Source organism: Nuphar pumila, chromosome 9, assembly GCF_984573655.1.
Source record: "Nuphar pumila chromosome 9, dmNupPumi1.hap1.1, whole genome shotgun sequence".
Lineage (NCBI taxonomy): Eukaryota > Viridiplantae > Streptophyta > Magnoliopsida > Nymphaeales > Nymphaeaceae > Nuphar > Nuphar pumila.
Genome location: NC_143257.1, coordinates 35,580,662 through 35,652,750, shown reverse-complemented (window position 1 = coordinate 35,652,750; position 72,089 = coordinate 35,580,662). Strand labels below are relative to the sequence as shown.

Here is a 72,089-nt window from a genome sequence, read left to right as displayed (position 1 = left end):
GAATATGTATGTTAATCATGAGTTTATTTTGTTCTTGATTCAGTTAATACTTTTGTTTCTACGATATTTGCAAACATAAATTCGATCCTTGTTTTGAGTAGTTCTAATTTCAAAAACTGAAAAGAGAATGTTATGATTGTTCTTGGATGTATGAATTTGGACCTTGCATAAGAGAGGATCAACCACCTACTTTTATGGATAGAAGTTTCTTTGAAAATAAAATGAACTCTGAATGGTAGGATCGATCCAAATACATAAGTCTCATGATCATGAAACGTGCAATTCCTGAATCCTTTAGGGGCACTATGTCTGAATAGATAAATGCTAAGAGGTTCCTTGAAGAAATAAAAAAATATTTTGCTAAAAATAAAAAGGCTGAGACAAGCACTCTCCTTTTGAGTCTTGTTTCTATAAAGTATAAAGGTAAATAGAACATTAGGGAATACATTATGAAAATGCCCCATCTTACTTTGAAACTAAAGGCACTAAAGTTAGACTTGTCTGAAGACTTGCTCGTGCACTTGGTTTTGATATCTCTTCCTGCACAATATAGTCAGTTTAAGGTCAGTTATAACTTTCAGAAGGATAAATAAACTCTTAGTAAGCTCATTTTCCACTGTGCGCAAGAACAGAAAAGGATAAAGCAAAAGAAGATAGAAAGTGTTCATTTGGAAATAACCTCTAAGGGCAAGTTTAAGAAAAAGAAAAGGACTAAGAAAAAGGCAATGGACCCTCAATCACAAAAGAAACATAAAAATATACATGAAGAAGGATTGTACCAAGTATCATGCTTGGCGTGCAAAGAAAGGTATGCTCCTTACTTTGGTTTGTTTTGAGGTTAATTTAACTTTTGTGCCTGAATACACTTGGTGGATGAATTCTGGTGCTACCACTCATATAAGTGTGTCTATGTAGGGTTGCCTAAGTTGCCGACCACTAATTGATGTTGAAAGATTCATCTATGCAAGCGATGACAAATCAGTTTAAGTTGAGACAATAGGGACATTTAGGTTACTTTTAAGACTGAGAATTATTTAGATTTGAAAGAAACATTTATTGTGTCATTTATTAGGCAAAATTTGGTTTCTATTTTTACTTTAGACAACTATGATTATTCTTGTTTATTTAAAAATAATGAATTTAAATTGTTTCTTAATTCAAATCTTATTGAGACTGATTTTTTATCTATGGTTGATAACCTTTATTTGCTTAATATTGTTGCTTCATATAATAAAACCTTACATTTAAGTTCTCATGGTACAAAACAAAAACTAACAAATAAGAATTTTGCTATATTATGGCACAAGCGTTTATGTTATATTTCTAAACAAAGAATTGAAAGGCTTGTGTTGAGTGAGATTCTTGATTCTCTTGATTTCACTAATTTTCATATTTGTATTGAGTGTATAAAAAGAAAACGAATAAACATAAAAAAATTAGGTATCAAAAGGAGAACAAACATCTTACAACTAATTCATACAAATATTTTTGGGCCCTTCCTTACGACTTCTTGAAATGGTCAACAATATTTTATTATGTTCATAGATGGCTATTCCCGTTATGATATGATAGATTAGGTGAACAACGTTCAGAGCGCTTTGTTAAATTCCTAGAGGAATGTGAGATTGTCCCTCAGTACACCATGTCAGACACTTATAGCATGAATAGTGTTGTTGAGAGATAAAACATGAACCTTAAGGATATGGTAAGAAGTATGATTTCTTATTCTACCTTACCAGAGTCGCCTTTGAAAAAAGCATTAAAGACTACAGCTTATGTATTAAACAGGGTACCATCTAAAGCAGTAACTAAGACTCCATATGAATTATGGACAGACAAAAAGCCTAGTATGGAGAATTTTCATATTTAGAGATGATTAGCTGAGGCTACGCCCTACAGACCACATGAAAAAAAAACTAGATTTCAGAACGGTTAGTTGTTATTTTTGTTGAGTATTCTGAAAGATCGAGGGGCTATAAGTTTTATGACCCTATGAATAAGTTCTTTTTCGAAACAAAAATGCATGTTTCTTTGAGGGTGCTGAGTTTGGGGGGAGTGATAAAGTAAAAGACACTAATTTTGAAGAAGTGATTCTTTCTCTTCATACAGTTTTGGTTGATAATGATCAGATTACTATTCTTGACATTATTCTCATGAATCCAGATCAAGGGAATGCTTTAGATCTCTCTATTCAAAAGCAAGTTTTTACTCTTAGAGTACAAACTCAACAACCTTAAGAAACACCCCAAAAATATGTGACATTAAGAAATTTTACTAGAGAGAGAAGAATGACAATTTTAAATAATTATATTGTCTTTTTATAAGAATATAAGGGAAGATAATTCAATCAACTTTCATTAATCCATATAAAGTTTTAACTCTCAAAAGTGGATTGATACAATGCATGAGGAGATTAAATCTATGAGGGACAATGACGTGTGAGATTTTGTTCCATTACCTGAAGGTATAAAACCCATTGGGTGCAAATGGATATTTAAAACCAAAAGAAATTCAAAAGATAATATAAAAAGATGTAAGGCTCGTCTTATTGCAAAAGGGTTTACTCAAAGGGAAGGCATTAATTACACAGAGAATTTCTTTTCGGTTTCTATGAAAGACACTTTTAGGATTATGATGGCACTTGTGACTCATTATGATCTAGAGTTGCATCAAATGGATGTAAACACTACAATCCTTAATGGTGACATCAATGTGACAATATATATGGTTCAACCAGACAATTTTATCTTATGTGATGATAAGAAAATGATTTGCAAATTAAAGAAATCCATCTATAGACTTAAGCAGGCTTCCCGTCAGTAGTATCATAAATTTCATCAAGTTGTCCTCTTATTTTGGTTTTGAGATGAATATGATTGATAAATGTATATACCATAAGTTCAGTGAGAGTAAATATATTTTCTTAGTTTTATATGTTGATGACATATTGTTTGTCAGTAATGATATAGGCATACTGCAAGAAACCAAGAGATTTTTGACAAAAAAATTTGAAATGAAAAATCTTGTTGACGCCTCTCTTGTATTAGGGATCCAAATATATTGAGACCATTCTCGAGGTATTCTTGGATTATCGCAAAAAAGCTATATCGAAAGGATTTTGGATAGATATGGCATGAAGGATTGTAAACCAGGTGATACTCCTATTGCTAAGGGAGACAAGTTTAGTCTTGCTCAGTGCTCCAAACACCAGTCAAAAATTAAGGATATAGAACAGATTCTCTATGCATTTATTGTGAGGATTTTTATGTATGCTTAAGTATGTACGTATTTGAATTTAGCGTAAATTGTTAGGATACTAGACAAATGTCTTAATAACCTAGGTATAGATCATTGAAAAGCGATCAAACGTGTTATGCGATATTTGCAGAGAATAAAAAGTTACATCATCATATACAGGGAGTCAGATCAGTTGAAGATCATTGGGTATTCTGATTCTGACTTTGTTGAATGCCAAGACAGTCATAGATCCACGTCAGGTTATATTTTTTTGTTGGTTGAAAGAGTTATTTATCATTGCTTCTTGCACTATGATAGTAGAATTTGTAGCTTGTTATGAGGCATTAAATAATGAAATATGATTACCTAATTTTGTCACAGGGCTGCAGATTTTGGATAATATTGAGAGACCGCTAAAGTTATTTTGTGATAATAATTCGACAGTGTTATATTTCAATAACAGCAAGAGTTCATCAAAGTCAAAGCATATTGATATTAAGTTATTTATTATTAAAAAAAGAGTGCAGAATGGTCAAATATCGATAAAACATATTGGCACAAATTTCATGATTGCGAATCTGCTTACTAAAGGTTTGTCACCCAAGGTCTTTCACGAGCATGCTGCTCAAATGGGTGTTTTGTCATTTTATGATATGCAAGTTTAGTAGGAGTTTGTATTTGAACATTCTATAATATAATAAAGTTCTTTTTACCACTTTAGAATAAAGTTAAAGTTTCAGTTTCATTTTGTACTCATATGTTGTGATCTCACTAAAGTTTAAGGAAGGACTAGTTAAAAATAGACTTGTTTGGATCACATTATATGTAATTTTTATGCTTCACATCCATACTTGATTCATGTCATTTGGTTATGTAAATATACGTGATCATTGATAGGTTCAATTGTGTTATTTGTAATGAAGACCACTTTGGTTCTATATTGACATGATCAATAAACCAGATTGGTAGATATATCAATTGATAAGATAATGTTTTTGAACTCATAAGGCTATAATGTGTGATTATAAGGTTACATATGTGGCCCAAGTGAGAGATTGTTGAGAAAAATCGTGTGGACCTATATATGACAAATCACACATTATAGGCTACCTATAGTTTAGGATCACTTTATGTGATCTAATTCGGTTGGGCTATATGATATTTCATATGGTATGATCTTATTATGTGAAAAGACCTCTTATGCACTTATCTGTCATTTTCTAATTCTATGAGGGGCTGAATTGGAAAGAGACTCTCAGTTGATTACAAATTAGGTTATGGTTTCAAAATCATATATAGAAGATTTCTCTCTTTAGACTCCCCATCTACAATAAGAAAAAGCAGTCTCTCTCATAAAGTTTAGAAAAAAGAAAAGGGCCACATATATATGTTCTGGAAGATCATACCCATCAAAGATTTGTCGGAGCACCAATAGATTCAGGTATGCTTCCGCATCAAGATTCGGTTTATGCTTTGCTTTCAACGATTTAGTGTGAACATGTTTGACAGTCCTTTTAGTTTTTCGGTGGTTTTAAAATCCACTAGGGTTTCCTTCTAAAGTGACATTCTTGAAATTCCCTTAAAAAGCCTAACTTATTTAAATAAGACCGGTCCCAATGAACCCCACAAAAACTCGTCCAAAATTGACAAACTCCATTAAATAAACCCAACAAGAATCAGCAGGTATCTTCCACTTCTTAAAAAAACAAAAAAAGAAAGATTCACCAATTTGTGTAAAGCTACAAATCCTAATACATTGTGGCAGAAGCATGTTGGGGAAGAGAAGCTACATAGTTCTTTTAAACACGATTTTCTTTTTTTGATAAGTATTTTTCGGGTGGACGGACTGGTCCCTGCCCGGCCATTGTCCCCTGTTTGATATACAGTGTGGGGCACATCCCAAACAGAACAAACAGCGCCCCACCTGCTTGTTTTCATGGGTTGATTGTGGAAACACTGAGTCTCACCGACTCAGGTCCTGGACAAACGCTGCCTGGTATGTCCAGTCGGTGTTTGTTTAGTGATTCAAACATGCCCTTTGACAAGAATTTCCTTCACAGAATGGTAAGGAAGAATTTTTTTCATGAAAATCAATGTGATGGTGATGATGATTTCAGAATTGCTGACCATAGTGCATAAATAAGCACATCTGGATTGTGTTGAAAAGCATGAGGTTAGGACCAATTAATTACCTATAGACCATATTTAATTAAATTAAACAATCTTTAAATCTGATTTTAAACACGGTTAATCATGAAATTTGTTTAAAAATTCGGGTCATGACTGTGGATGCACTTCACTGAGACCATCGTGCATTTAACTTGAGCACCCACTTCATGTGCAACTAAGTGTAGTCTTAAACAATATTACTCAATAAAAAAAAACAGAACTTGACCATGAAAAGTAATCATTATTCACATGATAAAAAAGAAAAGGTAAACAATGATGAAGCAATTATTATGTATGAGTTGCCGGTAATCATGACACTAATAGGATATGATACCCATATAAACCATGTATCAGCATGTTTGACTTTCAAACGTGGTAACACGTAAATAATAGAAAATTCCAAAATAACATATAATTTAACCAAACATTAATTAGTCCATGAAATATAGAGATTTCGTTGAGTCTACCAATTAAACTATGAGACTCTTTGGTAAGATAATATATAAAGTAGTAGTTACTAAAGTGTAAATATCGCAACCAATAAATACTGAAAAAAATTAAACTACAAGCAACATTAAACCGAATGAGTAGAAGCACAATATTGTAAACCATAAGAAGCATCAACTATTTTTTAAATACATACATTATTTTTAAATCTAACTTTTTACTATTGTAGCCAAGTTCGTGACTGCATTTCTATAGTACACACAAAAAACCTCATGTTTGTTATGCGTGAAAAAGGTTTTGATTAAAAAAAGTGTGAGGCTAAGTATGGACAAATACAATAATGATGGCAACATGCTAAGAAATTAGGACTGATATACGGTTTTCACCATGCCCCACATGTGAATCACCTACTATTCATTCATAAGATCTATTGAAACGATAAGCAAAGTACAAGAAGCATACTTCGTTGCTTCCCACCAATGAAGAACCATATATATATATAAGACAAAAAGCAACTTACTTTTACCTCAAGCCACCGCGGAGAATTAGATCAGGCTCAAGGTTTTTGTGTCCACCATTGGTTTAAGAGCAAACCAAATGAGGCAGACCCTGAGCTTGCCTCATGGCAAAATTGAACTATGCTACTCAGAAGAATTTCAATGCTCCCCCAAGGATGAGACCCCTATTTATAGTGATAGAGACATATTCTCTCATTAAGATAGATAGTCTCAGCTAACCTTATCTCCAACCACACTTTCTAAAAACCAAATGAAACTCTCATTAAATAATACTCTCGAAAACATAATTCATAAAAAACATATTTAGTAAATCATGATTTTGACTTAATAAACTTAATTATTATTATATATTCACGTAAGTCACATTGAAAGACATACTAGAGGTTTGACTTCTATGGTGTGCTCACGTTGGGTAGTGTAACGGGTAATAGAAAAAGTCCTGCTTTACCCATGCTATCCCGTGGATTTTTTAATATTTCAACAATGCAATAGTAGACTGATTATCACAAAATATGGTAATTTTATTAGGTCACCTTGACAATCTATATTTGTATATCCATGAAGAGAAAGATTTGTAACCCTTATAGACGAGAATATGATTTGGCAGTTTTAATATGTCATAATATTTGTTTTACCACAATCTAATGTTGCAACCCTGGATCACTCTGGTATCGACTCACAAGACCCACTATATAACATATATCTGGTCTTATGCAAAACATAGCATACTTGAGAAAACCTACGACACTAGCATATAGAACTTTCTTTATGGCTTGCCATTCATTATTATTTTTGGGTCTCATCTAAGCACTATGTTTAATGGACTTATTTAATGGTGTATTGTTAGGCTTGCAATTTGACATATTGAATCATTCCAAAACATGATCTAGCTAACTCTTTTGGGATAAAAAATAGTCTTCTTAGATCAATCTCTAGTAATTTTGATTTCCAAAATATAATAAGTTTTACCTAGATCTTCCATAGAAAACAAAAATGAAAGCCACTATTTTGTCTCATTGATGAGTCTCAAATCACTAATAGCAATAAGAATGTCATCTACATAAAGAGATATATAAATAACATAGCTCCCACTAACCTTATGATACATACAATGATCACATTGGTTCATAAAAAAGTTATAAGAATCAAGTGAATCATGGAATTTCTTATATCACTATCTTGATGCTTGCTTTAACACATAAAGAGATTTAAGCAACTTGCATACCTTGTTCCCTTTTCCTAGAACCCTTCTAGTTCTGCTATATAAATTTCTTTATTTAGTTCACCATTAAGGAAAGTAGCTTTGACATTGAGTTAATGCAATTCAAGATCAAGAAAGGCCACGTAAGACAACAAAACTCGAATAGAAGTGAACTTGGCAATCAAAGATAATGTCTCATTATAATCATTTCCTTCTCGTTAATTATAGCCTTTAGCCACCAAATAAGTTTTACATTTTTTAATAGACCCATTTGATTTGAGCTTCCTTTTGAAGATCCACCCCAAAGTATGATATCCTTCTGGCAAATTAGCAAGAGTCAAAACTTTATTATGATATTATAGAATCATATTCATCTTTTATTGAAGCTAGACATTTCTTAGAATTGGGTGATGGCATAACCTCATTATATATAGCAGGATCCTCATCAGATATATCAGCAACCATAGAATAACATTCACCCAAATAAATAAAATAATCAAGATATTTTGTGGGATGACTTATCCTTAAACTTCTTTGTACGACAGGTGGACAAGCAGGGGCTCCCACTGAACTCAATGTAGGCGCTTATTCCTCAGGTTGAACCTTGTATTTTTTAAGTTTTGAAACATCTTCTTCTAGAAAATGATCATCTCTAGATTCAAAAGATTTATGCTGCTCTATATTATAAAACTTATAATACTTAGAATCTTTTGAATATTCGATGAAAATAACCTTTCTGGTTTTAGGATCTAGTTTGTCTCTCTGTTGATATGGAATCATAACATGAGCATGACATCCCCAAACTCTGAGATTAAATATATTTGATATTTTACTGGTTCATAGCTCATAAGGTATGATGTCAGTGGCTTTTGAAAGAATACAATTCAAAACATATGTTGCAGCAGCAATTGCTTCTCCCCAAAAAACTCAGAAGGAGGCCTGCATAACTCATCATAGCATGCACCATGTTCATGAGCGTTTGGCTCTTCCTTTCAGTAACTCCATTATGTTGTGGTGTATAAGGAGTTGTAATTTGATGAATAATATGATTTTTCTTGCAATATTGTTCAAATGCAATTGATGTATACTCATCACATCGATCCGATCCAAGAACTTTAATTGATTTTTCAAGATTGTTTCTACATGAAATTCTTCTAATGTATAAATTAATCAAGTATTTTTTATCATCGATTGATCAAGTAAAGACATATCATGAGTAATTATCAATAAAAGTGATGAAATAAGACTTATGAGATCATGTTTGAATAGTAAGACCACAAATATTGGTATATACCAACTCTTAGTACTTCAACTTTAGAATTGTTGCCCACATAGTAATAATGTTTCCTTGTAGGTCTTTCCTAAAAACTAATAAAACTATCTTTGGGATTTACAATGTGCCAAGTGCATCCAGAATCTAGCCAACATTTGCAATTGCTTGTTTGTATCATCATCCAATGTGAAAGTGCATACAACATCAACCATAGGTGTTTTAGAATTACTCTCGTGATTATGAGGCTTCTTATGACTTCGGCATTTAAACATATAATGCCCCATCTTCCTGCAAACAGAGCACTTGATATTATTGTTCAAGGAGACACTAATCTTTCTTTTGAATTGCTCTCAAGGTTTTTTAGGATTCTTGAACCTTTTATTATTCTTGTCCTTATTATTGAAAATAGGTGGCTTCATGAGATTGGGTTTTTCTACATTTTCACTTGCAGTAAGAAGCACATGACTAGACTTATTTGTATTACGCATCTCTTCTTCACTTTCCAACCTATTATAAAGTTCCATGAAGCCAATTTCAGAGAAATACTGAATGAAAAGGTTGTGCCTAACCATAGAAAATCATTGGGATCCTAGTCCATGAGAAGTACAGTTGGCCGTGTATGGTGGGTGTATCCTCTATGGCCATGCATTATTAATAGACAAGTGTGACCAACGTTGGGTCCATACTCTATCAATGGAATTGTGAGGTTTTCGTTTTTCATTTCATGAGGAGAAAAAAGGGAATGATGCAAATAGCATAGTAATCAAGTAAGGGATCTTTGTTGGGCATTCCCATTTCGGGAATTCCCAACAAAAGATTGCACTATCAAAAAAAAAAAAATTTTTTTGTTAGGCAAAAAGAAGCCCAATGAAACTATGGCAAGATGATGGCAAGGACATAAAAAGGGCCATGACTTGAAATAAATACATAGATTATATATAGTTTCCTAATATGATTTAAGAAAGTAAACAAATAAATAGGGTAAATTAAATGAGAACTTGCATGTCTTTGTCAATAGGTTTTCCAGTAACGGCCAAATCATTAACAATCTTATTGAATTTAAGAATGTGATATCTAATTTTTATGTCTTCACTCATCTTCATGCTAAACAATTTTTTTTGTAGACTTCCAACCCTAACAGTATTAGCTCCTTCATATTTGGCCTTGAGAGCATTCAAAAGTTTCTTACTGGTTTTTTAGTGATCAAAAGAAGGTATAAGACGATCCTTCATCAAATTCATAATGATATAAATAACTTTATTATCATCTTTGTTATACTTGTTCCACCGAGTGTGAGCTTCACTATTTAGGATCAGTTTAGGCTCAAGAAAAACAAAGGCAAGAATATCCAAGACATACTCTTAATCTTTGGAGTTAAGGAGAAATTGAATCTTATGATTCTATATAAGAAAATCCTCTTCATTCAACTTATCCACTTTTGGTAAAGCAAGCAAGTTACTTGAATTACCACTATATGCCATGACATATTTGAGAAAAAATATCTATAGGTTATCAAATTAACTCTGATACCATTGTTAGAAAACATGAGAGGTTGACACAAATTAATAGCCTATAGATCATATTCAATTAAATTAAACAATCTTTAAATCTGATTTTAAACATTGTTAATCATAAAATTTGTTTAATACATTCTAGTCATGATTGTTGATGAGCTTCAATAATACCACTGTGCAGTTACCTTGAGGACTGAGTTCATATGCAACTAAGTGTAGTATGTCAACAATATTACTCAACAAAAAAATAGTTGATTTTGACCTTGAAAAGTAATCATTATTCACATGATAAAAAAGAAAAGGTAAACAATGATGAAGCAATTATTCTGTATGAGTTGTTAGCAATCATAAAGTAATCATGATACTACTCAGGTACTCATATAAACCAAAAGAAATGGTGGGGCAAGTATAAGCATGTTTGACTTTCACTACAAAAAATCTGCATTTTATTGGTGCACATGGGTTGTAGCCCCAGTGTAAAACAAGGTTTACCGGCGCAGATTTCTTGTTGCATCAAAGAAAAGGGTTTTATCGACGTAGGAAATCACAACCCCATTGAAAATGTCTTTTCTGGCGCAACTCTACACTGCACTAGAAAAAAAAAAATTTTATTAGCGCATCTCTCATCTGCGCTAGTAAAAGTGGTTTTTTACTGGCACAATATATGTATCAGTAAATGTGGTTTTATATTAACAAGTTCACAGGAGGGCTTCCTCCCTTTTCCTTGTTCCCTCTAAAAAACCCCTTTTTCAGTCTGACTGACACCCTCCACCTCCTCCCGATCATCGTCTCTCGCTCCCTCTCTCTCTCGCTCCCTCTCCCTCACTCTCTTGCTCCCTCTTTCTCTTTCTCTCTCAAGCGGATATCTGCAATCTACCCGGAAGCATCATCTTAGGTACGTAAATACAGTAAAAATAAATATAGGAATGGAAATACGTTATATATCACTATTTCATCTTCTATTTTCCCTTATAGGTCGGACTTTGTTTGGACCCTAAGATCTAGAATGTGAACTGCATCTTGTTTTTCTTCTCATACTCTCTTTATGAACCCTAAAATCAATATATGAGTGGAATGATTTGCATGGATTCGACGTCTTCTGGGGAAGGTCCAAAATGTGACTATTGTTGTCGTCCCTACATTCCTCCTCTTGTCAAGATTTAATAATTACATTGTATATCATTCGTTTGTATTAGTGCATGTTCATGTTCATCTATTGTTACATATAGTTAGACCATTTCTTGATTGAGTTTCAAAGGTGGTAATATGGTGGTTATGGTCCTAGTTGAGGTGTTGTTTCTCTTTATTCAGTTTTGTGCGGTTGATTTGTTCTTCTTGCTCAATGAGGCTTGTTGGTCTTCCGTTTGTTCCCACTAGGCATTTTTCTTTTTCCTTCATGCCCCAAGGATAATAATTCTCTTAGGAACAAAACCAAAAGGAAAAAAAAAACTAGAAGGAATGAAAGCCTATTAGGTTCCAATTGTTTGAAGAAAAAGGAGAAGAATTGACCCTTATATAGTAGAATGTAGTCAATACTGTTTTGAAAAATTCAGGTTGTATCAGTACTAAACTGGATGACGAGACCCTTGGACTGATGTTGTTGATACAGAGCTCTGCCTCTCAGTGGGGGGTGCCCTGTCCTTAATGGCACTAAAATTTTCTTTTAATTACAAGTTCCTTTTCTCAAGCTCCACTATTTCTAGTTTGCTATGTTCAAATAAATACATCTGAGACACTTTGAAACAGACCAGCAATCTAGTGGAGTATGTAGACACCCAATTTTGTACCAATTAGAGTTATAAAATGTAGATTTATGGATAATTGTTTTCTAAATAGGGCAACCGGATGATGAATAAAAAAATGTAAGCTCTCCAATGTGTCAAAAATAATTCAAATTTGTTCTTAGAGCTTTGAAATATAACTAAACAAGCTAAGCTTGTTAATGCTATCAGAAAGCTTCGACTGTGAGATAGTCAAAATTCATTAATGACACTAAATTTTTCTTTAATTACAAGTTAATTTTCTTTACAAGAAGTTAACCTTTTTAACACCAATCTAGAAAATTTTCCCCTTGTCAATAACGATTTCTTAATCTGTTGTTAGAAAACTCAATCTAATCTACTTACCTAGCCTTATCGCATTTTTATCCAAAATAATCCAATTGGATAGAACCACTACATTAATCTGCCCAATCAAAATCCACCTATAGGAATATGATGGAACACAAGGTCTGTTTAATGAATTCTGACGGATCAAATTCTAGATGCCACATTAACTCTAAGTCCAGATCTTGAACCCACAACATTCAGCTTAGAAAAGCTATAAATAAAGGTTGCTCTTCTCATTATCGTGCATGTGTATGATTTATTGCATTGTTGCAAATCCTAGCATGAATGAATGTGCATTAAGTTGACTTATTATTTTGTTATTTATCATGATTTTTATGTTATTGCCTATTAAGATATGTGTTGTATAATTGATGTGTGAGTCTGTGTTTGAATGTATTATGATATCGTGCATTATTGCAAGTATGTTATTTCCTACTCAAACTCAGGTTGTCTGACCCCTCTACTTGAACAATTTTTAGGTTATGAGAAGACCAATTGATCCTTCACTTGTTCAGTTGTTCTTAGACTTTGCTTGCTACCTATCGAGGTGGTATTTTGGTTCCTCGTGTTAGGAGTATTTGGTTTGGCTTGAATATCACATTTGGGGATGGTTTTGAATCTAGACTATTATGAATGATTTGAACTTTTTTAAAATTCAATTCAACTTATAATGATGTACTATAATTTCTGTAATTTAGTTAGTGAATGGTTTGGTACGGAAACTGTGACAAACCTGATTTGTATGTTTTCATTGAGTTTAAAAAAAAACACAAGAAAATTGAGTTATAAATCAGGGTTGATATTAGAGGCACCTTAAAATGATCAATGTCAAGCCAGACAAGTTAGTCAAAGTCCAATATATAATTAAGGATCTATAGACTAAATGATATTGTTAACTTTAATTTTATAGATGGTCGGACGCCAACCTCAGGGTTAGACAGTGCAAAGAGACTTCATTATGGGAGCGCTTAACACGTTGACATAGACATGCCAGAACATCGCCAATAATGGAGGAAATGGCAATGAACACAGTAATAATGAGGGAAATACTAAGAGAAACCTTAGTAAGGGAGTGATCTTCAAGCAGTTTATGGACATGGACCCTCCGTTATTCATTGGCAAGGAGGACCTAGATGCTGCAGAAAGTTGGATCTGTCAGTTGATCGTGATCTTTGAGATCTTGAAAGTTCCATAGGGCAGAAAGGTCAGGTTTGGCACCTACCATCTGAAGGAGGATGCCAAGAGCTGGTGGGATACACTCTAGGAGGTTCAGTACAGCCCGAAGCAGCTACAAGCCTTGACCTTGGAGTAGTTCACTAAGGTCTTTATGGAGACTTATTTCCCCCAGTTTGCTAAATACCAAAAGATGTAGCAGTTCTTGGATCTCAAGCAAGGCAGATTGTCGGTGGTTGAGTACACCATGAAATTCAGGCATCTCAAAAAGTATTGTCCGAATACATACTCCATTGACATAACCTGTGCCAAGAAGTACGTCCAAGGACTCATAGATGGTCTGAGTAGAGTGCTTGGGAGTCAACCCTAGAGTCTAAACCAAGCCATCGAGATGGCCATATTGCTGCATGCATATTTGCAAGCTACAAAGAAAAGCTAGCCTTAGAGATCACAGAAGAAAGGTGGCGATAGGAGTAACACCCGAAGAGTGACTGGAGGTCAAAACCAGGGACCAGCTGCCAAGAAGTCATTATACCAGAAGAGAGGCAATGCACGCCAGCAGCAGCGAAGGGCGGAAGTATGCCCTAAATGCAGGAGACTGCATAGGAAGGCCCAGTGCTGACTTGATATTGGGGCATGCTTACACTGCAGTGAGTTTGCACATTTCATCAAGGATTGTCCCAAATGGGTGGCACAGAATGGTCATAACAGTGCACCTTGAGCACTGCAATAACCGTAGCAAGGACAGAAGAAGGCCACATGACAAATTTATGCTACGACCGCAGCAAACTGGAGCAAGAAGTTGATGGCATCGAAGGTATAATTTTTATCGCAAGATATAATGTTAAGGTGTTGTTTGATACTGGAGCCACACACACTTTTATGGCTATTTGTTTTGCTAAAATGATTTTATCATCCCCTATTACCTTAGAATATATCCTAGAGATGGTGACACCTTTAGGTGATAGGACTATTATTCGTACCTATCTACCAGAGGTAGAGGTCTTGATTTTGGGGCAAAATCTATCTGCCAATTTGATTATGCTCGACATGATCGGGTATGATGTAATCTTGGGTATGGACTAGCTCTATAAGCACCATGCTTATGTGGAATGTTATGGACGTCCGATTCTATTTAACCATCCAGACTGACCTATGCTGGAGTACCAAGTCGTAAAAACATATAAGAATAAAAGGATGATATTAGCTTTAATGGCTCAGCGCCTTGTGAAAAAGGGATGTAAAGACTTTTTGGCTAGTGTATCCCTAGCGAAGCCTGAAGAAACTCCATTGGAGGACCTCGAAGTGGTGAAAGGATTCCCAGATATATTTTCTGAGGAGCTTCCTGGAATTCCTCTTGTGCGGGAAATTGATTTTGCAATAAATTTGGTGCCTGAAATGGCTCCAATATCTAAAGTTCTGTATTGGATGGCACCGGTAGAGTTGAAGGAGTTAAAGAAGCAGCTTCAAGAACTGATGGACAAAGGGTTTATTCGACCCAGTGTATCACGGTGGGATGTGCACATTCTTTTTGTAAAGAAGAAGGACAGATCAAGAACCAAATACCCCCTATCACGAATCAATGCTTTATTCGATTAACTGAGAGTAGCCAAGGTAAATATTGATTTGGATATGGTTAGATTTGTACCTTGAGAATTGAATCCAATGTTAAACAGATATTCTAACTTATTTTGGCAATTTATTAAAGGTATTTTCCAAAATAGATCTCAAATTGGGCTATTACCAGTTGAGGATCAAGGAGTCTGCCATTCAGATGACATCATTCAGGACTCGATACAGACATTATGAGTTTTTTGTTATGCTTTTTGGGTTGACTAATGCACTGGCAGCTTTCAAGGATTTAATGAATATGATCTTTCGATCTTATTTGGATCTCTTCGTGATTTTTTTATTGATGATGTTCTGATTTACTTAGAGAGATGGGAAGATCAAAGTGTACATCTCCAAATTATTTTAGAGATCCTTAGAGAGCATGAATTATTTGCCAAATTCTCTAACTGTGAATTTTGGTTGGATCAGATAATGTTTCTAGGTCATTCAATCTCTTAAGGATGGGACCTCCGTACATCCAGCTAAGGTGAGCAAATCTTTCAATAAAATAATAATGTTTGGTCATGAAATTATAAATTGAAAGTTGATAAGTGAAATATGGTATTTTAATAGGTAAAAGTTGTATTGAATTGGAAGGAGCCGAAGAGTGTCATAATCATCCGAAGTTTCTTAGGACTCGCTGGATATTATAGAAGGTTTATCCAGAATTTTTCTAAGATTGCCACACCATTGACCAAGCTACTTTGTAAGGGTGTGAAGTTTGTATGAACACAGCTGTGTGAAGAGAGTTTTCAGGAGCTTAAAATAAGGCTTACTATAGCCTCAGTACTTACTCTCACATTAGGACATGGAGGTTTTGTTGTTTACAGTGATACTTAAAGAGTAGGTCTGGGATGTGTCTTAATGCAACATGGAAAGGTAATATCATATGTGTCTCGTTTGTTGGAGACTCACAAGTGAAACTATCCCACACATGATCTGAAGTTAGCAACAGTTGTTTTTGCTCTAAAAATATGAAGACATTATATGTATGTGAAGCAATTTGAAGTCTTATCGGACCACAAAAGCCTTAAGTATATTTTTTCCCAGAATGAGCTCAATACAAGGCAACGTAGATGGTTGAAACTTCTGCAGGACTATGATTTATCTATGTCTTATCACCCTAGAAAAACTAACATTTGCAGATGTCCTAAATAGAAAGGAGAGTAGAATGTCATATCTGATTTGAGTGAGTGGAAGTTTTTAGAAGACTTCATTCAATGGAGTCCTTTTAGATATGAGCAAGGCAAGATCGAGATCACCAGTATGGCTATTAGGACTGATCTCAAGGACCATATCATAGAAAAGCAAAAGGATGATCCAGAATTTAGCAAGATGATAGAAGTCTATCAGCAGGATGAGTCGAATCTGCACCTAGAAGAAGATGGTAACATATGGTATAGACAAATATTATGGGTGTCAGAAGATACAAAATTAAAAAAGGAGTTATTAGATAAAGCACACTGATCCAAGTATACCATTCATCCTGGCAGCACCAAGATGTTCAAAGATATACAGAAGAATTTTTGGTGGAACGGAATAAAAAAAGATATTATAGAGTATGTTGTCAAATGCTTGGTGTGCCAGCAGGTCAAGATTGAGCACCAGAAACCATGATGACAAATGCAGACTATAGAGATATCCCATTGGAAATGAAGGATATCATCATGGACTTTGTGGTGGGACTACCCAAGTCTAGGCATTAGTACGATGCTATATGGGTGATTGTAGACTGCCTTACGAAGTTGGCGCACTTTTTACCGATCAGGATAAATCAGACCTTAGAGAGTCTCGCAAATCTATACATAGATGAGATCATCAGGTTACACGATGTACTTGTATCGATCATTTCTAACAAAGATCTACGATTTATGTCGAAGTTCTGAGGATAGTCGCAGAAAGCTTTGGGGACAAAACTAAAGTTTAGTACAGACTTTCATCCTCAGACAGATGGACAGTCAGAGAGGACGACCCAGACATTAAAAGACATGTTGCGGGATTGAGCATTAGACTGAAAAGGTGAGTGGAGCAAACACTTAAAGTTAGTAGAATTTTCTCATAACAATAGCTATCATTTGAGCATAGGTGTGGCTCCGTATGAGGCATTGTATGAACAACCTTGCAAATCAGTTGTTTATTGGAATGAGGTGGGTGATCGGACTATCGAATCCCCGATAGTGCTACAACACTTATACCAATCAGGTACAGTTGATTCACAAGAGCCTTCTAACCGCTCAGAGTCACTAGAAAAGTTATGCAGATACAAAGCGACGGGAGCTTACTTTCGAAGTTGGGGATCATGTATTTGTCATGGTTTAGCCAACTAAGAGTATATTTTGATTCGGCAAAAAGAGAAAGCTTAGCCTGAGGTATATAGGACCTTTTATGGTTCTCGAGAAGGTCAAAGGAGCAGCGTACAAATTGGCACTTCCTCTCTAATTCTCGAATATTTATAACATGTTTCATGTATCAATATTGAGGAAGTATGTGCCAGACCCAACACACATCATACAGTATGAGGATTTGGAAGTACAAAATAACCTCATGATTGATGAGCACTCAATAGAGATTCTAGAGTGGAGAAGTGTTGCGAGCAAAGACTATTCCTATGGTGAAAGTGTGTTGGCAATACCACGGGATCGAGGAATGTACTTGAGAACCCAAAGAATCTATGAAGGATAAATATTTGAGCTTGTTCAGTAATTAACCCTAGATAATTTTACGAACAAAATTTCTTTAAGGAGGGTAGAATGCAATACCTGTGAATTTGTTTCATTTTAACTTTTAAATTCAAGTGAAATTCAAGTTAAATTCAGGTTAAATTTAGGTAAAATTTAAGAGTCTAAGTTGAACTAGGACTCTAGTTAGATCCGCTATGAGTCATAGATCTCGTAGGAGATCATATTTGGTGAATTCGATTATGGGTTGGTTCAAAAAATATAATTTTTAAAATTGATCGGCCTCTATTTTGGGTTTTCCAACTTGGAGAAGGTTCAGAATTTGGTTGTTTAAAATTAATCGAGCTATATTTCAAACTCAAACTAGGTTCATTATGATACCTAGAGGGTCACACCCAGCCCATTGGGGTGCCATGTGCCTACGTGGTGGCACACAAAGGCTTGGAGGTGGCCATTGGCTTTTATGAATCTTGGAAGAGTCATATTCAAATCCAAACCTTAGAATTTGATTCCAATATTGATTTGGACTTCATTTATGGATATGGACCTTTAATTTAAGTGTTGGATCTGAAATTAATGTTTGGTACCTGGATCTAATTCAACTTGGATTGGATTTGGTCCTGAGTTTTTGGATCTGGATCACTCGAATTGGACCCAAGTGGGGCGCCACCTAGGTGAGGCCCACTCTATCTTCTAGAAACCACATGAAAGATGAAGTCTAACTAATCCAAGGGGGTTCTAGAGAGGGTAGGACACCCCCTCTCTCCTAGTGGACCCCATAATTAATTAAAGATTAATATTTTATTCTAGAAAAACTCTTAAGAAACCTAAAGTTTTAAAAGTCTTTTAGAAAAAGGAGTTTGAGTGTAGTTTAAAGACTCACCTTAGAGAGTCTTCTAGGTGGGACGTCCCACCTAGTGGGGCCCACCTATGGTTGTCGGAGATAGAGTCTATTTCAAGAAGTAAGAGGGAAGCCCAATAGGAGGGGACTCCCCCTATGGTGTTATTTAACCTACCTCTTTCAATTGAAGTGTATTTTTTTCTCTTCTTTCTCACATCTCCTTATTCCCAACTTTTGAGGTGGTCCAGACCTCCATTAAAGACCTGTAACTACCTTGGAGAAGACCGAAAAAAAACTCAAAAGGAAGTGTGCATGGAGGAAAAAGTGATGGTTCTGTTACGAAAAAAATATTTTTGATAGGGATTTCTACTTACATGGTGTTTGATTTTGGGATGTATTGGCATACTCTCTTTTGATCCAGAGTTTTGATCTACATGTGATCTATGCCTAGAATGTTTATGGCTATTGGATCTACATGAAAAAGATTTTTGAAAAACTCAAAATGGTGTTTTGGGGTGAATCAGTTTTGAGAAAATGTTTTTAAAAAAAGCTAGTTTTAAAAAGATAAAATCAATTTTAAAATAATGGTTTTCTTGTTTGATTCACATTGTTGTGGGCATGTTAATAGATTATATCATGTTAGAAAAGAGAATATTGATGTTATCATGTCTTTAACAATCTGAAACATCATGATTTAGTTTATACATCATGTGATTTGTCTTAAATATGGATTAAAGATTATATTCATGTTATATTATGCTTTGCCAACGAGATTTACAAAATTTTAATGGATTGGCTCGGTCCTCGTCGCAACCTTTCGTCATCGCTTGTGAACTCACTCGCTATCTGAAAATAATTAAATTCAATAGGGTATGACAATTAAGTCTCAGTAGGGTAGAGCTATTCAGAACACATAAATTAAAGCAAGTAGGTAGAAATTACTTTGATCTTTAATACATTCAAGTAAACTAAATACATCAAAATTACATGCATAAATCTCTAATATGTCATTCAAGCATACATTCACAAAATATCTTTCAATCAATCATGCAATTAACTACGAACAATTAAGGATGCATGAACAGTTAAAAATGCAAGCACTTACCATTCCAAGAATCGATTATATGCATGAGTCATTTATTATCTTTAATTAGGTTTTCTCTCTTATATGATACACGCCATGTCTATCTAATGTGCAATCACTTTAAGTTTTAGTTCTTAGTCTTGTGTGTACTAACACAGGCTTATGCCATAATCATCGATTAATTTGCATTTTATCCACTTTGATAACTATCTTCGCATTCGGATTTCCTGGATGCAAAAAGCATTCCATATTTTGCTTGTTATCTCATCATAAGCATCTATACCTACTGAAATCCTGTCTCGGCTATCTGTGTTCAATGGAGTTGGGATTTAATTCCCCGCTTAACGTTTGTGTCAAATTCTCATTGAAGCATGCAATTTCTAATTGTACCCATCCATGTTGTATTTATTTCAGTTTTTTAGCATTTAGCAACATATGGTGGTATTGATTATGTACTACCATTCGCCCCATTGCATTGATGCCATCATAGCAGCTATTACATGGATCATTCATTAGATTTCGCATTCATTGCCCTCAATATATTTTCATCTGTAACATATTCGAGGTCAGTCGTCGTTTGTTGATGCATTACATTCCAGTTCATCCATTGCCACTATTTGTTCTGCATTATATATCATTTTGTATATATTCAGCACATTTAATTATTGCTTTGCTACTGTATCTACGTTCAGAAGTGCATCTGTTGGTCATTGATTTAGCATTACAGTATCCTATCCTACAACTTTGCATATTTGTATAGCATGGTTAAGCGTCATGGTGCTCGTTGTGTCAGAGCATCTTCATCATATGCTCTTTCTTGTTCACTCGCAGGCGCATTTACATCTTAGTGTAGAAGGATATCCTTCGAATCAAGCATCGCACATCTATGTTCACCCTTACCTCCAGCATTCAGAAGTTAATTCAGCATCATGCAGGATTCACCCAATTAGAAATTTGGTTAATCATAGAGTTTTAGATGGACCTGCCTTAAGAAAGGGATCCAAATTTTGTCCCTTCCCTCTGTTTATCATCTGTGATTTTCACACTTTTTTTTTAGTGCCTATATTTGCCAAAATATTAGATCCATCTTCCCCTTTTGTGCCCTTCCGAGCCATCTGAAGGTCAAGAAATCTTTCGGTAAAGTGATGCCAAGACCTGATAGATATTATATCCTTGTAAGTATAGAATCATAAGTTCGTTGTAAGAGCCACAAAATTGGAGAGTTGTTACATTTGGTGCTCATTAAGATACAGTCATCACAGGACAAATTCATTCTGGTAAAGGCTAGATTCAATGGAAAATGTTGAACATAGGCAAGCAAAATCTCTTTACAAAACCTCAAAACATTAAAAAAAAAACTCATTAAGGTCGGCCTAGTAGGTTGTAGTTCACATTTTTTCCTCAATCAGTGTATGCGCTCCATTAGTCATGTGGGAAACCAGAGAATCCCACTCGTCTGTCATACAACTCTACAATGTAGGCTTCAAGTTCATATGTTCGGTTATAGAGAATTACTTATGTAGCATCTCTGAAATTAAGCATTTCCCAAGCCTATGATTTTTGTTTTTATTATATTTTGATATTTGATTAAACTTTGTTTTAGCATTGTTAGCATTGTTGCGTCGTTATATTCTGCATCTACAAGCATGATCATATCCCAACACATCATGCCCAACACCTAAGGCAGCGCATATTCAGGGAGTTCATCTCACTAGGTACAATCATGTTGTTTCCTGTATTCTTGAATCTTGATGTGCCGTATACATAGTTGGTCGGAATCTGCTTGATATATCGACTGGAGGAATTTTGGTAGGTTGATAAAAGTTACATTGATATGTGTTATTCTGAAGATACACTGGCTTGCTGTGAGGTTACCACCGTTGTCGGTTGAAGTTATGTTGTATAAAATCATTATGAAATACAGTGGGTCATTGATTCTGACACTCGGTTTCCTATTTTCCTACAAAATGCATATAAAGTTGATCTGAAATTACATATTTAACTTACCTCTCATGGCATTACAGCCTTTTTATTTGCTTATCCTTTGTTGTATTTTATGGATTGCACTGCATTTCATCACAGCCCCATGTGTTCATTCCATTCCTTGTATATCAGTTTTTTTTTCTTTTTTTCTGTATTTCTGCACCAATCTGCTAACCTCCATATCTGAGCAATCAACTGTGTGAAGTTGATTCACAGTGGTGATGGTTGTAATTGCTAAAGATGAACACTTGTATAAGTTCCTCTATCTTCATTCATGTTTTCATACTAACCCCATCATACAACATATTGCCCCTTTTCTTTTTTTTCTTTTTTTTTCTTTTCTTTTTTTTTTGCATATTGCTTCACTCTCCCAACAGCTGCCAACGTCATGTCTCACACCCCTGTGCGTGATACTACCACATCCTGTATATATACATCCATCATTCTCTGCACTATCTACTATAAGTTCTACATTTAACATTGTTCATCATAGCATATCTATCTGTATCATTTTCTGTACATATATTCACTCCACAGCATTTCATCATACATGTTAGCATCCCATCCTTACACCAACTACCACTTGGTTGTCACCATTTCCGTCTCCACTATCCATCCCTCGCACCTACACAGTCCCTTCATACTCCGCATCTTCACCAAGTTTCACATGTTGTCCAGTGTCAGCAGGCACCAATGCGTTGTACATCACCTGCTGCACCATAGCCTATTCATTGAAGCCATCGAAAATGGCTTGCAAAATCAATTTCTCCAGCAACATCCCAACATCACCTTGCTACAACATCCAGCACACTCCCATTTGCTGTAATTCTCACAGCAGTATTCACTTTTACCCTTCTATTACCACTTACACAGTGCATTCATCAATACACCACCTCTTCCATTTCACTACTAAAACTTTGCTTTACTCCTTCCCTCCATTTGCACTTCCACCATTACCCCTTTGGCTCATTATACCCATTATCTTTGCATTACACCAATTTTGAATCATTTGTGTCATGTCATTGCCTTTCATTTGCTAATCTTCATAGCATCCACATCCTATATGCATCTTCCCTTTTTTTTTGTCATACCAATACATGTACATCTCTCGTTAGGTCTAAGTCTTGCCTTTAGGTATATATATTCTATTTTCTTCATGTATATACACATTCCCACATGCATTTTGACATAAATCTTTTCATATACATGTTAGTTCTCATGCAGTATTCTTCATTTTCTCATATATCTTCTGCATCTCGCTTTATGCTAACCTTGTTTTGCAGGGATACATGAAAATGCTAATTCCCACTCTTAGATTAAGACTTTGTTATTTTAATTTCAATTTAAAAATTGTAATAGCTAGACATTAATGAGAATTCTTACATTCTCAGTCTTAGATTAGAATGTATGAGCATGCATAAAATCATATGTCTCATGTCATTTTTCTCTTTATTTTTCAAAAATCCACAAATGGGAGCACAAATGGCACGTGCACCATTTTATAAGAGGTGATTAAATCCTAAGTTGACGATTTGCATCAATGGCCATAGTCAAGGTCTGAACAAGACTTGGGATTTTCATCTTTTATGGAACAACACTAGATCCCTCTTCAAAGTCATCATATTTTTAAACATTTTCTTCTTTTATCAGGGTTTAACTTAAAATCAACTCAGAATATATATCAATGGCCATAGTCAGGATATATTGAGAGTTAATTTCATTTTAAACTCTATAAAAGCACCAAAATATATTTTATTCTTCACCTGAATTCAAATATGATTATTATATACTACTCTCAATGACCATAGTCAGGAATGTATTATATCCTCAATCTTATTTCAATTCATTTAAAGAATGAAATATGATTTTCAAATCCAATTTCAAGTTCTTTAAATTCATTCATCATTTAGGATAGAATTGCATCATATTTTCAAAATTTCTTTTCAAAATCCAAATGATCTTGAATATCCTTCTTCAATTTCTATTTCAATTCATCAATTCTATCTTATTTCAAAAGTTCAAAATCGGATTTCAAAGTACAATTTGACTTTGAAATTTCAAATTCATTTTATATTCAAAACTCCAACCAATTTTCAAAGTTCAGTTTAACTTTGAAATTCCAAGTTCATTTTCAGGATTCAATTTCAAATTCAATTCAACATCTCGAAGTTCAATTTCAAAGTTCAATTTAAACTTTGAAATTTCTGATTCATCTTCTGATTTCAAAAACTCAAGCTTTAAATCAAGTTCATCCTTTGTTTTGCATTGAGCCTTGACTCTCAAAATTCAAAATCAAAGTTTTGAGATTGATTCTAAATCTCAAAATTCGATTTTTCCTAAGATTTAAATTCAATCTGGGTTTTCAAAACCCAGATCCATCTTCAAAAGTCCCATTTGGACTTTCAAAATCTCATTCTACAATTAGAACCCAATTCTACTTTGGATCCAGATTTCCAAATTCAATCCCCATTTTGGATCCCAGACTTCGGATCCAAATTTCGTTTAGGATTCCAGATTTCGGATCCAACTCCGTCTTGGATCTCAGACTTCGGATCTAAATTCCGTTTAGGATTCCAGATTTCATATCCAACTCCATCTTGGACCTCAGACTTCGGATCCAAATCCCGTTTAGGATTCCAGATTTCGGATCTAACTCCATCTTGGTTCTCAAACTTCGGATCCAAATCCATTTAGGATGCCAGATTTCAAATCCAAGTCTATCTTGATTTCCAGATTCCAAAAACTAATTCCATTTTTCATATCCCATCCAGATCTCTTAAACCCAATTCTATTTTCAAACTCCATTTTGATTTCTCAAATCCAAATTCCATCCTGATTTCAAACTTCGAATCTGGAATTCAATTCCATTTCAAATTTCATTTCTTCTCCTAAATCCAGGTTCAAAATTCAAAGTCCATTTCTGAGTTTGAAACTTCATTTTTTTTTATCTCAGTTTCAAATCATTCTTTTCAAATTCAAGATTTATTTTCCCAACTCTGATTATTTCAAAGACTTAGAACTTCAATTTTTTTCCTGATTTATCTCAAGTTCTAAGATTAGATTCAACTTTCAAAAACCATTTCTTCACTCTATTATCAAGTTCATCTCAGAAACACTTGGAAATTTCCAAATTATTTTTTTTTCAGAGCATACATTCTTGCATTCACACAAGCAGGATTCTTTGTGCATTTTATACTTAGAATAAATTCTTAGATAATATTTAGGCAAAGAAAAAGGCATAAATTTGATCCTTGGTTCGATTACCCCTGGTAAAGGCGCCAGGAACGGTCAAACCTCGTACCGACGAGCGAATCCCGTCTCTCCATTTTTCCACAAATTTTCAAAACGGAGGCGAATGATTTTCAAAACATTTCTTTGGTCAAATGAGACCTTGCAAAAGAGTTCATCTCTCTTCTTCCTTCTCTCATTCTCTCTTCTTTTCTATCTTTTATTCCCCTTTAAAAAGGGAACATAGGCTAGAAAGGGCAAAGAGAAAGGAAAAAAATGAACGAGAGGAAAATTTTTGCATGACCACAATTTACCTTCGGAGTTCAGCTTCGTGTTGGACTTTCCTTCAGAATCCCAATGATGTGTCAAAACTCGATATTAAGCAATTTTCGTCATCAAGGATTTCAAGAATATTTTGCCAAATTGTCATAAAAAAATAGTTGTTGATCTCAAGATTTTATTGCATAAAGAATTGCATCAAATCTCCTTTAGTATTCTTTCTAAAAAGGTGAAGCTTTTGTGAAGAAAGACTCAAAATTTAGATATTTTGTTGGTCAACAAAGAGGATGAAGAAAAATCTTCGATATGACTAGCGAAGGAAAATTCAATGATGTTGAAAAGCCATAAGTGAACCGATATTGATTATAGCTATGGTGTATTCTTAAGGAACATTCTTTTGGCAGTAAGGTAGCGAAAATATCCTGAGCGATAAAAAAAATCCACTCAATTCATATTTCCTCAGTCATTTAAGCTGCAATCAAATATCGGCAAAAGGGATCTCTCAATTGTCGTCAAGATGAAGACGAATATGCAAGCTAGACCCCCAGGGCCAAAGAAGATTTGGATCATCTCCGACATGAAGGAGTTTGTGACGGATCCTTCCAGGGAAAGTTCAGATCACCGTCAAGATGAAGGCGGATGCAACGAACCTCCCGACAAACCCTAAAAGATATTTGATTTCTGCTATCATCTAGAGATTTTTAACCAATGAGCTGATATCATCAGTATAGTTTCTGAGAAAAAGAAGGATCGGAGCATCTCCAAGATGAAGGAGTTTGTGATGTACTCTTCCCAGAAAAAAAAGAAAAGTCAGGACATCTCCAAAATGAAGGATGATGTAATAAGCTTCTCCTTGAAACCCGAGAAAGCTCAATATCTCGAAAAGAGTGCCAAAAAGATCATCGTGGGCAAAAACTCAGATATCAGACTACCAAGAATCTTCTTTATTTATATAAAATTCCTCTATCAATATCTTTTCATTCAATTGCTTTTATGAAACTAAGAATATTTTCTCTATTTTCATATCAAGGAAATTGATAGCTTCCTTGAAGAAACCCAACAACAATAATTTGACCTTGATTCTGAATTCTACAGAGTTAGTCCAGTTGGAGGTAATACTCTAGGTAGAAGAGGGAATATCTTTCAAACAAATGTGCTTACTTTCAGTTACCTTGAATCAACTACAACTTTTATCATTATGGCAATATTTTTCAGCTTTCCTGATAAGAAATAAGAACTTGATGTTTGTTTTGATACGTCTTGGTGTTGCCTTCTTTCGCATAGTCGAAAGAGTTGCCTTCTTCTCTTTCATAGAGTTGACTTATCCATCTTTCACATTGCTGAGAGATGTGCCTTTCTCCTTTCTCCTTTCTCCTTTCTCCTTTCTCCTTTCTCCTTTCTCCTTTCTCCTTTCTCCTTTCTAAAAGGATTGCCTTATTCATCTTTCGCTTTATCGAGAGATTTGCCTTTCTCCTTTCTAAAATGATTGCCTTATTCATCTTTCATTTTGTCGAGAGATTTGCCTTTTTCCTTTCTAAAAGGATTGCCTTATTCATCTTTCGCTTTGTCGAGAGATTTGCCTTTCTCCTTGCTAAAAGGATCACCTTCTTCATCTTTCGCTTTGTCAAAAGATTTGCCTCCTCCTTGATAAAAGGATTGTCTTCTTCATCTTTCGCTTTGTCGAAAGATTTGCCTTCTCCTTGCTAAAAGGATCGCCTTCTTCATCTTTTTCTTTGTCGAAAGATTCGCCTTCTCCTTGCTAAAAGGATCGCCTTCTTTATCTTTCGCTTTGTCGAAAGATTCACCTTCTCCTTACTAAAAGGATTGTCTTCTTCATCTTTCGCTTTGTCGAAAGATTCGCATTCTCCTTGCTAAAAGGATCGCCTTACTCATCAGTCGCATTGTCGAAAGAATCGCCTTCTCCTGTCAAAAGGATTGCCTTACTCATCTTTCGCATTGTCGAAAGAATCGCCTTGCTCCTGTCAAAAGGATCGCCTTACTCATCTTTCGCTTTGTTGAAAGAATCGCCTTGCTTCTGTTAAAAGGATCGCCTCATTCATCTTTCGCATTGTCAAAAGGATTGCCTCATATCGCCTTGTTCCATTGTTCACATTGATAAATTTTCACCTTAGCCTTCTTCAAAAAAAATTGCCTTATTCACCTTTCTCTTACTATCTCATTTTCCTTGCCTACCCGCTCAGGTTAAGGGTCAAACCTGAACTATCTGGGAGAGGTCATCTGATTTTAAAAGCTGATTTAGTCTCAGCAATGAGACGCCCAAGAATATCCCTTTTTCAAGCTTTAGGGAACTCCATTTTTTTTCCTCTCGCAAACCCCTTTCGGATTTGTTCGTCCAAACTCTGTAGGTCCCATCATGGTTTCTTCGTTCGAGGATTATGTATGGTCGTCCCTTTCAGGATAAGGGGTAAGCCTGAACCTCGCTCCTCGAGGTATCGTCCCTTTCAGGTTAAAAGATAAGCCTGAACCTCGCGCTGTGAGGTATCTTCCATTCAGGTTTGGGTTAAACCTGAGCCTCGTTTCGACGAGGTAGTTCTCTCAATCCCATCATGGTTTTTCCCATCGTAGAATCCATGCTCTTCATCCATCCAGGAAAGGATCATACTTGAGCTTTATCTCAAGAAGCATTTTTCTCAAAAATGTCCCATCAAGGTCTTCGTGTATTCATTTCTCATTCAGGTAAGGGTAGAACCTGAAATTCATCTCGATATATCTTCGTCCCATCTAGGTTAAGGGCTAAACCTGAGTCATTCCAAAAAGTTGATCTTGTCTCACCCACGAGACTTGATCAAAATTCTTATTTTCCACCACTTCGGGACCTTCACCCGAAGTCCCATCACGATTTCTTCATTTCTGTTATTTAGTCATATCATTTTCGAGGATTTTGTCTCCCCAAAGCCATTCAGGATAAGGTTTTAAGCCTGAGAAATCATGTTTTCAAGATAAATTCTTCCACATCCAGTTCAGATCTGCTGACTGGGGCATTTTTCAAAATTTAGAGTATTTTTTTTGCCACTAAGCTCGGCTTTCGACCAGCCTAGTAGTAAAGAGGGGCATCTGTGAACACCCCAAATTTTTTAAAATTTTGTAAATATTCCCTTTTTGTCCTTGGCCTCCATTTTCTGAATAAATTAAGTCATTTTCAATCTAAATTTTAGTTATTTCTTGAATTCACTGGAATCTAAATTCATTTTATATATCTGAATCAATTTCAGATCCGGATCCAGTTTAGAATCCAAATCTGAGCCTCGTTATCCAATTTTTAAACCAATTTTACAAAAATATCAAAAATAATTTTTGAAAGACTAAGACAGTCCATCCGGTGTCCGTTTGGATCCACTGCTCTGTATTTCTCAATTCGAGATTCAAAACTCAAATATTTCCTCAAAACCTGGATCCAAACCTGTTTTCTGAAGAAATTTCAAAAGATTAACCCCGAATTCTCATAAAACCCCTCTTTTGTAAATACTTCCAAATTTTTACAAAATAGTTTAGAAATCCCATAAATTTAGAGTTTTTATCTCAAAAACACAAAAAAATGTAGAAAATGCCAAGAAAAGAACAAAAAATAGAAAAAAAGGAAAAAATACAAAAAATGGCATAAAACCCCTTTTCCGTAATTTGAAAAAAGAAAACTTTCTGAAAAACATTATAAAAGAGCCCTTTTCTTGAAAAAATTTAAAACCTAAGGGACCCCTTTGAAGAGCCTGTAACGGCCTTCTATTACGCAGGGTCGATCATCGCCTTCTCTCTCTCTCTCTCTCTCTCTCTCTCTCTCTCTCTCTCTCTCTCTCTCTCTCTCTCTCTCTCTCTCTCTCTCTCTCTCTCTCTCTCTCTCTTTTTCTCAATCTCTCCCTTGCCTATTTAACAAACCCCTTTGCCCCCTTTACCTTCATGGCTTCTTCACCTCAGCACCTTCCTTCTTCCTCTTGATTGCATTCCGCCTCTCCACGATGGCTTCTTCTTCCCTTCTCATCTGAGTTCTCTCAGATCCCCTTTTCTTCCCCTCTTACTCCTTCAATCTCTCTTTTCCAAGGTTTTAAAACCCGTGACTCGGAACTCGACTCGTTCTTTATTGACTCGTGACTCGGCGGGTCAACTCGGTGACTCGGACCGGGTTTTGTTAACTTTTGATTTTAAAACAAAGACAATATATAAATTATCATTTAAACATATAAAGGTTTGTAGAATGACTTAATTACTAGTTTAATTGATTAATAAGTAAAATAACATCAAGTAAAACTGCTCTTAATTCAAATCTCACATTTACACATTTATTAAAGAAACTACACAAGCAGGAGCAATAATAGCCATGCTCGATCATGGTTTACATCCTCAATATATGGACATAGTTGTTGTGTTGCAGGGCCTCAGAAAATCCTTACAAAATTTTGGGAACATTGAACTTTATCTTGATATTTGTAAGTGTGTTTCTGATGTATAGTTGATTAGACCATGCCTTATATATCTGCACATAAATGCATATAAGCTTTGGATAATGAGAATGTTGTGATGTATATATATATTAATGATAAATGTGGGCATTTTATGATGTTGGTGTTAGAAAGTGACTTTGAAAATATTAGGTTCAATAATGAACCCATACACATGCACATGAAGTGCGAATAAACCCTCTCAATGGAATAACACAAGCACATTATGTGCTAATACAATAACCCATAAAAGGGGTAAATATGACTTAAAGTCATAAGTTGAATATTATTGAAGAAAAAGGAAGAAGAGGGTAAAAACCCTATACAATGGAGCAAATGCTCCTCCAAGGAGTGAAGAATACAAAGGGGGAGACCCCTATTTATAACACAAGAGAGGAGCCACATAGGGGGCTCCCAAAGGAGTCATTGGGAGCCCCCAACGGCCACATTTGTGACCGTTGGGGGCTCCCCAACAACTCTTTGGGGAGCCTCCCTAGGTGGCGCAAACCACAAAAAATAATAAAAAAGAAACTAAAAAATAAAAGAAAAATTACATGCATATTCCAATTGGAATATGCGTAAAATGACAAATTACAAGAATACCCTTGAGGGTATTTTAGGAAGAGAAAATATATATATTTATATATATATATATATAAATAGAGATACGTATACATATATATATGTATATGTATCTTTATATATATATATAAATATACTTGTACATTTAAGGATTATATTTCAACATACATATATGTGTACGAGTACACATATTTTAACACCCCCCTCAATCTTTGCGGGAAAACGAAAAGATTGAAAAAATGCGCAAGACTCTAAGAGGCTTCCGTAAGGATGCTATTGAAACTTGTAAATGCCTTCTTCCAATTGCCTTCTAATGGTGAACATATGTCCCGATCCATCCGGGGTACTTCCTTTTATCCTATCTCCAAGATCCTGTAGAATAACAACAAAGAAACAAGTAAAACATATCTTTGCACTTTACTCAAATAGAACATTTCTAACAAGATTAATTGAAACCATATCGGATGACACATCCGCAAAACAATGGCACAAAAAAATATAACTTATGCATAGAAATTTGAAGCACATGATAGGATAATTATTTTAGCATGAAAAGTAAATTTAGAAAACCAAAGTTTCAAAATCATACATCATGTTAAAGAGTGAGCGGAAGCAAATTATGCAGAAATGAATTGCAAGAATGCATAATGCATTCATAAGGTCCAACATTGGACAAACATAACCCCATAATGGAGAATAACACAATGGTCCCCTAAGGGACACCACAGTAAGCCTACGAAGAGGCATAAGTTACATATACTTTATTGAATGAGAGCCTAAAAGGCCATAAAGAGCATATGCATATACTATCATGAAATGAATTAATACTTAAAGGAATCATTAATAAACATGCTTCAAACATGTAATGAAGTGTCAAACAAGAGAAACGAAGTCTCCAAGCATACTAAAATGAACACAAGAGTTCAAAAGGTTTTAAATCCATTTAGGAGGCAAAATAATGAGTGTTATTTAAGTAGAGAACCTTATAGATTTAGAAAAATCTCACTCAAATGACAAAAAAACTCATTTTTCATATCAAATACAAAAGTGGCCAAAAATATCAATTTGATTTTAAAATATGCATATCAAATATATGATTCACTTGTATCTAAAAGAAAGCGACATATGAATGAAATTTCATAAATTTCAACAATAGTTCATCCATTACAAGCAATTACCTCATTAATCCTCCAAAAGCCCATAAATCAAGTGTATAAGCTACTAGATCAAGAATAAATATAATGTCATTAAAGGCCAAAGACACACACAAAGGTGTGCCAAAGAACCTCTTGTCTACATGTAATAATACTTGAAATGAGTGCATCAACGACAAGAACAAGAGAATACCCGCCAATATGGACCAAAAGCATCTCTTGTCTATGTACAAATACACTCAAGATCAAGTATGTTCAGCTACTAGATCAAGAGTATCAAGCCAACAATGGGCTAAAACACAATACGTCTCTTGTCTACATAAGATGACACTTGAAATGAGTGAAAGAAGCCAACCATGGGCATACATCTCAGCGACTAGAACAAGGACACAAATGCCAACATAGGCTAAAATCACACACCATGGTGTGAATCAACGTGTCTTGTCTACATATAATAACACTCAAGACAAGTGTGATCAACTACTAGACCAAGAGAACAAAAAAACCAACAAAGGGCTACCAACACACAAAGGTGTAATAAAATTCTTGTCTACATATGATGACACTTAGATAAGGGGCATAAAAGGAGAAGACTTTTGATGCAATAAAACTTGTAATGAAAAACATATAAATAAAACCTTGAAATAATATTCTTCAAAAAGAATACCCATAACAATATCATTTTGGAATAAATACACACACCAAGAACACTTGTGCACAAAAGCACAAAACATAAATGTGCAAATACACTCACATGATTCATAAACAATAAAAGGTTGGGCAATAATCTCCAAAACCTTGATTTTAATATACCTTAAAACATTTAAGGTTTCAAACACCATATATCCATCACATTTATATGTAAATGAGAGCATCCATTAGATCAATGGCCAAAAGAGAAAAAATGAGTGACACACTCATAATTAGAGATCATATAACAAATCATTTTAGAGTCCCAAGGTGCCCATAACTCACCTCAGCAACCATCTATAATATAGCAAGTGGACAATCTAGAATGATATAACACGAGGTGCCCATAACTCACCTCAACAAACATCTCTAATATAACAATAATAAGGCCAAAACAATGATGCATTAAAAAAACATGTGATGGACAAATATAAATGCCACAAAAAGGCAATAAACACTTTAGGAATCATTTTTCAAAGAAAAGACGACCGATTAAAAATTGAATCAAAAGTCCAATATAATCTATCACAATAATATGCTTTATAACAACAATTTTGCATAAACACGAATTATGTTAATCTTCAAAAGAAGACATTTATACAAAAAAGACTTATTATGCAACTAACACAATTATGAAATATTAAGCAACATCATGCGTAAGAACCGATTTGGAATAATCAAAAAGTCAAAAGCAAGCCTCAACTATGATAGATATAAAGTGCAATTAAATGCACACCAAATGATAATAGATGCACTTTTATGCAATGCAAGATTTTTAAATGACAATAATCTTAAATGAGCAAATAACAAACTTAGGCCAATATAGGCATTCATAAAGATGGTGAAGTTTGAAAATCTTATGAAATCCACTATTGTAACTTAAAAAATGATGCTCACAACCAATCTTAAAAGATCCACAAAGGGTTACAAGTATTAATGAATCTTTGAAGGATATTATGCAAGGGAAAAGATACTCACAAACAATCTTCTCACAACAACCATGAAATCTTCATAAAAGAGTATATACTCACAAGAAGATTATAAGGACCGAAAGGCTCCTTAAAGAGAGCTCAAAACACACAAAATTCCCAAAGAAGAGGGAAACTCTACTAAAGTGAGAGAAATCCCAACAAAGAAGAATAATAGATTTGTTAAAAAACCTTATGATAAAGTAAGATTGTACTATGACATAAATCAATAAAATTAAACATTTATTGAGGAAAAATTCAAAAGCTCTTAAGTTTTATCAAAAAACATGACTTAATAGATTATTACCAACTCCTAATGTAATAAGTACGCAACAAACATTAGTGAAGACCATAAATTTTATAATGATACAAGCTCTTTAAATCAAATTGAAAAATCTTTTAAGAGTATAAAGATGCAAAGAAAATCACCATATTCCATAAGACTATTTTAAAACTTAATTCAACCGGAATTATATAAAAAAAAAATTTCTTAATTAAATGTTGCTTATATAAAAAGGACACATTAGGTAAGTGAATCAAAACTTATTAAGGAATTTTTCATATATGCCAAGCATTTTTCGAAAAACTACATCTCACAAACATTTTAATCTTAACATACCTTTCTTTAAAGACTTACCATATATAAAAGGTATTCTTATAAACAAAGTTAGGTTTAAAATATAAATTCAAGGCTCCAATGGTCATAAATCTTTACAGACCCATTAAGTTTTGAGCAATCATATATCTAATTTTTCGCCAAACAAGTTATCATTTTCAATTTTTTCAAAGAAAAACATACAAAAAAGTATGTATACGAAAAAGATTAATAGAGTATCAAGTAACTCAAATTTTTATAGAACGACATAATGACAAAGAGTACACATAAAAAAAACATATTAAATTCTTCATACAATACTTAAAGAAATAGAATGCATACCGAATAACTTTAAGAAAGAAAAGAGAGAGAAATGAATACTTCACCATTTTTCTTTAAAAATTTCTTGAATACCACGTTTCTCGATGCACCAAAGAGCGACTTGATCTCAACCTTGCTCTGATACCATGTTAGAAAGTGACTTTGAAAATATTAGGTTCAATAATGAACCCATACACATGCACATGAAGTGCGAATAAACCCTCTCAATGGAACAACACAAGCACATTATGTGCTAATACATAAACCCATAAAAGAGGTAAATATGACTTAAAGTCATAAGTTGAATATTATTGAAGAAAAAGGAAGAAGAGGGTAAAAACCCTATACAATGGAGCAAATGCTCCTCCAAGGAGTGAAGAATACAAAGGGGGAGACCCCTATTTATAACACAAGAGAGGAGCCACATAGGGGGCTTCCAAAGGAGTCGTTGGGAGCCTCCCTAGGTGGTGCAAACCACAAAAAATAATAAAAAAGAAACTAAAAAATAAAAAAAAAATTACATGCATATTCCAATTGGAATATGCGTAAAATGACAAATTACAAGAATACCCTTGAGGGTATTTTAGGAAGAGAAAATATATATTTATATATATATATATATATATATATAAATAGAGATACGTATACATATATATATGTATACGTATCTTTATATATATATATATATATATACTTGTACATTTAAGGATTATATTTCAACATACATATATGTGTACGAGTACACATATTTTAACAGTTGGTTTTGAACAGGCTGGCTGCCAACTATTGTGTAGGTCTCAGAGATGGTTGCATGAGGGATCAGTTATGTTAGCTGGATTAGTGGATTCACTCTATGTTCATTGAGGGGTACTGGGTTTGATTCCTTACCTGGAGCTACCAAAAGAAATGAATGATGGACATGTGAAATTTGATTGACTTTTACTAATTTTGTGATTTTATATTAAGTTGGTAAGCCTATTGTTATTATGTTATTTGTTCTTTGAAAAATGAACACTTACATATGAAAAAATTGCCCATAGTCTTTGAAAAATGAAAAAAGAAAAAAGTGCCCAAAACTCGCCCGAGTCAACCCGAGTCAACCCGAGTCAGGCCGAGTTTTCGCAGAACGAGTTTAGCTTGCTGAGTTGACTCGTTGGAGGGCCGAGCCGAGCCAAGTCACCGAGTTGACTCGGCGAGTTTTAAAACCATGCTCTTTTCTTCATAAGGACAAACACATCAGTGATTGAAGGTTGAAGGTACCTACAACTACAGGTAAGTAACCATCTTCCTCTCCTTTCTGATCCTTTATAAATATTTTTTGTTTCCTTTTTTTATATCATTTCTCTATTCTGCCTTCGTTATTTGTCATTTCTTTTTGCATCATAAAGCACAAATGGTGGGAATCGACTACATGTAGTAGGATCGATCCACCCTGTGCGACATTAATGGGATTTTACATTCCAACATCTTTTTTTCTTCATAGCCCCTTTTTCTGAATTTTTTCAGTTGATTTATGTAATATGCTTAGCATTTTGCCTCTCATTCGCATTATTTTTTTTTTCTTTTTCCTTTCAATTATTGTTCTTTTCCCTGATCGTTTGCTGATTTTTTTTTCTTTGATTGTAGTGTAGATTTAAATTCCTCTCTATATCTTAGCTTCCTTTCTATTTTTCAAGTCCATGTCTACATTTTAATCTCTCTTATTATTCATTTTCTTGTTGATATCTTAATCTCTTTTGGGTGATTTCCTATTTTTGTTGTCGACTGCTTGTTTGTGTCCAGATTCCAAATCTGCACTACTGATTCGCCGTCCATGATATCTATTACATTCATGAGTTATGATATCACATCCTGTACCGGTATTCAATCGGAGGATTTTGCGTAGATGTTATTTACAGACTTCATTTGAGTTGATCTCTGCATCCGCTGGCATTTGGGTTGGTCTGCTACAGTTGACCTATATAGGATAGACAATCATTATATTTTATAACATTTGTAGCAGCAACCAACATGAACGCAGCATTCCACTTTCTCTGTGAATTCGTTTATTCACCCTTGCATTATCATACGGTTTCCTACAGGTCGTTTCATTTTGATCATACATATAGCACCACCGATGACCTTCAAAAGGTCATAGGTAAAAGAGGATATGTTGTTAATTACTATTGCTGCCTTCTGTTCATTTTTTTTTTAGTCATTGTAATTTCCATTTGCACATTTTGCTTTATGCAACCTTATAATTTGATTTCATTAGAACAGTACCATATTTTTTTTAGCATCAATTTTGCTGGTATCATCATCTGATCTTTCATTGTATTCTCTTTCCTGCTGCATCGCATAAACAACATTCTTTGTTTTCTCATTCCATGTGTTCTAGCAGTGGCTCCAGTGACATGGCCGCATGATATTTGCTTTATTTCATCTCGTGGTGTGCCATTTAGCCCCTTTTGATCCCACATCAATGTTTATCCAACATTAAGAGATTGGTCAAAGGAGCATGCAGTCTTGTTTTCCTTAAATCACCTTAAAGGGGCAAATTATTCCTATAACAAGAACCCCTGGCCCATTCTTGACAAAAATCAGGCCTTCTTGTCTACTTCAGATTCTGCTATGAAGTCATCTATGGATTCTACAAGGGCTATCCCTGGATAGAAGGGTGTAGAATGTAAAGTAGCATTTCCTGTGGCAAAACCTGCAAGGGCAAATTCTTTTTTTTATTTATATTTCAGATCTGGATAAAATGGAGTTCGATTTGCAGAAGGATAACTTGAAATAGTGGCCAACAAGAAGCTGCAACCAGCTTTCCATAGTCACCAAGAGGCCTGAAATCTATAGATTACCTGTTACATCTGCTATTCATGACCAAACTATCAATTTCGATTCTAAAGAACAAAGCCTTTATGCTCTTTCACATTCCCGTGAATACCAACCTCTTCTTCAAAGGAGCAGCTAGCTTGTTGAAGCTCAATGCTTAGCTGACTCTCCCAGTTTGAAGCAGCTGCTGAGAACCAAGGCTGATGCTTTCCTTTTGAATCACTATTTTGAATCTGACATTGCTTGGATGCAGTCGGGCTCTAAGCCAGATGCTACCATTGGTCCGTAGGAGATATACGAAGATACATTCTTTGGATATGAGGCACTATTTGAAGCATTCATAGGGTTAGGTGATGATGCTGCAACTTCCCAACATTAAGCTCTCTGGTGATCATTTGCAGGATTTGAAAGGCAGCTTCCCTTTAGATAATGTGTTCATGTCAAAAGATTTTTTTTTTTGCATCAGACATACATCCACATGTATATTCCATTTTTGCCTACATATCAAACCCTGTGTATCAACACCTTCATTTCGTCATAGTGTTTTGCTGCATTCACACAGTACCTACTATATATTTTGCACCTTGTAATTCACTGCCTTAACACTTACCTATATCCCACCTGTCAATGCTCAACATCTCCCAGCACCTCTGCACATTAACTACTGTCATTCCACTGTAGACACCCACACCCTGCTGCACATCACCTGTGCATTAGCATTTCCCCTGTGCACAGCCCAAACAATACCATTCACCCCTGTTGCTGAAGCACCCATTCACAGTACCCACCTGCACATATATTACATTAATCCCCATCCTCTCCTTTTCACCTGCACCTTCAGCACTTTCAGCACACACTATTTACCGTGCTCCACTACACTTGTTATCACGTTACCTGTTGCATCACCTATTACCCATCATTACACAGCAACCTCCTTCATACTCACCACCACTTCCCTGTGCAGCAACAACACTGTTCGGCACTATAGCCTTTAGCATCCCCACTTCCATCACATTATGCCTACTCATTTTCCTGTATGCCCTGTGTGTCTACCTTCATTACCCTGCAGCCTTGCTGTAGTTATCCATATATAGGCTAACCCCTTTGCAAATACAATACACCTCCACCTTACTCTATATACATCTCATTCCAGCTACCTACCCTCCTCACCTCTTCTCCTTCTTCATCAGCTGAATACCTCCATGCCACGATCATAGTATACTCCATCCCCTTTTATTATCACACCAAAAACCTCCCCCCTATCTTCCACTTATCATTTGTTGTAACTTCCTTTCATAGTATTACCCATCACCTGCTGTGACTTCCTACTCACCTCCCATCCAAACAACCAAAGTCCCTACCGTGCTGCCACCTCTCACTCCTTTGCATTGTCACAGTAGCTTCCTACTACTATTACATTCTCCTTACCGCATCTACCTGTATTTGTTGTCACCATTGGTGTAAATCATATCAATGTCTTCATGCTTATGCATTTTTTTCACAACATTTTTACCTATGCACTGTCATGTGATCTTGACCTCAGCACCTTGCCCATGATACCTTCACTTTGCAAGTAGTACATTCATTGCATTGGCATACTCCACCACCTTCTCCATTTACCATCTACCATTTGGAGCAGCCTGAGCATACTGTATTAATGCATATTCCTACGTAACCTTCTCTCTCACCTTAACATTCATGTATCTCTTTTAACCTAAAATATCACATATGCATTTCATCAGTCAAGCCAAGCACCACATTTCCATTTGAATGTGTGCATTTCCATATGTATTTCCCATTTAATATGAACATAGTATTTGGATTTTGCTTCACCCTCTATATTTCGCAATCTTGCTCTATACTAACTCTGTTTTGTAGGAACACATGGAAAATATCATTTTTTTTCTTAATTCAAGGATCTTTCAAATTCAAATGATATAATAGTTAGATATCAATGAGAAACTTTACTTTTTTAGTAATGGATTAGAATGTATGAGCATGTAGATATCACAAATTGCCTGTTTCATATTATTTTCTTTTATTTCAAAATTTCACAAATGGTGAAACACGAATGGCACGTGCATCATTCTAATAAAAGGCAATTAATCCTAAGTAAATGATTCACATTGATGGCCATAGTCAAAATGTGGACAATGCTTAGGATTTTCATCTTTTATGGAATAACATTGGATCTACACTGGATCTCTTTTCAAAAATCATCATATTTTTCTAAATATTTTCTTTATTTATCTGAGTTTAACTTAAAATTAACTCAAAATATATATCAATGGCCATAGTCAGAATATATTGAGAGTTAATTTCATTTTATGCTCTATAAAGGCACCAAAATGTGTTTTATTCTTCATTTGAATTTAAATATAATTATTATATAATACATTTTATGACCATAGTCAGAAATGTATTATATCTTCAATCTTATTTCAATTCATTTAAAGAATGAAATATGCTTTTCAAAAATCTAATTTTCAAAATTCTTTAATTCATTCATCATTTAGGATAGAATTACATCATATTTTCAAAATTATTTTTCAACATCCAAGTGATTTTAAGATATATTTTCAAATATCTTCTTCATTTCTCAAATCAATCTTCAAATCTTATTCAAAATCATCTTTCTATTCTCAATTCTATCTTATTTCAAAAATTCAAACTTCAATTTCAAAGTCCAATTTGACTTTGAAAATTCGAATTTACTTCAATATTCAAAATTCAATTTCCAAATCAAATCCAATTTTAAAGTTCAAATTCAACTTTGAAATTCCAAATTCATTTTCAGGATTCAATCTCAAATTCAATTCAACATTTTAGATCAAATTTTAAAGTTCAATTTAAACTTTGAAATTCCCAGATTCATCATCTGATTTTAAAAAATGCCAGTTTTAAAATCAAGTTTTATTCTTTATTCTTCACTTCAGGTTCCCAAATCTTCCACATGATCTTCTGATTTCAGAATTCAAGTTTGAATTCTTTATTTTTCAAAATTCCAAAATTCTAAGTCTTAAATCCTAAATCGGACTTTAAAACTTAGTTTTCACTCTGAAAATTGATTTTTCCTAAAATTCCTCCTTTTTCAATTTCAAAATCGATTCAGGATTTCTCAGATCCAATTCTGAGTTTCATCTGGATTTCCAAAATTCAAATCCCATTTTTTAAAATCCATTCCCAAACCCAGATTTCAATTCCATCTTGGATTCCAGACTTTGGATCCAATCCCATTTAGGATTCCAGACTTCAGATTCAATTCCATCTTGGATTCCAGACTTCGAATCCAAAATTTCATTTAGGATTCCAGATTTCGAATTCAATTTCATCTTGGATTCCAGCCTTGGGATCCAATTTCATCTAGGATTCCAGATTTCGGAACAAATTCCATCTAGGATTCCATATTTCAAATCCAGTTCCTTTTCCAATTCTTATTTCCAAAAACCATTTTTGTATTAAGTCTAAATCCAAATTCAATTCCTCTTTCAGGTTCTGAAATTAAGAATTTTTTTTTTAGAATCGATCCATTCAAATTCAAAGTCCATTTTGACTTTAAAACTCCATTTTTCTCAAGATTCTATCTCAAGTTCAAAAATCTCTTTTCTGGTATTTCTTCAAAATCAAAGTCCAGTTTCTAAACTCTGATTATTCCAAGACTTGGAATTTCAAGTCTCTCTTTCCAGATATATTTCAAATTTTAAGTTAGATTCAAAAATCTAACTTTTTCAAATCAATTTCAAACCTTTGAATCATTTCTTTACTCAATTATCAAATTTATTTCAGAATCACTTACAAAATCCCAGAATGTCTAAACTATTTTCTCAAAAGCATACATTTTTGCATTTGCATTGCACAAGCATGATTCTTTGTGCATTTTTAGACTTAGAATAAAATTCTTAGACAATATTTAAGCAAAGCAAAAGGGCATAAATTTGATCCTTGGTTCGATTACCCCTGGTAAAGGCGCCAAGAACGGTCGAATCTCGTATCGACGAGCGAATCCCATCTCTCCATTTTCCCGCAAATTTTCAAAACGAAGGCGAGTAATTTTCAAATACTTTCAAAATTAAGGTCAAGTGAGACCTTTGCAAAAGAGTTCATCTCTCTTCTTTCTTTTCTTCTCTCTTCTTTTCTATCTTTTATTCCCCTTCAAAAAGGGAATATAGGCTAGAAAGGCAAAGAGAAGAAAAAGAGGAAACAAGAGGAAAAATTTTACAATGATCACAATGACCTCAATGTCCTGACTAATCACGGCATCAGAAATATAGGGCTTTAGTCATTGTCCATTCTTGTTCTAATGTGCAGGAAACTCTCTGGTCACCAGGAAGTTGATATATGCGAACCAAGGTAGACGCTTGACGTGAAGAAGTTGCTCATACAGGAATGAATCATCAATTTGTCCCTGATCAGTGGATGTGTCCATAGTCAGTCTGGACAGATAATTTGCTACAAGATTCTCGCATTCACTCTTATCTTGAATCTCAAAATCAAATTCTTGTAGCAATAGGATCCACCGGATGAGATGCAATTTGGTATCCTTTTTACTCGTCAGATACTGCAAAGCGGCATGATCAGAGTAAACGATAACCTTGGAGCCCAATAAATATGAACTGAACTTCTCAAGGGAAAATACTATAGCTAGCAGTTCATTCTCAGTGGTCATATATTTCATCTAAGCATCGAAGAAGGTCTTGCTAGCGTAATAAATGACATGAGACATTAATTTTATCTTCTAGCCCAGAATGGCTCCTATTGTGTAATCTAAAGCATCGCACATGATTTTGAAAGGTACTGACCAATCGGGAGCTCAAAGAATAGGTGCAATGGCCAGGGCCTCTTTCAGAGACAAAAATGTCTTTAAACAGGCATCATCAAAACAAAATGGTTGATTTTTAGAGAGCAAGTTGCATAACGGTCTAGAAATCTTACTAAAATCCTTGATGAACCACTGATAGAAACTTGCATGTCCTAAGAATGAGGTCAGTGGAGATAATTTGGCAATCGACTCCACTTTGGCCTTATTGACCTCAATCCTTTTCTCGAACATAATATATCCAAGAACAATCCCTTGTTGTACTATGAAATGGCTCTTCTCCCAGCTAAGCACAAGATTTATCTTCATACAACGTTTAAACACTCTCAATAATTTTTGAAGACAATTATCAAAGGAAGTGTCATACACCAAAAAGTTATCCATAAAATTTTTCAGGACATCATCTACCATGTGAGAGAAAATGACCATTATACAACTCTAAAATGTTGTCAGGGCATTGCAGAACTCAAATGACATTTTCCTAAATGTGAAGGTGTCATAGGGACAAGTGAAGGTAGTCTTCTCCTAGTCCTCGGGGTGAACGACCACCTAATTGTATCCTAAATAGCCATCCAAGAAGTAGAATTAGTGCTGACCTGCTAGTCTCTCTAAGATCTTGTTGATGAATAGCAACGGAAAGTGATCCTTCTGTGTTGCATTGTTCAACTTTCAATAATCAATGCATATTGGTCACCCTGTGGTAGTCCTCATGGAGACGCTTTCTCCTTTCTCATTAATCGCAACGGTGAGCCCTGACTTCTTGGGGATAACCTGGGTGAGGCTCACCCACTGACTATTGGAGATAAGATAAATGATCCCTGCATCCAATCATTTAACTGCCTCATTTACCACCTCCTTCATGTATGCATCTTTCTTGAGGGCTTGACACCCTCGTCTATGATAATCCGATGCATGCAAAATGAGGGGTCTATCCCCTTCAAATCCACCACACACCATCCAATCACCTCTTTATGCTCGTGCAAAACCTCAACAAGCTAACTCTCCTGAATGTCAATCATGTCTACAAAAATGATGATGGGGAGAGTCTAATTCATGCCTAAAAGGGCATACTTAATAGAAGCTGGTAAGGCCTTTTTACTTAAGTTTGAACGGACTCTCAATGGAAGGTTGTGCAGAATTTTCTGCCAAATCAAGGAGTGGTTTGAACTACCAGGTCCACTGAACTTCTCCTGTCAATCTATAAAGCAGACCATGGTCCTCTCCCGTGAGTGAAGCATCATCCTCGTCCTGAGTGGATCACTCAATGTCCATACCGGCTCTGCTTCTACTAAGCCTGAATGAAATCAACCTGAAAAGAAGTATCCACTCCTGCAGGGCCCATCGCAACGTTGAAAATGTTCAACCTCATCTTTCTGTTGCCAAACAAAACAGCCATCACACTAATGCAGCAATTGATGCACGCGTTGACAGTAGCTAGGAAGGGGCGACCGAGAATAATGGGAATTTTCCTCATATCATTCACTCCCTTTATATCCAAAATGATGAAGTCTACAGAGAAATAAAAATCCTCTATCTTGACCAACACATCCTTAAGAATCCCTCGCAGGACCTTGACTGAGCGATCTCTCAGTTGCAGGGTTATCGATGTTGGCTTAATCTTCTTTATTCTAAACACGTCATAAAAGAAACCCGGCAAGATGTTCACACTTGCCCCGAGGTTGAACAAAGCACACTCGATTGTAATGTCTCCTATGATGCAAGAGATAATAGGAGCATCTGGGTCCTTGAGCTTTGATGGAGTTTGGTGTTGGAGCACTGCACTCGCCTGCTCAGTCAGATAAATCTTCTTCAGCACATTAGACTGCAACTTTTGTTTCTGCGTATAAAGCTCCTTTAGAAACTTTACATATGCAGAAACTTGCTGGATGACGTCAAGCAAGAGGAGGTTCATCTGAATGTGCCAAAATATCTCAAGCATCTCCTGCATCTTCAACCTCTACTAGTCGAACGACTTTGGCTTCTCTAGCGCCTCAAGAAACGGGGTTTTGGGTATATAGGACTTGGAAGGCTCAGATGGGGGATCCCTCTTGCTTTCCTGAGGTAAGACAGTAGGGATTGGCTGCTCAACACTAGATCTTTCTCTTTCTTCTGCAACCTCCCTCGATTGGTATTGTTTTCTGGTATGAGTTTTGTAAAATGATTTTTATAACAATATTTTTAATGAAAATCAAGTGAAATCCAGATACCAAAAATATAAAAACCGGCTCGCACGAGTGGTGGAGTCCGGGTCGAACTCAGAGAACAAAAAATACTTTGTCTTCAATACACAATATAAACTACTCTTTATTGCCAAAAAAGAAATCAATTAATTGAGTAAATAAGGAAAGAGTGTAGCCCTCTACGAAGGACTTTAAACAATAATTAAGCGGCCTTATTACAACCCAATTAAATGAATAAATAACAGAAATAAAATCTTAATCTAAAAATAAAGAAAAAAAGGTCTTTAGTGATTGAGGCTTTTTGTAGTCTTGAGAATTGATTTGCTTCCCTTTATCCTTTCCTCCGTGTCCCCTTTGGGTAAATAGGTTGAACACTTTTTGGTCTTTGAGGGCTCCCTAAAGGCACTTTTGAGGGCTTGAAGGATCCTCAGAAGGCACTTCGGAGGCACGAAAGGGGCTCACTGCATGTCCGATCATTCTCTGCAAAACACGAAAACACGAAACGCAGTAGAATGAAAAAAACTAAACCAAATCTAATCTTAAAAATCAGCAAAAACAATATTTAAATTAACTAGAAACAAACTATTATAAGACGAAATAACGAAACTAACTAACTAATCAAGCTAGAAATTAACCAATGTAACAAACTAATAATCATTTATATAATTTCTAGCAATCCAACTAAATAATTGTCAATAAAGACATGGAAATATAATCAATCTAATAACATGAACTAATCAAATAACAAACTAATCATGAAATAAACAAAACGTGATCAGCATTAGCTAACTACAATCCAACTCACAAACTACTTAATATTAATCCAAGAAAGGGGAGCGTACACTAAACTTGGTTATTTAACACTCTACCCAAATTCAACCACTAAAATAATTGCTCAGTGGCTAGCTTAAAAAATTTGGTTGAATGTAAAACCACTCAAGGATGATAACATAAACCTAGTCAATCAATGTAATATAAATACCTAAGTCTATTGAATGCACTAAACAAGGACCGGCTGAATATGATTTCTAAGGGAAAATAGACGTGAATAAAAAAGAAAGTACTAATTGACTGTATTCAATAAAAAAAACTCAAATCTAACTAAAGAATTTAGAAATCAATTGGACTAATGAAAACAAATACTAAAACAATCACGTCGAATGAAGCACAACTGAACACGGTTGCAAAAAGTATTCTAATGATAAAACTAGTCTAAAAAAAACATTAACAAAACAATTAACTTTGGTGAAATAAACTAATAAATTAACATAGGTGAAATCAATTAGTCAACTAACCTAAGAAAAACCATTAATTACTAAACTACAGCAAACGTACGTCAATCTGAATAACGAATTCAGCTATATGCTACCAAACAACAACAAAAAACTTTAAACTATAACACTCTAAATAATGTTGTTAACCATGCTGAAGTAAACTAACAACCTGTTTATGAATGCAGGTATAAATTAAATCACTAAGGGACGGATCAGCTAAAATCTAAACTCACTAAAAGAAAAGAAAAGAAAATTTATTCACCTAGCTATATACTGCAGCATACACATGTTGATTGAAAATCGACTAATAAAAAAAACTAAAACGTTATTGTGATACTAAATAACAAAAGACTTTTAGGCCTCGTCTAGCTACAAAACAGTAAAATAAGAACACATGTAAAAATAATAAGCTATCAACCCCTGATTAATGTTTGCTCCCAACACAAAAAAAAATAGTCATTCATTAAAATCCTTCACGTTGGTGCGTGATTGACCTTAATGAGTTGCGCTATGAACACCCAGTGTGCGTGTGTGACAAATTCAGTAATATTGGCAAACCGAACTGCAACCTGCAGAAAAGATTCTGGGTTGCAACACGGCTCGACTGCAGAGTGAGCTTCACGTCAAGACGATCAATGGCCAAATCTGTCGATAATGGCAGATTTGGTCCTTATCTCACACCAACAGGATAGCAATACGATATGCTCAAAACAAATATATTTTACTCTATCCTGCGCTAAAATGACAAACCAATCTACGCTATATGCAATAAAATCATATTTAATCTATGCTATAAAAGTATCTAAACATAACTTTATATAACTTTATGCAAAAAAAATAAGTAAAGAAACAGGGAAGAAGCTCACATTGCGGATCACCTCCGACAGACTAGTTGAGAGGAGAAAGTGGTTGATCCCAGCTGCATACATGCCTCCCCGACGAAGAAGGTAAGAAAAGCCGATGAAGACGGGGTTTAGAGGATCGATGAAATAAAGAATAAGAAGAAGGAGAAATAGAAGGAGAAAAGAAATTGGACAAGAAAGAAGAAAAAGAAGGGAGAAGGGAAGATGGACAAGAAAGAAGAATAAGAGGGTTGCTTGAAAAAACATTTTTTCAGCCCTCAAAACTACTATTTATAAGCCTAATTAGGTTAAAAACAAAGTTTTCAAAAGGAGTCCAAAATATTTTTCAATTTCTAAACTAGGTCCCCTCTTAAAAACATGTTTTTCAAATGAGTATTTTCTAAAACTAATTCAAAGTAATAAAGTAAGTCCTAATCTAACTAAATTATGAATTAAAAAAATTTATCTAATAAAAATACCGAAAAACATAAGGCGGAATCGAAAAATACATTTTTTTTAAAAATTGGGTTCTAAAGCAATTTCTCAAAAATAATGATAAAGATGGGTTTTTAATGCGAATTTACACTAAATTGTGCATAGAATAAGATGAATAAACATGTAAAATGTATGCATGATCAAATACCCCCATGCTTATCGTTTGTTGATCCTCGAGCAAATTGAAGCAAAAACTAAAACATACTAAACTACTCTAAATAAATGTTAACTTACTTTCGTAGGAATCACGGTTGCATTTAGCATATGCAACAAGCCCTTTCAACCCCTAGGTTACCCCAGAGGATGTCTCGTGAAGGTTTAGAGTGATGCTACCCACAATTATCGTTGTCATGTATGCATAACAATAACCAACTTCAAAAATCATTAGGCAATCAAGGAATTTGTTTTCATAAATATTTTGAGCCATTACATTTTCAAAACATGATTAGAGTCTTTTAGAGACCACCACAGAATAAAATATTTCCTTTTACTTTTCTAAATAGCATAATCATTTATGTTTCATTCTCAGAAAATCAAATATATACATGTCATTATTTACTTATCCTTATATATTTTCTGCACAGGTTTTCTCAATATTTGCTTTTAAGCAATAAACTTTTTCTTTCTTTACACTCTTTTCTTTTCTTTTTCTTGATTTTCATATTTTTACACCCTTTTTCTTTTCTTTCTTTTGTTGAGCACTATTTCAAATTTTCAGTTTTGTGGCCCGTGTAACGAGCTTTGGGTCAGTGACTCCCATGCCAGATGACCTTAGGGCACCTGTTACTAAGTACCCCTCAGACTCATTTGATCGAGTCACTAGACCTTCATTTTTTTATAGTTTACGTATAGTTTGCTTCTCTATCATATGCAAATGTACATCTCTCATATCCTTGTTGCTACCATAATTAACTAGTTGTGTGAAATTTTTCTCTTCATATTCAAGTTCAAGTATAATATCATTATCATTGTCAATTGTGAATTGTTTGGCATTTGAGTTATTTTCTAATATAAAAAATGTTATTATACATATCGCGTGAACAATTTTAATATGAGTGAGAATTGTATATTTTACTTGGCACTTTAAAATTGGAAACTGAGCTTTTAGCAAACCAAAAACATGTTTTATCATTGTTCGTAATGAGAAGTGTCTATGGTTGTATAACTCTTCTGGTTTGTCGATTAGTTTTGCATCATGTGCATTAAATTCTGACAAGTGATAATGATAGCCTTTGTGTGAGTTAAAAAATCAACACTATTTGTGTATCCAGCATCTGCAAGGTAATATTTGCTTACATGCATACATTTGATTTAGCTTATCAAAAAATATTAATCATTTTAAATTACATACATAATATATATTTACTTACCTTTGGGTATTACTAGAGCCTCGTCCGGATCCTCAAGCATATTTTATAACACTTTTGAATCGGTCGCCCTTCCTTCTCACCCAGCAAACACATAGTGAAATCGCATGTCAAACTCCAACGTAGTGAGGACATTTTGTGACGACCACCCTTTTCTTTTTTGAAACCTCATTTGTTCTCGCCTTGATACATTTATAAGAATATGTGTTTAATCTATAGCCCCAAAACATTTATATCATAAGCAATATAAAGGCAAGTTACTACACCACACACATATACATATATACCAATTACAAGTGTAGAATCTCGGTTACCTGCAAATATGGGTAGAATTGTTATTCTCCCATAATTTTTGTCGGGGTATCATTACTACGATGTCCCAAGAACTGATGTCCAATACAAAGTAATGTGTTTAATAACAAATTAAAATACTTGCTAATTGTTTATCCCAAGTGTTGGAATACATATTGCACTGCTTTGTTTCACGCATTGTGAAAGTGTCAATAAAAAAATGCAACTTATTCTTCAAGACCTATATCATGGGCATCTTGCAATAATCTACTTTTGCGAAGAGTCTTGCATAATGCTATGTATGTATCTTTTTCTATGTGTAAAAGGTAAAAACAATTTTGTCTGTGACCCAACACACAATCACGTTCAAAATCATGATCCCTATGTACAGAATCATGAACTATTGCCCTATGTAGCCTTCTCAAAGACTACTGGAAAATGAGCTTTACTAGCATAGTGTTTGCACTAGTGAAAGCATTTACTGGTGTGGACACCTTCCTCGCGGGGTTTTAAAAAATATGAAAAAGAAGCAAGGTTTTCCATTTAAATTATATTTTTAAAAATGGATCTGAAATTAATCTAGATTTTGAGAGGGTGTGGAGACCATTCTTCAAGGTAAAGAGACTTTCCTCCTCTATCAAGCAGGGATCAACCGAACCAAGAATCCTCGATATTCGTTTTGGGGTGACAGCATTGAAGAGTTTTGTACCTTCGTAGTTGAGACCTAAAAGAAAATCGAGTTTAGAGACGGGAGCTACCAAAACTCGAAAAAATCACAAAAGACCACAAATATAAAAACGTTAGATAAATCTAATCTTCGAAAATGCATAAATAAAAAGAAATACAAAAAGAAATAGGAACCAAGTCTCACCTCGAGCTTAAGTAGCCCTTTCTATGACGTTGATGAGTATGGGAAAGCACAGACAACACCTCGGCTAGGCGCGAACTCCAAAGGTAATTAGACTAGGCTAATTTGGAGCCTAGGCTAGGTCGGTTAGGTTGGGAGGGCTAGGTAGGCTACGCTAGGCTTCGAAAAAGGGTTCAGCAAAGCATGGCTGTGAATTCTTAAATTTCCAAATCCTCTAAATAGGAGAGAATGCATCCCTATTTATAAGTTTGGAAGCGCATCCGGATATGTTTCCTATGTATCCAGGATCTATATAGATGGACGGTTGAGATTATGATAGGTTTGAATGAACGATTTAGATTAGGATAGGGTCTAGTGTTTTTGGAGGAATTTTCAGTTTAAGGTAAGAAATTTTAGAATTGATGGCTTTTTATTCCAGTTTTTGGAAGGCTTATCTGTCCCAAGGTCATGCAAAATTATGGTTGATGATGAGTTGGCATCGGGTACGTTAATGACAAGTTGTGGTGACGACAACTAGCACTAACGACAACTTTAGCGCTAACAACAAGTTACTTTAACGATAATTCATGGTAAAAAAAAGATAACGACACCTTAGAGGGCTCTAACGACAACCTAATTTGTCGTCAGCGCTCTTGGGCAAAAATGCTAACGACAACCTAACTTGTCATCAGCAAAATTGGGTAAGATAGGCTCGATAGGCTAACTTGTTCCGGTCATAACTTCATACCCGAATGTTTTGGTCATAAATTCATTTTTTGAGTGCAAAACCAAACTCTCGATTGTTTTGGTGGTAAAAAATGCATTCAAAGTAAGCCTGACCTGAAAAATAGGTATTTTTTACTAAATAAGTCACCTTGTTTTTGTTATAACTTTTTACTCTGATGTTTGATTGACCTGATTTTTTGTTCGTTCAAAAGTTGAAATTCTCTAGTTTAATTTTTCTTTTAGAAAAAAAAAACTTGAGAATGTCATTTTAAAGCAAAAAATGAAGTTGAAGCTAGTAGAGCTTTAAAATAAGTCGAAAGCACTGGATTTTGGTACGGGACTATGATATAAAATGACTCAATCAAAATTTGTGTCTACAGATGCCCCTCTTTATTGGCGAGCGTGCGAAGCTTGATCAATAACAAAAAAGTAGACACACTAGATTTAAGAGATAAAGATTGACTCTAATGAAGCATTTTCGAAAAGAGATCTTTGACAAAAAAATACAGACAGCTTGACGGTTGATGTTAGCTAAAGACGTGCATGTAGCTCAACACGAAGGTATCCCTTTGATACCTAACACTATATAGGCAAAGAGGTCTAACCAAATACAAGTTGGACTGAAGACTAAGTTAGTACTTTGTTTCACATGAGAGAATTTTCTTGAACTCAGTGTTGAGAGCGGGAAGTCTCGTTGAATGAGGTCAGATGAAGGCGAGATAAGACTCTTGTCTCTTAAAAATACATGAAAGACCATTAACATTTTTTATGAATAACAAATATTTCTTTTTGAAAAGATGAAGACAGAGACAATCTTTTTGGAGTAAAAGCATAAAAAAGACAGAAATTTTTTACTTTTGATGGAATAAAATAGAAAGAGACATTTTGACTTTTTGACAAAATGGAATAGAACAATGCCTTTTTTTCATAAATGCACTTTTGAAAATAGGATTGAGTTTAGGATGATTTATGCCCTCGTCAAAAAGGTTATTAAATTGCTCCATCAATTCGTGGAACAACCTATGGACCTAATGTTCATCTATCTACACGATGATCCTAAGATAGGACTTTGTAGGCTTTTCCTAATACGACAATTGAAACAATTGGGTTTCTAAAAACTATATCAGTTGAAAGAAAGCTTGTTAATAAGCTACAGAAAAATGCATATGACATAACATGACATGATGCATGATGAAATACTTTGACTTGACCCATTTTGATCAAGATGATCTGAAAGCAAGTTCTTAAGACAAATTTTTCTAACTCATGAAAGAACATTTTTTTAGAAAACAATACCAAAGACACTTGGCATTGGCTTGCTTCAAGTCCATATTGTCATGTTTGACGAAAAAGGATTATGTTGACAAACTGCATTTTCAAGCGGTCCTCACTCCCCGGCTTAATGATCTGTCGTTCAACGTGAGAGGGTCTTATCGACGACCAACCATCGATCACAAGATGAAACAAGCAAATGTAGAATGTTATCAAACAAAGACATTTTTAAAAGATTGATTCAAAATGACACTTCTTGCAAAAACTATGACAATGATCCATGCATTGCGAAAAACATAATTTAGATAGAATTGATAAAGATTGCAGAAAATTTTGTCAAAATAATCTTGTTGTAAGATCAACTTGTGGACCTTTGTGGGTCAAATGAAATGACATGAATAAATGACTGCAATGTAAATACTTGATAAGACAATCAAATCATGATGTTAAAGAACTTCATGACATACAAATGACAAGACGACAATGGCATTTATGAATGACAATGGTGCATGACATAATGTTAAGTACCATGGAGGGACTTATAAAATGCAATGTGAATTATTACCTAAGTCTAAAAGTGATGCTCCAATTTTTTTTTTTTAAATGAACTGCCCATTGCTAAAAAAATTTAAAACAAATTTTTGAAAATGAAAACTATCATCTGAATGGATACTTGTCATTGAATGTAACATCCCTAAAAATCCAACCTTTTAAAACTTTTTTCAAAACCCAAAATTTAAAAAAAAAAATTAACATTTTTCCTTCGTATAAAAAATTATATGACTTCCAAAAGTAATGCGTCAACGAGTTCATCTAGGACCACATTCCAACTGTTTTAAATAGTGAATGACCTACCTCAGTGCAAGCGCAAGTGTATATTAGCCTTCCAGTATCATATACACTACGAAACCATCCATAAACACAACTCAATTGAGTTCATTACTTAAAATAAATTCATATATTAAATGTGAAAGATGATATTTATTTAAGGGTTAAGACATTCAAGGAGTTACGTAAAAGTTAAGATTTGTAATCGCATTTTAATCTTTTGCATATAAGACAGGAACATCTACCAATTCTTCTCATTCCAAAATATTAAGTCTTTAAATGAGTAATGATCCAGAACAGTAAAAAGTTAAATGTTTACAAGTCCATAGTCTATAATTAACGAAAGTTTTGATCCCCTAGGGATTGTAGTAGGTAAGAATGTCCCTTCGAGTGTGCGACAACCCGTCCTTCGCTTTAATCCTCCAATACGGTATTTATAATGTTGTAGGGCATTAACAGTGTGCCCGTAGAAAACCCAAAACCAAACTTGAAGAATACAAATCAAGTTTGTAATGGAATAACCATATTGTGATTCCTATCATTTATAAAATGAGGGTGTAAACACCCCAAATTTTTCAAAATTTTGTAAATATTCTCTTTTTTTGCCCTTGTTCCCCGTTTTCTGAATATAATTGAGTCATTTTCACTCAAAAATTTCAGTTTATTCCTCGAATTTACTGGAATCAAATTCATTTCATATATCTGACTCAATTTCGGATCTGGATCCAGTTCAAATCCAAATCTGAGCCTTGTTATCCAAATTTTTAACCAAAATTACAAAAAATATCAAAATTAGTTTCTAAATGGCTCGGACAGTCCATTTGGTATCCGTTTGAATCCACCGCCCTATATTTCTCAATTTGAGGTCCAAAACTCGAATATCTCCTTAAATTTCCGAATTCAAACCCGTTTTTGAAGAAATTTCAAAAGATCCAACCTGAATTCTCAGAAAGCCTCTCTTTTGTAAATATTTTCAGGTTTTTATAAAATTAGGTTAAAATCCTCTATTTTTCATTAGACTTTAGAATTTTATTTCAAAAACACCAAAAAAAAATATAAAAGTTAGAGAAAATGCGAAAAAATTAAAGTTTAAAAGTCTTTTCGTAGTGAGGACCATCTTTTGAGAAATCTTTTTAGAAAGGACCCCTTTCTGAAAATTCTGAAAAAGTCCCAACGGAACCCCCCATCCGCCTTCTCCCACCCTCTCTCGCACACTCGCCTTTTCCTTCCCGAATCTTCTCTTCCCCCACCAACCATCGGATTCACGCCTCTACCCTTCATCTCTAACGGGCTCTCGCCCTTTTCCTCTCGCTGCTTCGATCCCCCGTTCGATGGGCATACATCACGCCTCCACCCTTCGATCGACGATCGCTCCATCTCAGCCATCAACGCCCAACCGTCACCTGCTTCTCGATCCTTCCTCTCTCTATAAAATCAGGCACGCAGGAGAAGGTGAGGGGCATCGATGGTGAGCATATCGATCTCCAACATCCTCATTGCCCTCTTCTCCTGCAACAAGAGAGAACTTTCCTCAGAAGAAGAGTCGACCCTCCTTCCGGATATTTGCAGAATCAAGTAAGGCCCTAGCCTTTCCTCCTTGATTTTCTTTGAATTTTCCTTTTTGTCTTCCTGCTTTTACCTCTATTAACGCGCCAAGGACAGTGTTAGATTGCACATAGCAATCTCAATCCATCCCCTGCGCAACATCAATGGAATTCTCAGATTCCAACATTTTCCTTTTTTTTTGTTTTTTGTTTTTTGTTTTTTTTTTGTAATTTGTTATTAAATTTCCATAGTTTACATGTGATTATACTGTTAAGTTCAGTGTTCCCCTGTAGCAGCTCCCAATACTTTGTTGTTAGCATTAGCAATCAGTTTTGTTGTATTTTACTATATGGATCACGTTAATTTCTATAATCGATCGATTTCAATCTGCATTCTCTGTGCTTCATTCGATCATCATTTCCATTTTTACTACGCATTTTCCCATCTTTGTAATTTCATTCAGCCACATTTTTGTATTAGCATCAGATCATCACCATGCTTTCCCATTTTCGTGCTAGTGATTCACGATACATCTTTTTATTATTATTATTATTATTATTATTATTATTATTATTATTATTATTATTATTGATCTCATTTTTTATTTTTTTTCTGTGTAACATGTTCTGCGTCCCTCATTGCTTCATTGTATTTCAGGTTCTTATATACATATCGGTGTATTTTCATTTTATTATTCTATATCCCCTCTGCTTCGTGATAGTCCCTATATCCCTTCAGCATCAGATCTGTAAGCTCCTTAGCTTCAGATCTGTGCTGAAATCCCATTCACCAGTACTCCACTTTAATTGATTGTTCAAATCTCTTGACAAATCTGCAGCATTTCTTTTTCTTTTTTTTTTACTACACATGTATTGCTGTCTGATTGTTTTTTTACATCTGACTATTTGCATTGCACAAGCATGATTCTTTGTGCATTTTTAGACTTAGAATAAAATTCTTAGACAATATTTAAGCAAAGCAAAAGGGCATAAATTTGATCCTTGGTTCGATTACCCCTGGTAAAGGCGCCAAGAACGGTCGAATCTCGTATCGACGAGCGAATCCCATCTCTCCATTTTCCCGCAAATTTTCAAAACGGAGGCGAGTAATTTTCAAATACTTTCAAAATTAAGGTCAAGTGAGACCTTTGCAAAAGAGTTCATCTCTCTTCTTTCTTTTCTTCTCTCTTCTTTTCTATCTTTTATTCCCCTTCAAAAAGGGAATATAGGCTAGAAAGGCAAAGAGAAGAAAAAGAGGAAACAAGAGGAAAAATTTTACAATGATCACAATGACCTCAATGTCCTGACTAATCACGGCATCAGAAATATAGGGCTTTAGTCATTGTCCATTGACCTTGAAGGTCTCGTTCGTACGAGGATCAAAAATAATTGTTGCACCATGTGAGAACACCTCTTGTACTATGAACGGGTCATCCCATCTTGACCTCAGCTTCCCTGAAAAAAGATAGAGTCACGAATTGAAAAGCCAGACCTTCTGTGCAGACTTGAATTGTTTCTTCAAAATATGTTGATCATGAAAATGCTTAGTCCGAGCCTTGTAGATATTGGCACTCTCGTAAGCCTTGTTTTGCAACTCCTCAAGCTCACTCATCTACAGTTTGCGCTCTACGCCAGCTTGGGCCATATCAAAATTGAACTTCTTAATCGCCCTGTATGCCCTATGCTCTAACTCAACAGGGAGATGACATGGCTTCCAAAAAAACAAGCAGTAAGGGGACATGCCAATCGAAGTCTTGAAAGCAATCCTATAAGCCCATAATACATCATTAAGGTGCTAGGACCAGTTTATTCGGTCTGATCAGACTGTCTTTTTAAGAATCCACTTGATCGCCCTGTTAGAGACCTCAACCTGGACACTCGTCTGTGGATGGTATGGTGTTGCAATCCGATGTTGTACAAAGTACTTTCTGAGTAAGGAAGCAATATGCACATTCTTAAAGTGCTTACCCCCATCACTAATCATCGCTTTCGGGACATTGAACCTACTAAAAATGTTGTGCTTGATAAATCGAAACACCTCTTTGTGATCATTAGTTTGTCTGGCCATGGCCTCGACCAACTTGGACACATAATCAACCGCCACTAAAATATAAACAAAGTCGAACGATGGCAGAAAGGGACCCATAAAGTCAATGCCCCAAACATCAAAAATTTCTACGATAAGAATTAGAAGAAGGGGCATCATATCACGCTTGAAAATGCTCTCTGAATGCTGACAGCGTAAGTACCTCCTATAAAACTCATGAGCATCTCTATGTAGTGTTGGCCACCAAAATACATACTGGAGGACCTTTGCAGTGGTCTTCCAGTTAGAAAAGTGGCCTCCACAAACCAAGGAATGACAAAAGTCCAGAATAGATGTGAACTCCTCCTCGGGGACGCACTTTCAAATCATTTAGTCAAGACATAATCGAAACAACTCTAGATCCTCCCAGAAATAATGTTTCACCTTCGACATGAAGTGATCTCTCTCATTCTTGTTCTAATGTGCAGGAAACTCTCTGGTCACCAGGAAGTTGATATATGCGAACCAGGGTAGACGCTTGACGTGAAGAAGTTGCTCATACAGGAATGAATCATCAATTTGTCCCTGATCAGTGGATGTGTCCATAGTCAGTCTGGACAGATAATTTGCTACAAGATTCTCGCATTCACTCTTATCTTGAATCTCAAAATCAAATTCTTGTAGCAATAGGATCCACCGGATGAGATGCAATTTGGTATCCTTTTTACTCGTCAGATACTGCAAAGCGGCATGATCAGAGTAAACGATAACCTTGGAGCCCAATAAATATGAACTGAACTTCTCGAGGGAAAATACTATAGCTAGCAGTTCATTCTCAGTGGTCATATATTTCATCTAAGCATCGAAGAAGGTCTTGCTAGCGTAATAAATGACATGAGACATTAATTTTATCTTCTAGCCCAGAATGGCTCCTATTGTGTAATCTAAAGCATCGCACATGATTTTGAAAGGTACTGACCAATCGGGAGCTCAAAGAATAGGTGCAATGGCCAGGGCCTCTTTCAGAGACAAAAATGTCTTTAAACAGGCATCATCAAAACAAAATGGTTGATTTTTAGAGAGCAAGTTGCATAACGGTCTAGAAATCTTACTAAAATCCTTGATGAACCACTGATAGAAACTTGCATGTCCTAAGAATGAGGTCAGTGGAGATAATTTGGCAATCGACTCCACTTTGGCCTTATTGACCTCAATCCTTTTCTCGAACATAATATATCCAAGAACAATCCCTTGTTGTACTATGAAATGGCTCTTCTCCCAGCTAAGCACAAGATTTATCTTCATACAACGTTTAAACACTCTCAATAATTTTTGAAGACAATTATCAAAGGAAGTGTCATACACCAAAAAGTTATCCATAAAATTTGTCAGGACATCATCTACCATGTGAGAGAAAATGACCATTATACAACTCTAAAATGTTGTCAGGGCATTGCAGAACTCAAATGACATTTTCCTAAATGTGAAGGTGTCATAGGGACAAGTGAAGGTAGTCTTCTCCTAGTCCTCGGGGTGAACGACCACCTAATTGTATCCTAAATAGCCATCCAAGAAGTAGAATTAGTGCTGACCTGCTAGTCTCTCTAAGATCTTGTTGATGAATAGCAACGGAAAGTGATCCTTCTGTGTTGCATTGTTCAACTTTCAATAATCAATGCATATTGGTCACCCTGTGGTAGTCCTCATGGAGACGCTTTCTCCTTTCTCATTAATCGCAACGGTGAGCCCTGACTTCTTGGGGATAACCTGGGTGAGGCTCACCCACTGACTATTGGAGATAAGATAAATGATCCCTGCATCCAATCATTTAACTGCCTCATTTACCACCTCCTTCATGTATGCATCTTTCTTGAGGGCTTGACACCCTCGTCTATGATAATCCGATGCATGCAAAATGAGGGGTCTATCCCCTTCAAATCCACCACACACCATCCAATCACCTCTTTATGCTCGTGCAAAACCTCAACAAGCTAACTCTCCTGAATGTCAATCATGTCTACAAAAATGATGATGGGGAGAGTCTAATTCATGCCTAAAAGGGCATACTTAATAGAAGCTGGTAAGGCCTTTTTACTTAAGTTTGAACGGACTCTCAATGGAAGGTTGTGCAGAATTTTCTGCCAAATCAAGGAGTGGTTTGAACTACCAGGTCCACTGAACTTCTCCTGTCAATCTATAAAGCAGACCATGGTCCTCTCCCGTGAGTGAAGCATCATCCTCGTCCTGAGTGGATCACTCAATGTCCATACCGGCTCTGCTTCTACTAAGCCTGAATGAAATCAACCTGAAAAGAAGTATCCACTCCTGCAGGGCCTATCGCAACGTTGAAAATGTTCAACCTCATCTTTCTGTTGCCAAACAAAACAGCCATCACACTAATGCAGCAATTGATGCACGCGTTGACAGTAGCTAGGAAGGGGCGACCGAGAATAATGGGAATTTTCCTCATATCATTCACTCCCTTTATATCCAAAATGATGAAGTCTACAGAGAAATAAAAATCCTCTATCTTGACCAACACATCCTTAAGAATCCCTCGCAGGACCTTGACTGAGCGATCTCTCAGTTGCAGGGTTATCGATGTTGGCTTAATCTTCTTTATTCTAAACACGTCATAAAAGAAACCCGGCAAGATGTTCACACTTGCCCCGAGGTCGAACAAAGCACACTCGATTGTAATGTCTCCTATGATGCAAGAGATAATAGGAGCATCTGGGTCCTTGAGCTTTGATGGAGTTTGGTGTTGGAGCACTGCACTCGCCTGCTCAGTCAGATAAATCTTTTTCAGCACATTAGACTGCAACTTTTGTTTCTGCGTATAAAGCTCCTTTAGAAACTTTACATATGCAGAAACTTGCTGGATGACGTCAAGCAAGAGGAGGTTCATCTGAATGTGCCAAAATATCTCAAGCATCTCCTGCATCTTCAACCTCTACTAGTCGAACGACTTTGGCTTCTCTAGCGCCTCAAGAAACGGGGTTTTGGGTATATAGGACTTGGAAGGCTCAGATGGGGGATCCCTCTTGCTTTCCTGAGGTAAGACAGTAGGGATTGGCTGCTCAACACTAGATCTTTCTCTTTCTTCTGCAACCTCCCTCGATTGGTATTGTTTTCTGGTATGAGTTTTGTAAAATGATTTTTATAACAATATTTTTAATGAAAATCAAGTGAAATCCAGATACCAAAAATATAAAAACCGGCTCGCACGAGTGGTGGAGTCCGGGTCGAACTCAGAGAACAAAAAATACTTTGTCTTCAATACACAATATAAACTACTCTTTATTGCCAAAAAAGAAATCAATTAATTGAGTAAATAAGGAAAGAGTGTAGCCCTCTACGAAGGACTTTAAACAATAATTAAGCGGCCTTATTACAACCCAATTAAATGAATAAATAACAGAAATAAAATCTTAATCTAAAAATAAAGAAAAAAAGGTCTTTAGTGATTGAGGTTTTTTGTAGTCTTGAGAATTGATTTGCTTCCCTTTATCCTTTCCTCCGTGTCCCCTTTGGGTAAATAGGTTGAACACTTTTTGGTCTTTGAGGGCTCCCTAAAGGCACTTTTGAGGGCTTGAAGGATCCTCAGAAGGCACTTCGGAGGCACGAAAGGGGCTCACTGCATGTCCGATCATTCTCTGCAAAACACGAAAACACGAAACGCAGTAGAATGAAAAAAACTAAACCAAATCTAATCTTAAAAATCAGCAAAAACAATATTTAAATTAACTAGAAACAAACTATTATAAGACGAAATAACGAAACTAACTAACTAATCAAGCTAGAAATTAACCAATGTAACAAACTAATAATCATTTATATAATTTCTAGCAATCCAACTAAATAATTGTCAATAAAGACATGGAAATATAATCAATCTAATAACATGAACTAATCAAATAACAAACTAATCATGAAATAAACAAAATGTGATCAGCATTAGCTAACTACAATCCAACTCACAAACTACTTAATATTAATCCAAGAAAGGGGAGCGTACACTAAACTTGGTTATTTAACACTCTACCCAAATTCAACCACTAAAATAATTGCTCAGTGGCTAGCTTAAAAAATTTGGTTGAATGTAAAACCACTCAAGGATGATAACATAAACCTAGTCAATCAATGTAATATAAATACCTAAGTCTATTGAATGCACTAAACAAGGACCGGCTGAATATGATTTCTAAGGGAAAATAGACGTGAATAAAAAAGAAAGTACTAATTGACTGTATTCAATAAAAAAAACTCAAATCTAACTAAAGAATTTAGAAATCAATTGGACTAATGAAAACAAATACTAAAACAATCACGTCGAATGAAGCACAACTGAACACGGTTGCAAAAAGTATTCTAATGATAAAACTAGTCTAAAAAAAACATTAACAAAACAATTAACTTTGGTGAAATAAACTAATAAATTAACATAGGTGAAATCAATTAGTCAACTAACCTAAGAAAAACCATTAATTACTAAACTACAGCAAACGTACGTCAATCTGAATAACGAATTCAGCTATATGCTACCAAACAACAAAAAAAAACTTTAAACTATAACACTCTAAATAATGTTGTTAACCATGCTGAAGTAAACTAACAACCTGTTTATGAATGCAGGTATAAATTAAATCACTAAGGGACGGATCAGCTAAAATCTAAACTCACTAAAAGAAAAGAAAAGAAAATTTATTCACCTAGCTATATACTGCAGCATACACATGTTGATTGAAAATCGACTAATAAAAAAAACTAAAACGTTATTGTGATACTAAATAACAAAAGACTTTTAGGCCTCGTCTAGCTACAAAACAGTAAAATAAGAACACATGTAAAAATAATAAGCTATCAACCCCTGATTAATGTTTGCTCCCAACACAAAAAAAAATAGTCATTCATTAAAATCCTTCACGTTGGTGCGTGATTGACCTTAATGAGTTGCGCTATGAACACCCAGTGTGCGTGTGTGACAAATTCAGTAATATTGGCAAACCGAACTGCAACCTGCAGAAAAGATTCTGGGTTGCAACACGGCTCGACTGCAGAGTGAGCTTCACGTCAAGACGATCAATGGCCAAATCTGTCGATAATGGCAGATTTGGTCCTTATCTCACACCAACAGGATAGCAATACGATATGCTCAAAACAAATATATTTTACTCTATCCTGCGCTAAAATGACAAACCAATCTACGCTATATGCAATAAAATCATATTTAATCTATGCTATAAAAGTATCTAAACATAACTTTATATAACTTTATGCAAAAAAAATAAGTAAAGAAACAGGGAAGAAGCTCACATTGCGGATCACCTCCGACAGACTAGTTGAGAGGAGAAAGTGGTTGATCCCAGCTGCATACATGCCTCCCCGACGAAGAAGGTAAGAAAAGCCGATGAAGACGGGGTTTAGAGGATCGATGAAATAAAGAATAAGAAGAAGGAGAAATAGAAGGAGAAAAGAAATTGGACAAGAAAGAAGAAAAAGAAGGGAGAAGGGAAGATGGACAAGAAAGAAGAATAAGAGGGTTGCTTGAAAAAACATTTTTTCAGCCCTCAAAACTACTATTTATAAGCCTAATTAGGTTAAAAACAAAGTTTTCAAAAGGAGTCCAAAATATTTTTCAATTTCTAAACTAGGTCCCCTCTTAAAAACATGTTTTTCAAATGAGTATTTTCTAAAACTAATTCAAAGTAATAAAGTAAGTCCTAATCTAACTAAATTATGAATTAAAAAAATTTATCTAATAAAAATACCGAAAAACATAAGGCGGAATCGAAAAATACAATTTTTTTAAAAATTGGGTTCTAAAGCAATTTCTCAAAAATAATGATAAAGATGGGTTTTTAATGCGAATTTACACTAAATTGTGCATAGAATAAGATGAATAAACATGTAAAATGTATGCATGATCAAATACCCCCATGCTTATCGTTTGTTGATCCTCGAGCAAATTGAAGCAAAAACTAAAACATACTAAACTACTCTAAATAAATGTTAACTTACTTTCGTAGGAATCACGGTTGCATTTAGCATATGCAACAAGCCCTTTCAACCCCTAGGTTACCCCAGAGGATGTCTCGTGAAGGTTTAGAGTGATGCTACCCACAATTATCGTTGTCATGTATGCATAACAATAACCAACTTCAAAAATCATTAGGCAATCAAGGAATTTGTTTTCATAAATTTTTTGAGCCATTACATTTTCAAAACATGATTAGAGTCTTTTAGAGACCACCACAGAATAAAATATTTCCTTTTACTTTTCTAAATAGCATAATCATTTATGTTTCATTCTCAGAAAATCAAATATATACATGTCATTATTTACTTATCCTTATATATTTTCTGCACAGGTTTTCTCAATATTTGCTTTTAAGCAATAAACTTTTTCTTTCTTTACACTCTTTTCTTTTCTTTTTCTTGATTTTCATATTTTTACACCCTTTTTCTTTTCTTTCTTTTGTTGAGCACTATTTCAAATTTTCAGTTTTGTGGCCCGTGTAACGAGCTTTGGGTCAGTGACTCCCATGCCAGATGACCTTAGGGCACCTGTTACTAAGTACCCCTCAGACTCATTTGATCGAGTCACTAGACCTTCATTTTTTTATAGTTTACGTATAGTTTGCTTCTCTATCATATGCAAATGTACATCTCTCATATCCTTGTTGCTACCATAATTAACTAGTTGTGTGAAATTTTTCTCTTCATATTCAAGTTCAAGTATAATATCATTATCATTGTCAATTGTGAATTGTTTGGCATTTGAGTTATTTTCTAATATAAAAAATGTTATTATACATATCGCGTGAACAATTTTAATATGAGTGAGAATTGTATATTTTACTTGGCACTTTAAAATTGGAAACTGAGCTTTTAGCAAACCAAAAACATGTTTTATCATTGTTCGTAATGAGAAGTGTCTATGGTTGTATAACTCTTCTGGTTTGTCGATTAGTTTTGCATCATGTGCATTAAATTCTGAGAAGTGATAATGATAGCCTTTGTGTGAGTTAAAAAATCAACACTATTTGTGTATCCAGCATCTGCAAGGTAATATTTGCTTACATGCATACATTTGATTTAGCTTATCAAAAAATATTAATCATTTTAAATTACATACATAATATATATTTACTTACCTTTGGGTATTACTAGAGCCTCGTCCGGATCCTCAAGCATATTTTATAACACTTTTGAATCGGTCGCCCTTCCTTCTCACCCAGCAAACACATAGTGAAATCGCATGTCAAACTCCAACGTAGCGAGGACATTTTGTGACGACCACCCTTTTCTTTTTTGAAACCTCATTTGTTCTCGCCTTGATACATTTATAAGAATATGTGTTTAATCTATAGCCCCAAAACATTTATATCATAAGCAATATAAAGGCAAGTTACTACACCACACACATATACATATATACCAATTACAAGTGTAGAATCTCGGTTACCTGCAAATATGGGTAGAATTGTTATTCTCCCATAATTTTTGTCGGGGTATCATTACTACGATGTCCCAAGAACTGATGTCCAATACAAAGTAATGTGTTTAATAACAAATTAAAATACTTGCTAATTGTTTATCCCAAGTGTTGGAATACATATTGCACTGCTTTGTTTCACGCATTGTGAAAATGTCAATAAAAAAATGCAACTTATTCTTCAAGACCTATATCATGGGCATCTTGCAATAATCTACTTTTGCGAAGAGTCTTGCATAATGCTATGTATGTATCTTTTTCTATGTGTAAAAGGTAAAAACAATTTTGTCTGTGACCCAACACACAATCACGCTCAAAATCATGATCCCTATGTACAGAATCATGAACTATTGCCCTATGTAGCCTTCTCAAAGACTACTGGAAAATGAGCTTTACTAGCATAGTGTTTGCACTAGTGAAAGCATTTACTGGTGTGGACACCTTCCTCGCGGGGTTTTAAAAAATATGAAAAAGAAGCAAGGTTTTCCATTTAAATTATATTTTTAAAAATGGATCTGAAATTAATCTAGATTTTGAGAGGGTGTGGAGACCATTCTTCAAGGTAAAGAGACTTTCCTCCTCTATCAAGCAGGGATCAACCGAACCAAGAATCCTCGATATTCGTTTTGGGGTGACAGCATTGAAGAGTTTTGTACCTTCGTAGTTGAGACCTAAAAGAAAATCGAGTTTAGAGACGGGAGCTACCAAAACTCGAAAAAATCACAAAAGACCACAAATATAAAAACGTTAGATAAATCTAATCTTCGAAAATGCATAAATAAAAAGAAATACAAAAAGAAATAGGAACCAAGTCTCACCTCGAGCTTAAGTAGCCCTTTCTATGACGTTGATGAGTATGGGAAAGCACAGACAACACCTCGGCTAGGCGCGAACTCCAAAGGTAATTAGACTAGGCTAATTTGGAGCCTAGGCTAGGTCGGTTAGGTTGGGAGGGCTAGGTAGGCTACGCTAGGCTTCGAAAAAGGGTTCAGCAAAGCATGGCTGTGAATTCTTAAATTTCCAAATCCTCTAAATAGGAGAGAATGCATCCCTATTTATAAGTTTGGAAGCGCATCCGGATATGTTTCCTATGTATCCAGGATCTATATAGATGGACGGTTGAGATTATGATAGGTTTGAATGAACGATTTAGATTAGGATAGGGTCTAGTGTTTTTGGAGGAATTTTCAGTTTAAGGTAAGAAATTTTAGAATTGATGGCTTTTTATTCCAGTTTTTGGAAGGCTTATCTGTCCCAAGGTCATGCAAAATTATGGTTGATGATGAGTTGGCATCGGGTACGTTAATGACAAGTTGTGGTGACGACAACTAGCACTAACGACAACTTTAGCGCTAACAACAAGTTACTTTAACGATAATTCATGGTAAAAAAAAGATAACGACACCTTAGAGGGCTCTAACGACAACCTAATTTGTTGTCAGCGCTCTTGGGCAAAAATGCTAACGACAACCTAACTTGTCATCAGCAAAATTGGGTAAGATAGGCTCGATAGGCTAACTTGTTCCGGTCATAACTTCATACCCGAATGTTTTGGTCATAAATTCATTTTTTGAGTGCAAAACCAAACTCTCGATTGTTTTGGTGGTAAAAAATGCATTCAAAGTAAGCCTGACCTGAAAAATAGGTATTTTTTACTAAATAAGTCACCTTGTTTTTGTTATAACTTTTTACTCTGATGTTTGATTGACCTGATTTTTTGTTCGTTCAAAAGTTGAAATTCTCTAGTTTAATTTTTCTTTTAGAAAAAAAAAACTTGAGAATGTCATTTTAAAGCAAAAAATGAAGTTGAAGCTAGTAGAGCTTTAAAATAAGTCGAAAGCACTGGATTTTGGTACGGGACTATGATATAAAATGACTCAATCAAAATTTGTGTCTACAGATGCCCCTCTTTATTGGCGAGCGTGCGAAGCTTGATCAATAACAAAAAAGTAGACACACTAGATTTAAGAGATAAAGATTGACTCTAATGAAGCATTTTCGAAAAGAGATCTTTGACAAAAAAATACAGATAGCTTGACGGTTGATGTTAGCTAAAGACGTGCATGTAGCTCAACACAAAGGTATCCCTTTGATACCTAACACTATATAGGCAAAGAGGTCTAACCAAATACAAGTTGGACTGAAGACTAAGTTAGTACTTTGTTTCACATGAGAGAATTTTCTTGAACTCAGTGTTGAGAGCGGGAAGTCTCGTTGAATGAGGTCAGATGAAGGCGAGATAAGACTCTTGTCTCTTAAAAATACATGAAAGACCATTAACATTTTTTATGAATAACAAATATTTCTTTTTGAAAAGATGAAGACAGAGACAATCTTTTTGGAGTAAAAGCATAAAAAAGACAGAAATTTTTTACTTTTGATGGAATAAAATAGAAAGAGACATTTTGACTTTTTGACAAAATGGAATAGAACAATGCCTTTTTTTCATAAATGCACTTTTGAAAATAGGATTGAGTTTAGGATGATTTATGACCTCGTCAAAAAGGTTATTAAATTGCTCCATCAATTCGTGGAACAACCTATGGACCTAATGTTCATCTATCTACACGATGATCCTAAGATAGGACTTTGTAGGCTTTTCCTAATACGACAATTGAAACAATTGGGTTTCTAAAAACTATATCAGTTGAAAGAAAGCTTGTTAATAAGCTACAGAAAAATGCATATGACATAACATGACATGATGCATGATGAAATACTTTGACTTGACCCATTTTGATCAAGATGATCTGAAAGCAAGTTCTTAAGACAAATTTTTCTAACTCATGAAAGAACATTTTTTTAGAAAACAATACCAAAGACACTTGGCATTGGCTTGCTTCAAGTCCATATTGTCATGTTTGACGAAAAAGGACTATGTTGACAAACTGCATTTTCAAGCGGTCCTCACTCCCCGGCTTAATGATCTGTCGTTCAACGTGAGAGGGTCTTATCGACGACCAACCATCGATCACAAGATGAAACAAGCAAATGTAGAATGTTATCAAACAAAGACATTTTTAAAAGATTGATTCAAAATGACACTTCTTGCAAAAACTATGACAATGATCCATGCATTGCGAAAAACATAATTTAGATAGAATTGATAAAGATTGCAGAAAATTTTGTCAAAATAATCTTGTTGTAAGATCAACTTGTGGACCTTTGTGGGTCAAATGAAATGACATGAATAAATGACTGCAATGTAAATACTTGATAAGACAATCAAATCATGATGTTAAAGAACTTCATGACATACAAATGACAAGACGACAATGGCATTTATGAATGACAATGGTGCATGACATAATGTTAAGTACCATGGAGGGACTTATAAAATGCAATGTGAATTATTACCTAAGTCTAAAAGTGATGCTCCAATTTTTTTTTTTTTAAATGAACTGCCCATTGCTAAAAAAATTTAAAACAAATTTTTGAAAATGAAAACTATCATCTGAATGGATACTTGTCATTGAATGTAACATCCCTAAAAAATCCAACCTTTTAAAACTTTTTTCAAAACCCAAAATTTAAAAAAAAAAATAACATTTTTCCTTCGTATAAAAATTTATATGACTTCCAAAAGTAATGCGTCAACGAGTTCATCTAGGACCACATTCCAACTGTTTTAAATAGTGAATGACCTACCTCAGTGCAAGCGCAAGTGTATATTAGCCTTCCAGTATCATATACACTACAAAACCATCCATAAACACAACTCAATTGAGTTCATTACTTAAAATAAATTCATATATTAAATGTGAAAGATGATATTTATTTAAGGGTTAAGACATTCAAGGAGTTACGTAAAAGTTAAGATTTGTAATCGCATTTTAATCTTTTGCATATAAGACAGGAACATCTACCAATTCTTCTCATTCCAAAATATTAAGTCTTTAAATGAGTAATGATCCAGAACAGTAAAAAGTTAAATGTTTACAAGTCCATAGTCTACAATTAACGAAAGTTTTGATCCCCTAGGGATTGTAGTAGGTAAGAATGTCCCTTCGAGTGTGCGACAACCCGTCCTTCGCTTTAATCCTCCAATACGGTATTTATAATGTTGTAGGGCATTAACAGTGTGCCCGTAGAAAACCCAAAACCAAACTTGAAGAATACCAATCAAGTTTGTAATGGAATAACCATATTGTGATTCCTATCATTTATAAAATGAGGGTGTAAACACCCCCAAATTTTTCAAAATTTTGTAAATATTCTCTTTTTTTGCCCTTGGCCCCCGTTTTCTGAATATAATTGAGTCATTTTCACTCAAAAATTTCAGTTTATTCCTCGAATTTACTGGAATCAAATTCATTTCATATATCTGACTCAATTTCGGATCTGGATCTAGTTCAAATCCAAATCTGAGCCTTGTTATCCAAATTTTTAACCAAAATTACAAAAAATATCAAAATTAGTTTCTAAATGGCTCGGACAGTCCATTCGGTATCCGTTTGAATCCACCGCCCTATATTTCTCAATTTGAGGTCCAAAACTCGAATATCTCCTTAAATTTCCGAATTCAAACCCGTTTTTGAAGAAATTTCAAAAGATCCAACCTGAATTCTCAGAAAGCCTCTCTTTTGTAAATATTTTCAGGTTTTTATAAAATTAGGTTAAAATCCTCTATTTTTCATTAGACTTTAGAATTTTATTTCAAAAACACCAAAAAAAAATATAAAAGTTAGAGAAAATGCGAAAAAATTAAAGTTTAAAAGTCTTTTCGTAGTGAGGACCATCTTTTGAGAAATCTTTTTAGAAAGGACCCCTTTCTGAAAATTCGGAAAAAGTCCCAACGGAACCCCCCATCCGCCTTCTCCCACCCTCTCTCGCACACTCGCCTTCTCCTTCCCGAATCTTCTCTTCCCCCACCAACCATCGGATTCACGCCTCTACCCTTCATCTCTAACGGGCTCTCGCCCTTTTCCTCTCGCTGCTTCAATCCCCCGTTCGATGGGCATACATCACGCCTCCACCCTTCGATCGACGATCGCTCCATCTCAGCCATCAACGCCCAACTGTCACCTGCTTCTCGATCCTTCCTCTCTCTATAAAATCAGGCACGCAGGAGAAGGTGAGGGGCATCGATGGTGAGCATATCGATCTCCAACATCCTCATTGCCCTCTTCTCCTGCAACAGGAGAGAACTTTCCTCAGAAGAAGAGTCGACCCTCCTTCCGGATATTTGCAGAATCAAGTAAGGCCCTAGCCTTTCCTCCTTGATTTTCTTTGAATTTTCCTTTTTGTCTTCCTGCTTTTACCTCTATTAACGCGCCAAGGACAGTGTTAGATTGCACATAGCAATCTCAATCCATCCCCTGCGCAACATCAATGGAATTCTCAGATTCCAACATTTTCCTTTTTTTTTGTTTTTTGTTTTTTGTTTTTTTTTTGTAATTTGTTATTAAATTTCCATAGTTTACATGTGATTATACTGTTAAGTTCAGTGTTCCCCTGTAGCAGCTCCCAATACTTTGTTGTTAGCATTAGCAATCAGTTTTGTTGTATTTTACTATATGGATCACGTTAATTTCTATAATCGATCGATTTCAATCTGCATTCTCTGTGCTTCATTCGATCATCATTTCCATTTTTACTACGCATTTTCCAATCTTTGTAATTTCATTCAGCCACATTTTTGTATTAGCATCAGATCATCACCATGCTTTCCCATTTTCGTGCTAGTGATTCACGATACATCTTTTTATTATTATTATTATTATTATTATTATTATTATTATTATTATTATTATTGATCTCATTTTTTATTTTTTTTCTGTGTAACATGTTCTGCGTCCCTCATTGCTTCATTGTATTTCAGGTTCTTATATACATATCGGTGTATTTTCATTTTATTATTCTATATCCCCTCTGCTTCGTGATAGTCCCTATATCCCTTCAGCATCAGATCTGTAAGCTCCTTAGCTTCAGATCTGTGCTGAAATCCCATTCACCAGTACTCCACTTTAATTGATTGTTCAAATCTCTTGACAAATCTGCAGCATTTCTTTTTCTTTTTTTTTTACTACACATGTATTGCTGTCTGATTGTTTTTTTACATCTGACTATTTGCATCAAGGCATCTTCATATGTCAGCCTCCTCTATGCATTATGGTTCACGATATGTCTCTGAAGAGTGTGTTCATTGTTTCGAGAATAATGAACAAATTAGACGTGTGGAATGGCTCCTTCTATAACGAATGGACGCTAGAGGCACTTCAAGTCTCTGACCTGCCATTTGCTACTTGGTTTATGCTTGGAATTGTATACGCCAACATTTTCTCTTATTAACCAACTTTTTGGTGTTGCCTAAGTTGCAATAAGATTGATTAGGTACGCGACCAAGGCTCAGGTGTATTCCCGAAGGCACAAATAACCACCACCTTGTTGTTAACAGGTAAGCCGCCCTAGATTAAGTCCATAGACTCATTTCCCACTCCCAATCTTTGAGCATTCGTTTATCTTCATCATGTTTTATAGCTCCATATATATCTGTGTTTTCACAATCCCGCACCATCCATGTTTTTTTTTTATTATTTAGTTTATTCGCCTGTTTAATCACCATATGTTGAATTCTCTTCTTTATCCAATCTGGCATCATCAGTATCATCAATCTTATATTTGCATTTGTAGTTAAATTTCCACCTCATGGAATCTGCATTTTAGAGATTCTCTGCGCATTGAGTTCACCATGTTTGCTTCATCCCCTACATTAATTTGCTCATTATCATGATATCATAAGTCCAATTCAGATCGGTTTCCAAGTTATGAGAGATTACTGTAAGGGTTTACTGCCAGTGGTTGCAAGAATTAAGCCTTGCAGTAAAGTACCCCCCCCCCCTTAATTAATCAGCTGCTAGAATCAAGAGGTCACGATTTGCTGTTGCAAATGGCAGTAGGTCATTAAAAATAGTATCTTTGGACCTTGTTGCCAAGATACTGCTCTCACCATGTTGGATTCAACTCTCCTGTGACAAACAGATGCACTTTCCTTTTCAGCAAATTTTTCATATCTTTGCATATGTACCATCTGCCATTCTTTCATTAGATCTTGTATTAATCATGTCATACTTAGGAAAGAGGCTGGAAGTTCAACCTATTGAAGTTTTTGCTGCGGTTGATTGACTGAACTCCTCTGGGAATTCACCTACTGAACCATGCCGCGAATTAATTAATTGCTAATGAAGGTGACTCACCAAGAGGTTATACTGGGATGGATCAGCTGGGTAAATCAGGTTATCCACCTGCTAAGGCTAACTGGTTAATTTGCTTGTGCGTTTCAGACACTAGTTGTTGTTTGCTTATCGGCATTTACACCAGATTCAATATCTGCATATTGGTCACCCCATTTGCTCACTTATATCTTCGTTGCATTTTGCACCCAGCTTATGAGCATTCGATCGTTACTATGGGACGGCATATTTTGAACCCTCTGCGTCAAGTTCATTGGTCTGTTTATATGATTCCAGCGACCTGCGTTTCCTTTATAGGTCTGATGGTGAATTTTTGGTAGCGTCATATATCATTAATCCTTCATTCGGGGTTCTTCAAGCATCTAGATATCAGCGAGGATAACACTGATATTGATACTTAGTTAGATGACCTCTAGTTGATTTGTCTTCTTTTGTTTTTGTTTTTGTTTTTACAGTTGTGTTAATAGGCTTTCCAGCATAACCCCACTATTCAGCACTTACAGCAATGCTTAGCATGACTGTAATACCCAATCACTTTCAGCAATGCTAGGCATTGCTGCAACACTCGTTCACTTGCAGCAATGCCTGGCATTGCTGAAGCCACCATGTCCATCACCATCACTAGTTGCACCTCACAGCTCCTGCTGTGTTAAAATTCAAAGCAAGGCTGGAGGTAGCCATTATACCTTGCATAGCATCACTTGCCTCCCATTTCATTCTATCCATACCTACCATTCATTTACAGTATTGCTCAACATTGTTGTATATGCTCCATCCACTTACAGTGATTCTCAATATTGTTGTAAATGCCCTATTTGCTTACAGAAAGGTCTAACATTGTTGTAATATTCAGTTCATGTATATCAATGCTTAGCATTGTTGTAATATCCCATTGCAGCAATGCCTGGCATAGTTGTAACATTCCATTCGTTTATAGTAATGCCTAGTGTTGTTGTAATTTGCCCCTTATCACCTCACCATTTTCATTTCCTTCACCCACCTGCAGCCCCACCTGCTACAGTCTGACACTTCTACTCTGTTGCATGCTTCATTTACTTTTGATTTCCCGCATCCATGTATGCCATCCCTTGCTACAAATACAATATGGTGTCCACACTTGTTGATGTCATCGACTACCTTCACAGTAAGTTTATTTGATCTTCACCTGTAGTTAGCACATCTACAATAACTCTCATGGCATATTATGATTTCCATATCATAGCAACTCTCAAGGCCATTATAGCTCCTTAGGCATACATGAAGCATTTCTCATTAAGTACATATATTTAGTTTCTATAGACATTAATACTTTAAGCAATCCCTATAAGCTTCTCTCATTTAGTGTAATCATCATAAATAGATATAATCATGGCATCATAAATTCGTTCTCTCAATTAGCTTAGTATGCATCTTAGCATCCATTTCATCATTTGGCCTAGTATACCAAAAACACATTCCCATATTTTTTTTTCAAGTATGATGCATCAAACTCTTCATTAGCATAGAATAGAAGCATGAACATTCCATCATCTTGCATCATAAATATAATGTGATATTTCCTCTCTATATACATCTTTTATCTTGTGGTAACTTGGTATTTTGCAGGAATTGTTGAATTCCCTTCTAGATTTAGGATTTTATCATTTTTTAAGTTTCAATTTCAATGATGTAATAGCTAGACATCAATGAGAATTTTACATTTTTTTTCTGCACTAGAATAGAATGAATGAGCATGTAAATACCCTTTGTTTCATTATATTCTTTTATTTCTCAAGAAATCACAAATGGGTACACGAATGGCACGTGCACCGTTTTATAAGAGGTGATTAACTCTTAAGTTGATGATTTGCATCAATGGTCATAGTCAGGATGTGAACAAAACTAAAGATTTTCATCTTTTATGGAATAACACTAGATCCACACTGGATCCATTTTCAAAATCATCATATTTTCAAATATTTTCCTCCTTTA

At 35.1% G+C, this 72,089-nt stretch overlaps 2 protein-coding genes across 2 annotated transcripts; both read right to left on the bottom strand.

Moving 5' to 3' along the window:
* Nucleotides 1-43,023: 43,023 nt before the first annotated feature.
* Nucleotides 43,024-43,683, bottom strand: LOC149828556 (uncharacterized). Its single transcript, XM_090017084.1, has one exon. It carries the CDS (start codon nucleotides 43,681-43,683, stop codon nucleotides 43,024-43,026), a length of 660 nt encoding a protein of 219 aa, XP_089873210.1.
* Nucleotides 43,684-57,711: 14,028 nt separating this feature from the next.
* LOC149828555 (uncharacterized) lies at nucleotides 57,712-58,371 on the bottom strand. The gene has a single exon (XM_090017083.1). It carries the CDS (start codon nucleotides 58,369-58,371, stop codon nucleotides 57,712-57,714), a length of 660 nt encoding a protein of 219 aa, XP_089873209.1.
* Between the last annotated feature and the right edge of the window lie 13,718 nt (nucleotides 58,372-72,089).

Bases quoted from the DNA above. Each gene is read 5' to 3' on its own strand.
- LOC149828555 (XM_090017083.1), bottom strand. From the start codon at position 58,371: ATGCAGGAGATGCTTGAGATATTTTGGCACATTCAGATGAACCTCCTC.
- LOC149828556 (XM_090017084.1), bottom strand. From the start codon at position 43,683: ATGCAGGAGATGCTTGAGATATTTTGGCACATTCAGATGAACCTCCTC.